This window comes from Marmota monax, unplaced genomic scaffold, assembly GCF_021218885.2.
Source record: "Marmota monax isolate L192 unplaced genomic scaffold, Marmota_monax_Labrador192_F-V1.1 WCK01_AAM20220418_F8-fsc00050, whole genome shotgun sequence".
Taxonomy (NCBI): domain Eukaryota; kingdom Metazoa; phylum Chordata; class Mammalia; order Rodentia; family Sciuridae; genus Marmota; species Marmota monax.
Genome location: NW_026694552.1, coordinates 1,527,655 through 1,599,743, shown reverse-complemented (window position 1 = coordinate 1,599,743; position 72,089 = coordinate 1,527,655). Strand labels below are relative to the sequence as shown.

Here is a 72,089-nt window from a genome sequence, read left to right as displayed (position 1 = left end):
TATACTACAGAGCAAAAGTAACAAAAAAGCATAATATTGGCACCAAAACAGACAGGTACACCAATGGTGCAAAATAGAGGACACAGAGACTAACCCACAGAATGTACTCAATTAAATATTTCATAAAGAAGTAATAAAAAATCAGTTTGAAAATAATCAGAGGGCAAAAGTATACTATAATCATCAATCAAAAGGAGAAACTAATTCAAATTAAAAACTACAAATAAATCAAAATAACAGGGAATAAAAATCATCCCTCAATAATAACATTGAATATAAATGGCCTAAATTCATCAATCAAAAGACATAGAAATGCAAATTGCATTAAAATACAAAATTGAACAATATGCTGTCTTCAAGGGACTCACAGGCAAATATATTCACTGAAGGTAAAAGGATGGCAGAAAAAAACATATTATCTACATGGATATTGTAAATAAACAGGGCTTTTATCTTCATATCAGATAAAGTGGACTTCAAGCAAAAGATAATCAGAAGTGAAAAAGAATGTAATTTCATATGATTTAAAGAAATTATACAACAAGAAATAACAATTTTAAATATTTATGCCCCAAATAATGGAGCATCCATATATGTCACACAAAGCCTTCTCAATTTCAAGAATGAAGTAGATCACAACTAAGTATTACTGGGTGACTTTAACACACATCTGTTACCACTGGATAGGTCTTCCAAACAAAAACTAAATAAAGAATCTATAGAGGGGGCAGGGTTGTGGTTCAGCGGTAGAGTGTTTGCCTTGCATGTGTGATACACTGGGTTCCATTTTCAGCACCACATAAAAATAAACAAACAAAACAAAGGTATTATGTCCATCTACAACAATAACAACAAAATAAAAATCTATAAAACTAAACAATGCAATTAATAATTTAGACTTAACACACATATATAGACTATTTCACCTATCAATGACAGAATATATTTTCTTCTCAGCAGCACATGTATAATTTTCTAAAAGAGACTATATCTTAGTTTACAGAACAACTTTTAGAAAATACAAAAGTATTACAGATAATGCCTTGCATTCCATCAGTTCATAATGACATGAAAACAGGAATCAACAATTAAACAATAAATAGAAAATACTATAACACCTAGAGACTTAATAATTTATTACTGAATGATCAATTGGTAATAGAATAAATCAGGTGTGAAATAAAAAAAATAATAGAGGTAAATAATAATAGTGACAGAACATATGAAAATCTCTGGGCACTATGAAGGCAGTTCTAAAAGGAAAGTTTACAGCTTGGAAATCATGCAATTAAAAAAGAAGTCAACAAGTAAATAATCTAATATTACATCTTAAGTCTCTAGGAAAAAAAAAACATTAAATTAACACCAAAACGAGTAAAAGGCAGGAAATAATTAAAACTGGAACTGAAATCAATGAAATTAAAACAAAAAATTACATCAATAAAAAAGTTAGTTCTTTAAAAAAAATAAATAGAACTGATAAAACCTTAGCCAAGCTCACCAAGAAAAAAGGGAAAAAACTCAAACTATTCAAATTTGTTGAGAAATATCATCACAGATAGCACTAAAATACAGAGTATAATCAGAAACTATTTTGAAAATTTTATATTTGAACAAAATAGAAATTTTGAAGACATCAAAAAATTTCTAGAGACGTATGATCTACCTATATTGAACCAGAAGTACATAGAAAATGTAAACTGATCAATTTAAAACAATGAGATTGAAGATGCCATGAAAAGTCTACCAACAATAGATTGGATAGATTCTGAGCCATGTTCTACCATACTTTCAAAGAAAAACTAAGACCAATGCTTCTCAAAATATTCCATGAAATAGAAAATAAGGAAAAACTTCCAAACTAATTCTATGAAGCTAATATCACCCTGACACCCAAATCAGACAAATACACAACAAGGGAAGAAAATTGCTGACTAATATCTCTGATGAACATAGATGTATAAATATTGCATCTCAGCCAGCACCTCACCAGGGTAATTTTTCCTGTTCTTGGGGAGATAAGCCACCTGAGAAAACAGAGTCTGAAATAATTAGTAAAGGATAAAAGACAGAGTCAAATAATAGGTTTTACAAGTAGAGCACCTGATAGATTCTTCCAGTCCTGGTAGGAGCTGGAACAAAACAATTAAAAATGGCTCCCATGATTTATTTAAGGGGGTACATCAAAGGCAGGGATAAGATTTCAGGGGTAGAGTCTTATTTAATGATGTCTTGCAGTTAACAGGTTGATTGGCATCTTGGCAGGTGACACCCATCTCTAGAGACTGTGTGGCTATATGGCTACAGCAGGTCACCCAATCTCTAGAGCTGTGTAGGACCTTTTTGAGCAGAGCTGAGAGGGAGTTCACATGTAATGGGTGATCCTATTAGCGGGATTGCCTCTATAATTTCCCAGACACCAGATTTACTCCTTCAATGTCTCCAGTTCTGAGAAGGTCCTCAGGTATAGTCCACAGATGGCTCTCAATACAAAAATTTTAATATGGAAAATCACATAGAAAAACATCAAAAAGATAATGCACCATGATCAAGTGGGTTTCATCCCAGATATGGCAGGTTGGTTCATATAGACATCAATAGACATAAATACAAGAATCAGATGGGTATCTCAAGTGATGAAGAAAAAGAATGGGTAAAAACAGAACATCCCCTCATGTTGAAAGCACTAAAAAAAGTAGGAATAGTAGTAACGTATCTCAACATTGTAAAAGTTATATAAAATAAATCAAAGGTCAACATAATTCTAAATGGAGAAAAAAACTGAAAGTATTCCCTCAAAAAAAAAAAAAAACACAGAACAAATCAGAGATTCCCTCTTTTGTCATTTTTATTCAACATAGTCTTTGAATCTCTAGCCAAAGCAGTTAGGCAAAGGAAAACAATCAAAGGGCCATAATAGGAAAAGAGGAGCTTAAACTATCTGTGTTTGATGATAACATGAGAGTATATTTAGAAGACCTAAAAAACGCCACCAGAAAACTTCTAGAACTCAGCAAAGTAGCAGGATTTAAAAATAAAACCCCAAATCAATTGCATTCCTATAAAGAAATGATGAATTAAAATAGAAATTACAAAAATAATACCATTCACTATAGCCTCAAAAATATTTGGTAATAAGTCTAACAAAAGTGGTGAAAACATGTCAGATAGAGCACCAATATCCAGAATATATAAAGAACTCAAAAAACTTAACATCAAAAAGAAAAAAAAAACATGGGGCTGGGGTTGTGGCTCAATGATATTGCTCTTGCCTAGTGTATGTGAGGCCCTGGGTTCGATTCTTAGCACCACATAAAAATAAATATAATTAAATAAACAAATTTATAAAATAAAAACAATCAGTAAATGGGCTAAGGAGCTGAACAGACACTTCTCAGAAGAAGATACATATTCGATCAACAATATCTCCAGTAACTAGAGAAATGCAAAGCAAAACTATTTTAATTTCATCTCATGCCAGTCAAAATGGCAGTTATCAAGAATACAGACAAAAGTAAAATTGATGAAGATGTGGGGGAAAAAGGCACACTCATACAGTGCTGGTGGGAATGTAAATTGGTGCAACCAATCTGGAAAGCAGTATAGAGATTCCTTAGAAAACTTGGAATGGAACCTTTAATTGACCCAGCTATTCCACTCCTCAGTCTATACCCAAAGGACTTAGAATCAGTATACTATAGTAACACAGCCAATCAATGTTCATAGTGGCTCAATACACAAAAGCTAAACTATGGAAGGAAACTAGAAACCCTTCAATAAATGAATGGATAAGGAAACTGTGGCATATATACACAATGGAACACTACTCAGCATTAAAAGAGAATAAAATCATGGCAATTTCAGGTAAATGCATGGAGTTTGAGAAGATAATGTTAAGCAAATTAAGTCAATCCCCCAAATCCAAAGGCCAAATGTTCTCTCTGATAAGTGGATGCTGATCCATAACGTTGAGGGGAGAGGCATGGGAAAAATGGAGGAATGTTGATTTGGTAAAGAGAAGGGATAGGAGGAAGGCTGCACTGAGTCAGGAAAGACGGTGGAATGAGATGGACATCATTACCCCAGGTACATGTATGACTGCACATATGGTGTGATGCTACATTGTGTATAACCATAGAAATGTAAAATTGTGCTACAATTGTGTACAATGAATCAAAATGCATTCTGCTGTCATATGTAAATAATTAAAATAAATTAATTAAAAATGAACATATTAGCGATTTGCTAAATTATTTATGAAAAATGATGTTTGAATAAACAAAATTAATGCAACTAAAGAAAACTGGTGAAAGATCTCTACAATAACATGACAGAACACTAAAGAAAGCAATTAAAGAAGACCTTAGAAGATGGAACATCTACCAGAAGTGCTATACAGATTTAATTCAATTTCTATTAAATGCTCAATGAGTTTTTTCATAGAAATATAAAAAGTAGTCAATGAATTTATTTGGAAAAATAAGAGACCCAGAATAGCCAAAGCAATACTTAGTGAGAAAAGCAAAGCAGGAGGCATCAAAATACCAGATCTTAAATTATACTACAGAGCTATTGTAATAAAAAATGGCATGGTATTGGCACCAAAGCACACATGAGGTCCAATGGTACATAATAGAAGACACAGAGATAAAGCTATATAAATACAATTATCTCATACTAGACAAAGGTGGCATAAACACACATTGGAGATACGATAGCCCCTTCAACAAATGGTGGGGGATAAATGGAATCCATATATATCAGAATGTAATTAAATACCTATCTCAAGCATCTGGGGTTGTGTCTCAGTTGTAGAATGCTCGCCTTCTGCATATGAGGCACTGGGTTCAATCCTCAGCACCACATAAAAAAAATAAATAAATAAAATAAAGTTATTTTGTCCAACTAAAACTATAATAATAATAATAATAATAATAATAATAATAATAATAAATTCATATCTCTCACTCTGCACAAAACTCAACTCAAATTGGATAGGGACCTAGGAATTATACCAGAGATCCTGTTCCTACTAGAAGAAAATCTAGGCCCCAAACTCCAGCATGCCAGTTTATTCCTCACAAGACACCTAAAGTATAAGAAGTAAAATCAAGAATCAATAAATGGATTGGTATCAAAATAGCAAGCTTCTTCATAGCAACAAAATAATCAAAGAACCTACCAAATGGGAGAAAATTTTGCCACATATCCCTCAGATAGAGCATTGATCTCCAGGATATATAAAGAACTCAACAAACTAAACACCAAAAAACAAATAACCCAATTAATAAGTTGGCAAAGAATTGAACCTACCCTTAAAGAAAGAGAAATAGAAATCCTCAACAAATATATGAAAAAATGTTCACCATTGTTAATAATTAGAGAAATGTGAATTAAAACTACACTGAGATAATATCCACTCCAATCAAAATGACATCCATCAAGAATACAAGTAACAATAAATGTTGCCATGGATATGGGGAAAAAAGTACTCTCATACACTGTTGGGCAGACTGGAAATTTCCCATACAGCTACAGCTCTGGAAAGCAGTATGGAGAGTCCTCAAGAAATTAGGAATGGAACCACCATTTGGACTGGTTATACCACTCTTTGGTATATACCCAAAGGTGTTAAAGTCAGCATAATACAATGATGCAGCCACACCAATGTTCATAGGAGCACAATTCACAATATCTAAGCTATGGAACCAATCTAGTTATCCTTCAAAACATGACTGGATAAATGAAATGAGTATTTGTAAATTGTGGAATATTGCTCTGCATAATAAAATTACTTTACTTTATGACATTTGCTGGTAAATGAATGAATCTGGAATCTATCTTGCTAAGTAAGCCCATCCCCAAAATGAAAGATTGAATATGCACTCTGATATATAGATACTAACACGCAACAAGGGGGAATAGAAGTGTATTAGACAAATGGGAATGAAGGGAAGTGATGTAGGATAGAAGTAGACACAAAAGTAGAATGAATCTGGCATACCTTTCCTATGCACATGTATGAATACACCACAATGAATCTCCACTTCATGTACAACCGGAAGATTGGGATTCTAATTAAAACATGATATAATCCATGTGTTTATAACTATATCAAAATATTCTCTACTCTCATGTATATCAAAAAATCCAAATGAAACCATTTAGAAAATCACATTACCTTCCCTAAAAAAGAAGAAAAAGAAAAAAAGGACTGAAATATCTCTAGTTCTGTCATGATCTTCCTGACTATTTTAAGAACAATTTTCAGCTTCATATTTTTTTCCCAAAATTGATGCACTGACTTTGACAATACATATCCTGTTACTTTGGGAATTCAATTTGTGTTGTAATTCAGCCACTAATAATGTGAAAAATTCTGTGTTTGAGTTTTGTCTATCTCATCTCTGAATCTATAGAAGATGGAGATTTCATTCAGCGAAGACCTAGAAGTATTCTTGCTAATTTATACAGCAGTTGAGCTTATCAACTAAATCTCTGAGATCTTCCTTTCTCCACTTTATTCATCACAATTAGAAGCAACCAGTCAGTCATACTCATTTGCTTAACAAATGTATTTTTGGGGCATTATACACTCAGAACTTTCCTAATGCATATTTTATTAGGTTTATCTGATAAAAATACTTTTATGTATCTCTACTGCCACATCATGACATATATCATTAATGTGCTTTTTTGTGTTCTTGCAGTGACTCATACCTGAGTTTTGGTGACACCACATATACAAACCATAACAATGAATGAATACACATAAAGTTATTGATAGTAGCACAATGGACACCATGAGCTTGACATTTGCATCAGTTCTTGCCAGCAAGTCTCATGAGAGAAATACATAGCACTATATAGAAAACTGCACACACAATGAATTTGTTTCATATTTGAGAAACCAAGAATTTATGAATCTCCAGTCTTATAAGGAGAATGTCATAATCTTGTCAAGTATTTAATCCAGAGAAAACATTGTCTTTATAATCCCCATCAGGAATCAAATTCTCTCTCCCCTGAGGGGTGATTTTATATGATTTTACAACATATTTTGGTTCATGATCATAGTTCACAAGATAGTTTGGAACAATGGCCATTAGTACCTATGCTCACAGAATCATAAAAGATACATGGGGACTTGTTTTCAATGATCTATTGCTTTCATGAAACCTCTTCAGTGGGTGGCAACCAGCACATTAAAACACTTTCAAAGGGTTTGGGGTGGTTTCTCAGTGGTAGAGCACTCATTTATCACATGTGAGACACTGCGTTCAATCCTCAGCACCATATACAAATAAAGAAAATAAAGGTGTTGTGTATACCTACAAATAATGTGCTCACCTTGCATGTGTGAGGCACTGGGTTTGATCCTCAGCACCACATAAAGAAATAAATAAATAATGGTATTGTGTCCATCTACAACTTAAAAAAAAATAAAAAATCATTATGAAATAAATTAGTATGTTTCAGGTAATATGATTACATATTGCTTTCTGACACTTATTTCTCTTATTAATTCATATGTTTGGGTCTATATAATAGATCATGATATATGGTGTACTTCTTAGTCCAGGTAGTGCCACACAAGTTTGAAAGCCAATTCCATGGAAGAGTTTAAATTGCAGAAAGTATAAACAGGTAAATGATTTATAAAAGAATTAAGGATCTGAAGTGATATTTAGGAAAACCGACAAACACATTTAGAAACTTTTGTGAATATCCTGCAGTTTCATAAATGCCATGAGTTAGAAAATATGAATTAGACCTAAATATTCTATGTGCAGATATGTGTATATTACAACGAAGTCTATTATTATTATATTTGCCAGATTTTAATTCCTGTGACAAAAAATACCTGACAAGAACAACTTAGAAGTGGAAAGATTTATATTGGCTTACAGTTTCATAGGTCTTAGTCCATGACACCCAAATCCATTGCAGAAACTTCATGATATAGGGAAAAGGTAGAGGAAAATTTCTCAGATCATGGCAGCCAGGTGTGTGTGTGTGTGTGTGTGTGTGAGAGAGAGAGAGAGAGAGAGAGAGAGAGAGAGAGAGAGAGAGAGAGAGAGAGAGAGAGAGAAGAAGGAGCTTAGGAGAAGACAAACCCTTCCAGGAAACACCCCCAGTGACTTACTTCCTTCAATTAGGTCTCATCTCCCACTTGTCCATCTCCCAGTTTTTTTTAATGCACTGTATTTCCTACCTTATTTTTTCCTGTTAGAGAAATCTCTGAGCAAGAACCTGTTTAAACACAAAAATAAATAAATAAATAAAAGTGAAGATATAGCTCTATGATAAAGCACCTCTGGTTTTGAGGTGGGATTTAGGATAAGGAGCGAGAAAGAATCTTAAGGGAAACACCATCAAGCCATTAAGATGCAGAAAATGCAGTTGTAAACCTTGGTTCATGCCCCGTTCATGCCATTGTAAAATGAGGAAAATACTCAAGCACAGAAAACTCATTCGAAATTGTGAAGCTCCACCCTGTATCCACCCTGTATCCCTCTAGTCCACCTCCTGATATAGCCTTTCTATAAATATTGGACCCCCAGACCAAGTGAAGGCTGCTTCTCACTCTCAAGACAACCTGAATTCTCCTTTGAATGATTTACCTAGCTTCCTAAATAAACCTCTATCTGCCTTTGTCTGGCTTTTGCTGAAATTCTTTTTCACCATGTATGACACTAACCCCACTAATTCAAAGTTGACTTCCCACTCTCCTTTGGGAACTCCTTGGAGCCCTCTTTGGAGAAATCTCTTCTCCTGTGACAGGTTTATTCACCAGGACTAAAATAAAATAAAATAAATAAAAATCTACATATTAAAAAACTCTCAAATTGAATTTTGTGTATTTTCAAATTTGCATTGCTAAAAAAATTGGTGAAATATCTTGTGTGACATTCTTATCAGTGAACTTTTTCATGAATTCCTGAATTAATTTAAATTATTGACAGACTCTTTCAATCCTGCCTTCTCCCTCAGGCATTCCAGTACTATGTGAAATACAAATTTGGTTATGGTAGTCATTGAATAATTTTGTGAGAAATAAAAAAGTTTAAAGAGAATTATGAAACTATACCATTATTGGATGTATATTCAATGGAACTGGCTAGGTCTTTTTCATACATCATCTTATTTTTTAAATCTATAAAATATTATACATACTATTCTCATCTAATAGTTGAAGAAACTAAAGTTCTTAGAGGATAAGTAACTTGTTCATAAATACACATGACAGAGTCTAGAAGAAACACAGTTTTTCTTTTATCAAAATACTCATCACATAAAAATAAATAAATAAAATAAAGAAAAAAATACTCATCTTTTCCTACAATGTGTCAATTATAAGAAGAGAAATTAGGAGAAAAGATCAATAAAAAACATGTGGCCAGCCTATCCAAATCCTCATTTTCTTTCATACTAAGTGAAGTATCAGTCTTTTAGGACTCTTTTGCTGCCTTTACTTCAGGCTCTGTTGATTTTTCTGGGATTCTCAAATCCTGATAGATCACATGATAAGTTCTTCCATCTTTGGTAAATCATCAGCTATATCATTGACACTCTAAATTGCCCTAAAACCAAATACTTATACATATATTTTCTACATTATGAACAAATTTTATAATTCAATATCCACTCTACTTGCTGGGTATGGCTTTTTAAATGCAACTTCTACACTTTATTAATATTTAATGTAAATAGTATTAAAGTTAAACAAAATATTCAGTTGCATGCTTATATTCGCCAAGTTTGGAGTGGTAAATGGCCAGCTGCATGTGGCTATTGACTAATGTATTGAACAGTACAGCTACAGAATATTCTTATTTGGTAGCATTGGCTGAACAGGAAAGGAAGAAAGCAATGTTTAGGTATTAGTACCATTGGTACAAACAAAAAAATATATTTATAGTCTTATGAAAAATATTAACTATTCTTTTTTTATTCTCAAATCAGTCTTTTTAATTTTTTTAATTTATTTGTTCTAATTTGTTATACAGGACAGCAGAATGCATTTCAATTCATTGTACACATATGGAGCACAATTTTTCATTTCTCTGGTTGCATACAAAGTAAAATCATATTATTCATGTCTTCATACATGTACCTAGGGTAATGATGTCCATCTCTTTTCACAATCTTTCCTACCCCAATCCCCCTGTCTTCACCTCCATCCCCTTTAGTCTATCCAAAGTTCCTACATTCCTCCCATGCTCCCCACCCCCATTATGGATCAGCATGCATTTATCAGAGAAAACATTTGTCTTTTGTTTTTGGGGGATTGGCTTACTTCACTTAGCATGATATTCACTAACACCATATTTTTACCTACAATGGCATGATTTTAATATCATTTAATGCTGAATCATAGTCAGTTGTGTATATACACCAGATTCTTTATTCATTCATTTATTGAAGGGCATCTAGGGTGGTTCCACAATTTAGCTATCGTGAATTGTGTTGCTATAAACATTGATGTGTCTGTGTCACTGTAGTATGTTGTCATTAAGTCTTAGGGTATAAACCAAGGAGTGGGATAGCTGGGAAAAATGGTGATTCCATTCCAAGTTTTCTAAGGAATCTATATGCTGCCTTACACAGTGGTTGCACCAATTTGTAGTCTCACCAGCAATGTATGAAAATGGCTTTTCCCCCCACATCCTTACCAATACTTATTGTTGTTTGCATTCTTGATAAGTGTCAGTTTGACTGGAGTGAGATGAAATATTAGAGTAGTTTTGATTTGTATTTCTCTAATTGTTAGAGATGTTGAACATTCATATATTTGTTGGTTGATTATATATGTTCTTATGAGAAGTGTCTGTTTATTTCTTTGTTCATCTAATGATTGTGGGGATATATATATATATATATATATATATATATATATATATATATGAGATTATTGCCATATGTGATATGGTGTGGTAAAAATTTTCTGTAGGCTCTCTCTTTACCTCACTAATTATTTCTTTTTCTGAGAAGAAGCTTTTCAGTTTGAATCCATTTCATTTATTGATTCTTGTTTCAGTTATCGCACTATATGAGTCCCATTAATGAAGTCAGGGCCTAATTCAACAAGATCAAGGTTTGGGCCTATTTTTTCTTCTATTAGTCACAAGGTGTCTGGTCTAATTCCCTTCGTCATTGATCCACTTTGAGTTGAGTTTTGTGCATGGTGAGAGACAGGGGCTTAATTTCATTGTGCTGCATATGGATTTCTAGTATTCTCAGCAGCATGTATTGCAGAGTCTATATTTTCTCCAATGTTTTTGGCATCTTTGTCTATAAGAGATAACTGTGTTTATGTGGGTTTGTATCTATGTATTCTATTCTCTACCATTGGTCAATAAGTCTATTTTGATACCAATACCACGCTGTTTTTGTTACTATTGGTCTGTAGTATAATTTAAGGTCTGCTATTGCTTCACTCTTCTTTTTAAGAATTGCTTTGGTTATTCTGGTTCCCTTATTTTTCCAAATGAATTTCATGATTGCTTTTTCTATTTCTATGAGGAATTTCATTGTGATTTTGATTGGAATTGCATTAAATCTCTATAGGGCTTTTGGTAGTATGATCTTTTCACAATATTAATTCTGCCTATCCAAGAACAAGGGATATCTTTCCATCTTCTAAGGCCTTTTTAATTTCTTTCTTTAACATTCTGTAGTTTACATTGTAGAGGACTTTCACCACTTTTGTTATGTTGATTCCCAAGTATTTTGTTTTTTTGAGCCTACTGTGAATGGGGTAGTTTTCCTAGATTCTCTTTCAGAGAATTCATCACAGATTTATAAAAATATATTCACGATGATCACATGATTCTTTACATTTATTCATGTGATGAATTGCATTTATTTGTTTCCATATGTTGCACCCCTGGGATGAACCCAACTTGATCATGGTGCATCATTTTTTTAAAATATGTTTTTATAATTGATTTGCAAAAATTTTATTGAGAACATTTGCATCTCTGTTCATTAGAGATATTGGTCTGAAGTTTTCTTTGATTTGTCTTTGACTGGTTTTGAAATCAGGGTGATAATGGCCTCATAGAATGAGTTTGGAAGTGTTCACTCTTTTACTATTTCATGAAATATTTTGAGGGGTATTGGTATTAGTTATTTGAACATCTTGTGCAACTTAGCTGCAAATCTGTCTGGTATTGGGCTTTTTTGTTTGGTAAACTTTTGATGTTGTCTTCTGTTTTATTGCTTTAAATTCATCTGTTCAATTTGTGTATGCTGACTTGTGTATTCTGTTTGGGTAAATCATATGACTCTAGAAATTTGTCAATGTAATTGATATTTTATGTTTTACTGCAAAAAAAGCATTCAACTAAATATACTTTTTTTCCATTCTTTCACTTTCAGTCTATGACTGTCTCTTCCTATGAGATGAGTCTCTCAAAGGCAATATATTGTTGGGTCCTTTTTTTTTAAATCCAACTTCCCAGGCTGTGTTTTTTGATTGATGATTTTAGGCTATTAACATTCAGGGTTATTAAGACATGATTTGTGTTCCCGATCATTTTGGTTTATTTTTGCTTTTTAACTTAGCTTCACCTTTGATTAGTTTTCCTTTAGTGTAATACTTCCCTTTGCTTATTTTTATTGTTGTTTTCATTTCCTCCTCATGGAATATTTTGTCAAGGGTTTTCTGTAGTGCATATTTCTAATTTCAATTTTTTTAACTTTTTTTTAACTTTTTTTTTCCCTCTGGTTGCACACAAAGTAAAATCACATTATTCATGTCTTTTTTGTTTATCATAGAATGTTTTTATTTTGACATTAAAGCTAAAGCAAAATTTTGCTGTATACAAGATTCTTAGTTGACATTCATTTTTTTAGAGCTTGGTATATGTTACTTCAGGCTCTTCTAGCTTTGAGTGTCTGGGCTGAGAAATGTGCAGAGTTCCTAAATGGTTTCCTCTCTATGTAATCTGATTTCTTTCTCTTGTGGTTTTTTTTAAAAACTCTCTTCTTATTCTGTATGCTAGACATTTTCATTATAATGTGCCTTTGTATGTAGATCTTTTGTGATTTTTTACATTTGGTATCCTGTAAGCCTCTCGTATTTGATTTTACAATTGATTATTCTGGTTTCAAAAGCTTTCTGATATTATTTCATTGAATAGATTGTTCATTTTTTGATTTGTAACTATGCATTTATCTTATCCCAGTAATTCTTAAATTTGGTCTTTTCATGTTATCCTATAATTCTTGTATATTCTGCTCATGATTTCTTACCATCATCACTGTGCACTCAACTTTATTTTCAAAATAATATATTTTATCTCCATTTTCTGAGGTTCTGTCTTCCAAGTGATCAAATCTGTTGGTGATGCTTCCTATTGAGTTTTTAATTTGATTTATTGCTTCTTTTCTGTTTAGTTGTTTGTTTGTTTGTTTCAGAATCTCTATCTCTTTATTGAAATAATATTTTTTTCTTGTATTTTCTTACGTGTTGCTCTTTATCAAATTGATCTTTTGCTGCCTGTGTTTGCTCTCTTTTATCATCCGTTAGTTCAAAGACCATTTTAACTATGTGCATCCTGAACTCCTTATCTGACATTTCTTCTACTGTGCTGACCATGGATTCTAATAATGTAGTAATTTTGTTTGTTAGATTCTAATAATCTAGTATCTTTGTTTGTCTGGGGCATTTTCTTCTCTTGTTTTTTTCATGTTGTTCATGTGTCTTCCCTTCAAGCACTATGAATCTAAGATGCTACAGTGTTTACCCTACATGCTTATAGTGTCTCTTCAAGATTCCAATGTCTCTCTTTAAGGGGGGATATCAATATTAACAGATTCCAATACAAACAATATACATCCTTAAACCAAATTTGTCCTATTAACACATTTACTGTATTGTCACAATATACAGAAATAGTGAGTTCAAATATTATCTACAATATAAATAATAGGTGTTTAAAGAGTATACAGTTTCTGATGGTGAACAAAGAAAGAAACATTGGTGGGGTGCAGGATGAGATGTTAAGGAGGTAGGAGGTGAGGATATAGAGTTGTTAGATCTTAGGAAGCATGAAAGAAGAATCAAAAGATGTTGGCTTGTAGCAGAGAGAAAGAGATTTTGGGTAGACAATTAAGTGGCAAGACAATAGCAAGAGTATAAAAAGCATAAAAATTAAGAAAACATGTAAAAATATAAGATGAAAGATTATACAACAAGAACTAGAGTTGTTACTCAGTGGTAGAGAGATTTCGTAGCATGTGTGAGGCACTGGGTTTGATTCTCAGCACCACATATAAAAAAAATAAATTGAATAAAGTTCCATTGTCAACGTAAAAAATATTTAAAAAGTAAGAATATACAACACAAGTGTAATATGCCTTTCAGACAACCCAGTCCTCAGTAGCCTAATGCATAAAAAAAAATCTCAAAGAAAAAATTAAAAAAAAATCTGTTGGAGTTTAATATCTTTCTTGCTAAACTTCTCTTCAAGTAGTTTGGGTTGTCTGTAGTTTGCTGGTATCTCCACCCTCAGGATGGTGTGGGTTATTAGGGTTAGAGGGTTGTTCTTGAAGGTGGAACTGCTGGAGGTGGAGCATAGCACTTTCCCGTCCCCATTGGAAGACTGCACCCCAAGGATTTCCTTTTGGGTTTGCTTGTATGATGTGGGTGGCCAGTCTTATATCCTTATATTTCCTGTAGACCTCAAAATTCCTAATCTCTAATTTAGTCTCTTAACTGTATCTCACTTACCCTCCTCCTTTCTACCTCCCAGTCAGGAACATATTTCTCCAAAGATCTTCTGGGGTGTGCTCTGGGGTATGCACACCAGTCACAGAGAGCTGTTTTGTATTGTGCAGATCAAGACCAGCTTTTGAAATCTAGGGACCAGCCACACAGCTGCAAGCACTGTGCCAGGGTAGTGGCTGATAGGAAAAGGGGAGAGTTGGGTGACTATAGTACCTTGATATTTCTTCTGGACCCCAGCTGGCATCCGAATCTGGGAGTTACCACAACTAAAGATGATGATTTTGGTAGCAAGCATAACCCAAAGAGGCAACAAGGGTGTTCCAAGATGGAGGGTGTAGCTTTCAGAGATAGGGTGTTGGGGTGGGCTGGGTCATGGTTTTGGGCTGCATGTTCAGAGATGCAGCTCTGTGACATGCAGTATTGTGGTAGGCTGCTGTCTCCAGACTCTGTCTGGTGTCTCCAGGTGCAGACAACTATGGCAGTAGTTGCAGTGTCCCAAGATGGAGGTGACATGGGGAGCCCCACACTGGCAGATGGGGTTCCACAGGGGAGAAGTGGCTGGGGTTCCTTCAATAACTCACAGAGAAACAGTATTCCCAGTGCATGAATCCCCGGTCACAGAGTGACAAAAAATGCAGCTTCCCTCTAGCCCATCATATTGGATCCCCTAAAAAAAATTCTTACTACATACATATTTTCATGCTTCTAATAAAATAATAACCCATCCATTTTAGCCCTTTAATTGCTATAACAAAATACCTGAGACTGGGTAATTCATTCATATCTATCTATCTATCTATCTATATCTATATCTATCTATATCTATATCTATCTATATCTATATATCTATATCTATATCTATATATCTATATATCTATATCTATATATATCCATATATATATATATATATATATATATATATATATATATATAAAATATATTATTTCTTATACTTCCAGAGACTGGGAAATCCAATATCATGGTGCTGACATGGTGAAGACCTTCTTGATGCATCATCATAAGGAGGAAGGGGTGACATGACCAAAAAGAGAGGTATGCTATGTCTGGAGAAGAGCAGAAGAGAATAAACATACTAATTCAAGCTCTTTTATAAGAATACACGTTCCTTCCATGAGAAACTTGGGATCCACCCCCATAACTTAATGACCTCCTAAAGACCCATCTCTGAATACTATCGCACCCACTGGTGACTAAATTTGGGGAAAACAATTTTGGGAGCTATTCAGATTATAGTATTTCCTCACTTCTTACAAAAAGTACATCATTATGGTGATTTCAAGTGTAATTATGGTAGTAGTTTGCTTGTAACTTGATTAGACATTTCCAAATTTATAATTCTACAGGAAAAATTGGGATTTTTCAATACACGCAAGTGTTTTATAAAGTTAATTTTTACTTTTATAATCATATAGATCAGCTAAATCTATCCAGGTTAAATATTCCATTTGTGACATGCTCACCTACCCAAACCCAAAGAATGGATGTGGAAACACCAGATAAGAAAAAAGATATATATCAAGTCTTTAATGATCTTCTTGCAAGATCAGGTGCCTGATGGTCAGGAAACCCCAGAATAGTTATAATCATCATTTTGTATCCTGAGTACCTTGTGGTACACAGTCTTCCAGAATGTTGTCTAGGTCATACTGTCTCACACTGGCTTACTTAAAGAAATATATTTTTAATTGTTTCCACCTCCCTTTTTTCTCTTGTGTCAGGAAAGCCTTGGGGTGAATGCATTTTGATGAATAAGGAGATCTTACTTCTTTACCTGAGTTACTATTTTTTAACAGGGAGATTGATATCTGTTTTGGTTATGCCAACCCCTTTCCCCCCTCCTGTTTGTCAAGGGGATATTTAGGTGCATAGACTTTTTGGATCTGCCACATCCATAGGCTGTGGTGCAATTGTATGAATTAACTGCTTGTAATTTTCCATTCTGATCTATTTTCCCTCTGACTGCCTTTCTTATATCCTAATTTTACATTTTAGGTGAAATACTGTATTCTGAAAAAAGGAACACCAGACTTTCTACTTCTCACACATAATATTTCTACACACCTTGTGACAACATTGATCTTTGACAACGATATTTTTAAATGTAAAATAATATTGGGGCTGGGGTTTTGGCTCAGCAGGAGAGTGCTCGTGTAGCACATGCGGGGCCCTGGTTCGATCCTCAGAACCACATAAAAATAAATAAAATAAAGACATTAAAAAATTAAATAATGTAAATTTACTTACAGATGTACTTGCTCTTTATTTAATTATGGATTTTTCTTGTTAACATGTTAAAGGAAAAACTGAAAAGAAATATAAACTTGTGCTGTTAAAAGAGGATTATTAAATGTTTAGTATTGTTTAGTATATTCACAGGAGAGCAAGGAGCTGAAGATCTAAGCCTCAGTTCTTGTGTTCCAATGAAGAAAAACTTAAAATCAGACACGTAAAAGAGAATTTTATTTAAGTGAAGGTACATTGTACTATACTACAGAGCAATAGTAACAAAAACAGCATGGTACTGGTACCAAAACAGGCAGGTGGACCAATGGTACAGAATAGAGGACACAGAAACCAATCCACAAAACTACAACTATCTTATATTTGATAAAGGGGCTAAAAGCATGCAATGGAGGAAGGATAGCATCTTCAACAAATGGTGCTGGGAAAACTGGAAATCCATATGCAACAAAATGAAACTGAATCCCTTTCTCTCGCCATGCACAAAAGTGAATTCAAAATGGATCAAGGAGCTTGATATCAAATCAGAGACACGCCGTCTGATAGAAGAAAAAGTTGGCTACGATCTACATACTGTGGGGTCTGGCTCCAAATTCCTCAATAGGACACCCATAGCACAAAAGTTAATAACTAGAATCAACAAATGGGACTTACTCAAACTAAAAAGTTTTTTCTCAGCTAAAGAAACAATAAGAGAGGTAAATAGAGAGCCTACATCCTGGGAACAAATCTTTACTCCTCACACTTCAGACAGAGCCCTAATATCCAGAGTATACAAAGAACTCCAAAAATTAGACAATAAGAGAACAAACAACCCAATCAACAAATGGGCCAAGGACCTGAACAGACACTTCTCAGAGGAGGACATACAATCAATCAACAAGTACATGAAAAAATGCTCACCATCTCTAGCAGTCAGAGAAATGCAAATCAAAACCACCCTAAGATACCATCTCACTCCAGTAAGATTGGCAGCCATCATGAAGTCAAACAACAACAAGTGCTGGCGAGGATGTGGGGAAAAGGGTACACTTGTACATTGCTGGTGGGACTGCAAATTGGTGCAGCCAATTTGGAAAGCAGTATGGAGATTTCTTGGAAAGCTGGGAATGGAGCCACCATTTGACCCAGCTATTCCCCTTCTTGGTCTATTCCCTAAAGACCTAAAAAGAGCATGCTACAGGGACACTGCTACATCGATGTTCATAGCAGCTCAATTCACAATAGCAAGACTTTGGAACCAACCCAGATGCCCTTCAATAGACGAATGGATTAAAAAATTGTGGCATTTATACACAATGGAGTATTACTCTGCATTAAAAAATGACAAAATCATAGAATTTGCAGGGAAATGGATGGCACTAGAGCAGATTATGCTAAGTGAAGCTAGCCAATCCCTAAAAAGCAAATGCCAAATGTCTCCTTTGATATAAGGAGAGTAACTAAGAACAGAGTAGGGACGAAGAGCATGAGAAGAAGATTAACATTAAACAGAGATGAGAGGTGGGAGGGAAAGGGAGAGAAAAGGGAAATTGCATGGAAATGGAAGGAGACCCTCAGGGTTATACAAAAGAACATACAAGAGGGAATGAGGGGAAAGGGAAAAATAATACAAGGGGGAGAAATGAAGGTCAATTGGGGGGGTAGAGAGAGAAGAAGGGTGGGGAGGGGAGGGGAGGGAGGAGGGGGGATAGTAGAGGATAGGAAAGGCAGCAGAACACAACAGACACTAGTATGGCAATATGTAAATCAATGGATGTGTAATTGATGTGATTCTGCAATCTGTATATGGGCTAAAAATGGGAGTTCATAACTCACTTGAAGCAAAGTGTGAAAGATGATATATCAAGAACTATGTAATGTTTTGAACAACCAACAATAAAAAAAAAAAAAAAAAGAATACATGGGGCTGTGGTTGTGGTTCAGTGGTAAAGTTCTCACCTAGCAAGTGCAAGGTGCTGGGTTCGATCCTCAGCATCACCTAAAAATAAATAAATAAATAAAATAAAGTTATTCTGTCCAACTATATCATGTGTGTGTGTGTGTGTGTGTGTGTGTGTGTGTATATATATATATATATAAACCAGTTGGCATGGGTCAAGGTGTTCTAGAGTTTCCATGGCATTGAGGACTTGAAAGTCTGATGGCCACTGAGAACCTGAAAGTCTGATGTCACCCTGCTGTCAGTCAAAAATCAAGAGGTGGACATGAGCAGGACTCTCTAGATTATTGGGGATCACCCCAAAAATAGAGTGCAGGAGGCATATTGTGCCTCACCTCTTTTATGGACCCACTGTCTCCCTTGAGACTGCCCCCTTTCCCTTCTCCTATTCTTTCAATGAATTCATGCTTATTATTCTGAGCAACATGTTTGAAATCTTTCTGAATTGGTTGCAAGAAACAGTGTTTGATCAGGAGGTCTTTGCACTACCTGAGTTTCTCAGAAGGCTCCAGTGCTGTAACTGCTTCATCTACAAATTAATTCTATGTTATTGTGGGTACTGGGGTGAGTGAGTGTTCAGAAGTTACCTTACAGAACCCGCACCACTTAAGAATCCCTTCTTCTGAGACAGAAGCATACATATGGTGCTGTAACATATGGTTTTACTATTTTAAAACATTTTTTAAAATTATTTTTTAGTTGTGATACCTAGTTTTATCTTGACCTTTATGGGCCCCATCAGGAGTAAGTCCTACAAATCCTTCTTTTTTGATGTTTTTTTTTTTCCCCAGATTATCTCCTTTTATTTTTGTTTACCTTCAAGGTTTGCGTAAGGATGTTTTCATCTTCCTTGGAAGTAACTTAAAACTTTGAGTAACTTAAAGTAAACCTTAGACTTTGGTATGCATTCCAGTGCCCATTACTACTACCTGACAGTACCATAATGAATGTACTATTTTCTTCTTTAAATTGCTTTATTGAGGTGTATTTGCACAGCAGACAGCCTTGGAAGATGGAATGCCCTTCAAGGAAGAAAGTAAATTTGTTTTCTGACCAAATTAATTGAACATCTCCTTCAGACCAAAGGTGGGACACACTTGCTGGCTGTTCCTTGAAAGAGTGGGGCTACCCACTGTGTGTGCAGCAGCCACCTGGTCTGCTACACATCTCCCCCTTGGGATTTTGGGGAGCAAGGAGAACCTACATCAGTAAAACTCATGCCGCCTGTTGTGCCAGGACTAATAAAGTCCTTTTTTTCTAACACAAGACTCCCTGTCATTCTTCTAACCTCCACCTACAAGTTAACTTGTAATCTTGAAAGCTGGGTAAAATCTCAAGACTGTACATGGTACTTGTGAGAAGACAGTGGAATGAATCTGAAATACATTTTTATGTACATATATGAATAAACTACAGTGAATCTCTACATCATATACAACCACAAGGCTGGGATCCTAATTAGAATAAAATATACTTCATGTTTGTATAAATATGTCAAAAAGTACTCTATGGTTGTGTATAACAAAAAAGAGCAAATAAAAAAAATATTAAACAAATTAAAAAAAAAGACAAAGCCCAGTAAGTAAGTCAAGAGAAGCCATGTTCAACCAAGATGATAGGGAAAGGTGAAGCCCGATAAAGGGTGGGGATACAAGCCATGAGAGGTGTAGAAATATGGAATCAATATATTGTATTTAGAGCCATTCCTAATCCATCATCTTTGTTTCAGTTGAACATGGACCTCCAAATAAAGAATATGGATTAATATTAATCTTGATGATCAAAATCAAAACACCTGAAGGCATAAATTCTTCAGAATCAAATGGATGCTTAACTAGCTTCACTCAGTGTTTCCTAGTTGTTAGTTCTATAAGACTCCATAGTTTTCCCACTGGTAGGTGGAGGTGGAATGCTCTCTCATTCCAAAACCACAACCCTCTTCATCCCCCCCCCCAATCCTAAGCCAATAAATGTCTTTGGTCAAAACTGAGTTAAAACAGGTCTTATATTCTTTCTTGCATCTCCACTTTCCTACTCCCCAGACATCTTCCACCAACTTAGCACTTTCCCCTCTCCCCTCCTCCTCCCCATCCTTCTTCCATATTCCTTTCCTCCCTGCTCCTCCTCTCTCTAACCCTGCCCCTCCCCTTCCTTTGTGCCCAGACTTGAAAATTGTACAGAAGGATGGAGCCAGAGGGAAGACCTCACTCCATAGAAAGTAATCAAAAGACCACTAATTAATTGAATTGCCAATTTTGGATTTATTACTTTGGCATTGGCATTATATTTGTAATTCACATGGCATATTTTTCAGTCCACTCTTGAGCGACTCTGTCATACTTTTTCCTGTCCTTTAGATAGATCTTAGCAATTTCAGGAACCAAAGGATCATCCGGATTAGGGTCACACAACATAGAGCAGATAGACAACAGCACTTTAGAGATTGTCAGCGCTGGTGACCACTCAAATCTAAGGATGTCTAGACTAATGTTTCCGCTTCTGTTGATATTAGGGTGGTAAATTCGGGTGATGAACGTGATCCTGGGTGGTTTGAAGGGATAATCAGATGGAAACTGTATGGACAGAAAAAAGACCCCTCCCTGGTAGGGACTGTCATTGGGCCCCATGATGGCAGCTTGCCAATGGAACATGTCATCTCCCACTGGTCCTGCTGAACACTGGGCAGGGGGGTCACGAGCCAGGTCAAGGAGCTCCTTGTGAATGCGCTTCAGAGCCATCGTGGGGAAGTCACTGCTTGGCACTGGTGCTGGCACCTGGTGGAGGGCTTCCAAGATCTCGACCTTGGGGTGCGAATAGCAGCGGGCGGATGGCAGGACTGTAGGTGCTGGGGCTGGTCCAGGGATCTGAGCCACGCGGATCAGGAGCCTAGAGTGGGGCTAAGACAGGAGAGGGAAAGGGGTGCTCCCCTGCACCTGAGGCTCTGCAGAACACCTGTGGTTCACAGCCCTTGTGGACATGCTTTTTGGAGCTGAATCTTCCTCTGCAGGGAGGCCAGGATGCCTTAAGACACCACTTCCCTGAGTAGCCCACACTCCTGTTCAGGGCGGCCTCCTGCTTGCCTCTGGCTCCTGAAGCCCACAGGGGTGCCCTGGCAACAGGAGGGGATCCGCTCTGTGAGATCACAGAGGCAGCCCTGATGGAGCTGTGCAGTGTTGCCCAGTGTGATTCCGGAGGGGCAGGGTCAGGAGCAGGGAGGGAGCGGGGTCTGAGGTGTTTGAAGGGAAGGTGGGGGCTGCTGCCGGGCTCACCCAGGCTCTGCTCTATTGCTTGATCTCCAGGATGGCTAGATGGGCCACAGCACGCTTCCTTCCACTCAGTTTCCAGAATGGGTACAATCAATTCAATGCATGTGCCCTTCCTCTCACTTGGCTCACCTGCCTTGAACACAGTTGCTACTGCTTTGGCTTGATCTTCATCTCTATTCTCTCTGCCTGCCTCTAAGAGTAAGCTACACATGCTAAGGACTGTACTTCCATGTGTATTTCTTAACACAGATGGTCTCTTGTACACACAACTTTAGCAGTTATAAGTTTGAGATAATATATTTTACAGTAACTTTGATAATGTTTTGGTAAATATATTTTATGAAAATTTAAAGCCTTCAAAATTTCAATTTGGAATTGAAGTCAATTTAATCTTTAAAGAAATATTGACAGGACATGGTATGAGGGAGGAAGAAAGGAAAAGAAAACATTACTTTATCTGGCATATAAAAGCAGTGAATTTAACACTGATATAGTGGTTACATCTAATATAATACTGTATCTATAGTCTGTTAGCTCAGTACAATTTCCCACTACCTTCCAAAATTTATATGTATACCATGTACAAACACATTCTTCATGTTCTACCATCTCCTTAATTCCTAATTACAGCATTAACTCTAATTCCAAAATCTTATCTTAAAATCAACTAAAAAATTCAAACCTTATTATTTTAATTATATAAATAAGGTATGAGAGAGACTCTTGAGTGTCATTTACATTGTGGCAAAATTTATCTCCATTTGTGAAACTAGGAAACAAATCTGCTTGTATACTACAATGCTATTGGCATAGGATAGACATATTCACTATGAAAGGGTGAAAATGAAAGACATAAAGGATTCTTTGTTCTCAAGCAAATGTGACACCCAGCAGGGAACATTCCATTTGTTTTCATGGTCCTTAAAATAATACTCTATTGCTCAACACCATTCTCTGGGCCCAAGAAGGCCTTACCAAACTCTACTTCTTTTCCTGCTCATCTGGTTTTGTCCTTAAGATCATTATTCCTTTTTCTTAAAAGATGCACATGTTTTTTTCCTGAGTAATTCTGCCTATCAAATCCCTGAAGTCTGATGGCCTTGTTTCATTTTGTCCTAATTCTGTCCCCTTCAGTTCAAGCTTGCAGTGTTTTTTTCTAAGACAACATTCTGGAAAATTGTGGTCAAGAAGATCAATACTATTACACAATAAACTTCTGCATAGATGCAACCTGGATTAGCCCATCTGTATTCTTGGCTTGTACTGACATGGTTAATTGCATCCATGAGTTCCATGCCCAATCTCTTCAGTGAAAGATTGTGCAGCTGTATGCAGATGCTACTCAATATATGATTGGGTTATATATTCATAAACCCATAGCAACTTGAAAACATCATAAGTTGAAAATGCATTTAATACACCTTACCTATAAAAAATGTCATTGATTTGCAACATAGTATACTGCAGAGTATTGGTTATTTACCCAATTTAGTCATATGGCTGAATAAAGCAAGGGTTGTTGCCACTGCTCAGCATTTCACTAGTACCATGCCACATATTGTTAGCTCAAGAAAATAATAAACTTCTAAATTTGTTGTACAATTTCTGCCTTCTGAATGTTTGTCACTTTTTCGCAATCACAAAGTCAAAAACTAGTAAGCTGAATCATAAATTAGAAACTATCTGTACTTTGCCCTATTTCCAGAGCATCTGTACAAGCTGAGTATTTTTAAAAATCATTATTTTATCAGTTTTTTTTTCTTATTATTTAACAGTTCTATCCCCAATTTATTTTTCACTCTCACATTTTGCTATAAGTAGGATGTATAAATCAGGCTGCTTATTGTATACAATACTTGGAAATTTCACCTAAATGTATAAATTAATCTTTTATAATTTATCCTTTAGCACAATAGGTGAATACAAGCTAAGGGTTCTGCCATTTTGAAGCAAAGATTATCTTTCTGCTGATGTCCAAAATCATTCTCCCCATTTAGTTCTGATATATCACCAAAAGAGTCTTTAACATCATATTTCTACCATAATTCATTTCATGGTGATATATGTTTTTTTTTTTTTTTAATTTTTTGTACTGGGGATTGAATTCAGGGGCATTTAACAGTGAGCCACATCCCCAGCCCTGTTTTGTATTTTATTTAGAGACAGGGTCTCACTGAGTTGCTTAGTGCCTTGACTTTGCTGAGGCTGGCTTTGAACTCATGATCCTCCTTCCTTATCCTCCCGAGCCACTGGGATTACAAGCATGAGCCACCCCATGCCTGGCTGTATCTTATTTTTCATTTCCTTCTATGCCTTCACTGTAATGACCTATAGTGTATGTGTGTGTGTGTGTGTGTTTGTGTTTGTTTGTGTGTGTGTGTGTGTGTGTGTGTGTATATATATATATATATATATATATATATATATGTATATATATATATATATATATATATATATATATATATATATATATATCCAGTAATACTTTTAATACAATTTAGAGTTTATTTTTTGCATTAAGATTCTTAATATACCATTATATCATATCTCTGATTATATATAAGGTATGTTGACACCAAATTCACATCTTCATACATGTATTTTGTATAATGATGAGGGTCTCCTTTTACCATCCATACAATTCCCCTTCTCCCTCCCTTTACCTCCCACCCCTATTCCCTATCTAGAGGTAATCTTCCTCCCTTGCTCTCCCTCCCAACTCCATTTTGAGTCACCCCCCTTATATCAGAGAAGACATTTGGCATTTGCTTTTTTTGGGATTGGCTAACTTCACTTAGCATAATCTTCTCTAATGACATCCATTTCCCTGCAAATTCCAAGATCTTATTCTTTTTTATTGCTGAGTAATATTCCATTGTGTATAAAGGTCACTTTTTTAAATCCATTCATCCTGTTTTGGTGCCAGTACCATGCTGTTTTTGTTACTATTGCTCTGTAGTATAGTTTAAGGTCTGGTATAGCGATACCACCTGTTTCACTCTTCCTGCTTAGAATTGCTTTAGCTATTCTGGGTCTCTTATTTTTTCCAGATGAATTTCACATGCCCTCTAAAATTCACCCAACCTCAACCTATTACTCAATTGGAAAGTCAATTTCAGAATTTGAGGCATGATTTACAACAGGACCTTTATTCCCTATTACAAATAACAATGCTACAATACTACTCACCCTATATGATCAATTATATGTGTCAATGTGACTGAGTAAAGAGGTGGGCAGACACTGAGTAAAATTTAGTGTCTTTGAGGGTATATCTGGATGAGATTTAAAGTTATACCAAAAAAATGAGTTAATAGATTGTCCTCCCTAATGTGGGTGGGCATAATACCATCAATTGATTACCTGAATAAGACAAAAAGGCTAATACTTCTCTGAGTGTGTGTTTATGTATGTGTCTACTACTATTGTATTGTGTTTTTTACCCTTTGGAGAACTCTAATACAGATTTTGGTATCAAGAGTGGTTCTAGAGGAACATGATTTTAGACATGAGTATCATGAGATGATTCTGGGGTTTCTAGACTTGGCTTTCTAGTCAAAGTACACTCTCCTATAAGCAAAGTGAAGGTGAGAAAGAGTGGACAGACCCTACAAAAGAGGAATTGGCCCTGTGTTTCTTTGATCCCTATAATTGGGTTTTAAACACCCAGAGTAACTGTATTCAACCTACTAGTTACCTGTCCTAATTATGTAACTATTTTGGCAATACACATGCTTATTACCCATAATAGCCCAAGTAAAGCCCATGGAAGAAGCAAAGCTCAATTTCAATGAGATGTAAATGACATTATAATAAGGAAAAGGCAATTGTCAGTCACCTAGACTGGTCAGAACTAGTCATATTTTTACTGACTGGAAGGGAACTCTTACTGCATTCATCCATCTTTTCTCCTGAGTCTAAAAGTCTGGATTCTCCCTTTGAGGCTATTTATCTCCCATGTCTTTTTTTAAGAGAGAGAGAGAGAGAGAGAGAGAGAGAGAATTTTTAAATATTTATTTATTTATTTTTTGTTTTCAGCGGACACAACATCTTTGTTTGTATGTGGTGCTGAGGATCGAACCCAGGCCGCATGCATGCCAGGCGAGCGTGCTACTGCTTGAGCCACATCCCCAGCCCCTCTCCCATGTTTTAAAGACCATTTGTTCCATGCAGTATAGGAACTTAGTTATCAACTCAAGTGTAGCATTTACCATAGCCCTTCCTTGTCAATACTTACTATTCCATGTCCATAGCTAACTGCTGCTTAACACTTCAGAATATATGTTTTTCATTACTGGAGATGAAACCCAGGGGTGCTCTATCTCTGAATTATGTCCCTAGCCCTTCTTATTTTGTTTTGTGGTAGGGTTTTGCTAAATTGCCCAAGCTGACATTGGACTCTTCCCCTGCCTCAGCCTTCTAAATACCTGAGATTATAGGTGTCTGCCACCACATCCAGATACTTTAGAATATTTTTGGCAAACGAATCTGTTATACTAAAACTGGTTAGTTTATCCTAGTGGCATTTAACACAAGGTAAGTTCAGGGATTTTAACTCCCTGATATGGTGCTGTATAAATGACCTGAACGTTTTGATGTGGCCTAAAAAAGAAATTTATGTCCTGTAGCCACAGGACTAGGATTGCTAAAAACCAAATTGAGACTCTTGTTTTGCGAATGGCTTAATTATTGTAAGATCAGGCTAGGCGGGCAGCAACAAAAGGAGGCAGATTTAAAGAGGCCACCGAACTAGTCTTTATTGAGATATGACTTCTAGGTGCAACTCAAAAAGACCTACAGAATGGACAGGAGAAGGGTCTGAGGAGAAACTGCATGGAAGCTTGACTGGACTGGACTTTTATGGGGGCTTACTGCAGGAAGGGAAGGGCTTGGGACAGGAAAAGGTGTTTTTAGAGTCCCTTGTCCCAGGGGAGTTGGCTGAACTCCAAGATTGGCCAGGGGCTCCTGCTCGTTGACAGGAGATCTCACTGATTGATAGGCGTTTCTGTTGGCGCCTGATTGAGGTTGCTTTCCTGCAAGTCACCGCCACCAACCTAACAATTATAGTGTAAATTGAACTCCTACTAGTGTTGTAGGTTATCTACTGTCAAAGTGATTAAAATAAGTGGGATGTGAAAGTTACAATAGAGACATGGGGAGAGAATTATGAAACTGGGATATAAATCTCTGAATTCTGATGAATCCTCTTTGCCAGAGGGAGAGATCTCTTCATGCCCCAGTGGAAGTAGCTCATCTACTTGCTCATTTAAATCTTATCACCTCTTATTTGGAAAGATTAATTCTGATTTGCCTGAGGAAAGTTTTATTGGCCTCCTCTGAAGTAGTTGCCATAAGAAATAATGCTGAGTCTCCTTGGGACCCTCCTGTTCCATACATACTTTATAAATTCTGGACTTGACATGAGATAAAATTCTAGAAGGCTCCTAAAATATATAATATGAACCACTTGAAGGTGTACTAGACTCCATATATCAGTTTTCTAATTCTAAGTTGAGTCTGTAAAATACGTCTTGGAATAAATACTAAGGATGTATGTTTTAGTCACCTTTGTATTAGTGTGACCAAAACACCTGACAAGAACAATTAGAGGAAGGAAGGATTATTTTATAAAGGTTTGGTCGTCTAAGTAATAGGCTAATTAACTTAATTTCAGAGTTTTGGTCCATGGTTGACTGACTCCATAACTAAAGATGAGGTAGAATTCCATGACAGAAGGATGTGGTAGAGGAAAGCAGCTTGGAACATGAAAGCCAGGAAGGCGAGAGAGAGACTTCCACTTACCAAGGACAAAATATAAACTCCAAAGGCATAATCTCCAGTGATCAATTTACTCCAGTCACACCCTACACATGTACAGTTACCACTTAGTTAATTCATATTGGTATATTAAAACACTGATTAGATTATACTTCTCATAATATAATCATTTCACCTTTAAACGTTTTCATCTCACACATGAGCTTTTTGGGGTACCAAACATCCAAATTGTGAAAGTATGGCATAATGATGAGAAGAGCATGAAATTTGATAAGGTTGAATTTATTGCTACAAGCTGCATAAGCAAAGACTGTTATTTTAATATTGTATCTTTAAGATAAGAGTTCGAAAGGGCTCCAACAGTTAGATTGGTGTTAAGTTTTCATATATAATATCCTCTGAAAAGCTCATGTGTTATGTATTTCAGGAATGTTCAGAGGTGACATGATTAAATGATGAGAGCTGTATCCTCATTAATGGAGTCTAATAAGTAATCAGACTAGTCTGACTTGCAGATACTGAAGATGTTTGATAGTTGATCATCATAGTATTCCTCAAAGGGCAATAAATACCTAGCATATGTGGGGCTCTGAGTTCTATCCTCATCCCTGAACAAAGGGGACCCTTGGATCTTTGAAACTATCCTAGCATTATTTTTGGCCAATTTCAAAAAGGATAATTGAAGTAGGCATACGTAGCAGCAGGCAAAATCCTGGCATTGGTTACCTGACCTATACAGCAATTTATTTAACATCACAAGTCCTTCCTTTTTTCACACATACACATTTACTTAAGCCATGCTTAATTTCTGAATAAAGAAAACATCAGTCACTATTCTGACTCACATTTGGCAACTATTTTACATATAGCCAAAAGCATGTTAACTATGTTAACTTCTTCCTCAAAAGAGGAATTAAAGCCCCTGGTTGATGTTTATTTTGCATGCACACACACACATACACACAGGAAAATGTCTTCATTTTTGCAACTGGTCACCTGATGGTAGCTAGTTTTTATAAATAACTTGGTCAAACATTATTCAAGGTGTGTCTGTGAGGTTGTTACTGGATAATATTATCATTTAAATAAATAAAAGCAGTAAACCAGACTACCTTCCCATATGTAGGTAGACCTCATCCAATCAGATTAATGCCTGAGCAGAACAGAAAGGTCAACTATTATTTGGGTAAGAGGAAACTCTTCTTGCCTTATTGCCTTTAACCTGGGACATTTGCTCCCTGTTTTTATGCTTCAATTAGAACAAAACTTTTTGGTTTTTGTTTTGTTTGTTAGTTTTTTTTTGCCTCTATTAGCATTAAGAAAATGTTCTTTCTTGCTCTGTCTTCCTTTCATACATATGCATAGATCCTATTGTTTCCATTCTCTGGAGAAAATTAACTAATTTTATATATATATATATATATATATATATATATATATATATATACATATATATATATATATAGAGAGAGAGAGAGAGAAAGGAGAGAGAGAAAGAGAGAGAGAGAGTCATATGTTTATTAGGGATGAAGATATGATGTATTCTGAGAAATACATCACTGGACAATTTCATAATTATGCAAACATCAGGTTAAACACAAAAATTTCAATAATATTGATAATCCCAGCCTAATTCCCTCTTAAGATTAGGAGCCACCTTGTCACAAAGGCATGAAAAGCTAATTTTGGCTTTACTATAAATTACTCCAGTTTCTAATCTTGCTTAGAATTCCTGCCAGTGCCTTGAACTCACCCATGTCTGGCTTTCCATGACCAGATAACAACCCTCTCTGAAAATTTAGTGGCACCTCATAAATTCTGGCTTTGCCTGGTCAGATAGTGATCCTCTCTGAAACTCTAGTGCCGCCTCATAAATTCTGATGTTGGGACCTAAATTTACTTGCTAAGTGCTGGACCATTAACATACTACCTGCCTTTGTGTTATGCTTGTCAAAATCCTGTTATCTGTAAGTTCTCAAGACACCCACCTTTTTGCAACTTTCTGTGCTTAGTTTAATGTCTTACAGTAAACTTATAAGTAGGGGTGTGCTCTAAAATCATGATAAAATATTTTGTAAGGAATACATAAACCAGTAGCATAACATAAAATAAAGCTGTGTTCCTAGAGAGCTGCGGTGCTATCTTCTTTTCCCAGGGATTTCAGGAGAGACAGCCCCGGCTGGTTGAAATTACAAGCTAGCTTTAATTTGATTTAAACTGGAGTCAGTAGTCTTTCCTTTGAGTTGTAGTTTAACAGATATTGCCTGCTACAAATCTAGGTTATGTCGGTATATCTTATTTGCCTGAGGGTCATAATGAGCAAAACAATATAAGTTTAAATCAATCACAAAAGAAAGTGATACAATCAAGAATCATGATGAGGGGGCTGGGGTTGTGGCTGAGTGGTAGAGCACTTGCTTAGAATGTGTGAGGCACTGGGTTTCATTCTCAGAACCACATATAAACAAACAAATAAATAAAGATCTATCAATAACTAATAAATTTTTTTAAAAAATCATGGTAAGCACAAGTTGGAAAAAAAAAAAAAAAACTTCTGTTAGTTTAATACAGCATTCTGTCTTACAGTAAACTTATAAGTAGGGGTGTGCTCTAAAATCATGATAAAATATTTTGTAATGAATATATAAACCAGTAGCATAACAAATTATTAGCACTATCAAGTATTACATACTGTACACAATTACAGTAGGTTTCTTTTCATCAACATTTCCACAAACATCAGTAATGCATTGTGCTATGATTTCATTATTTCATTATGACTATAACATCAATAGTATGGTTCAGATTCATTATAATCACGTTACATGGATATATATATATATATATATATATATATATATATATATATATATACCTACATATGGGAACTTCCTATCTAAAATTTCTCCCAAATCCTAACAGAAGCCATCATACATAAGTATTGTTGTTATAAGCAATTAAGTTTTGCTTTGATTTTGTTATGAAACCTTATATAATCAGAATATATATATATATATATATATATATATATATATATATAATTTTCACTAAAGCATTGTTACTATTACCATGTAATAGATATATTTGTGTGTGTGTGTGTGTGTGTGTGTGTGTGTGTGTGTGTATAATCTACATTTCTATAAGGAAAATTTGACTTTAAATCTTAAACATCTTTAACATCTAACTAAATGTCATCCACCTGTACAAAATATTTTTCTAATAGTACTTAATGGTAGATTAATTATCTCAGTACAATAGCCAACTCAATTTGACACAAAAAAATAATTTCTATACATTCCACTACAATGTTTCTCTCTTTTAACCAGTTAAATTTTTAAGAGAAATCAATGTTTTACTCTTTTTATACTCAAAAATAAATATTTTAAAATTTTTAAAAGATAAAAATAGGCCTTCATGTCTTTTCTAAGCTACAATTTCCTTCATGACCTAGTGTGGGAAATCATGCACCATTACTTCCAATACATTTTATTTGTCACAAATATAACCATGATTCAATGTGAAAGTGGATCACAACAGGATATGAATATCAGAAGTCATGGATGATTTGGAACCATCTTAGCATCCAAAAATCATCCACAATGCATCCTCAAACTTCTTGATCATTATAGATTGTAAAATATGTCAGAAATTCTGATTTCTGGTGAATGGCACCCCCACACTTAATGCATTTATAGTGCTTTCCTATTGAATGAGGTCTATAATATTGATTGTTAGTGCCTTATCACAAAAGGGTTTCCCACATTCGTAGAGTCATATGATTTTTTTCAAGTAACAAAATGGAATGGCACACATGACAACAGAATACCAATTTATCAATCTTAGGTGTAACCACCTTGAAAGTTAGTCTGTCAAGTCCTCAGAAGGCTGAAGCATCAGGGATCATATAAAAACAACTGGGTCATGTTCTGGGGGTGTGGATCAGCAGTATAGCTCACTTAGCACGTGTAAGGCACTGGTTTCGATCCTCAGAACCACATAAAAATAAATAAATAAAATAAAGTTAAAAAAAACTGGGTCATATGGAGAAATATTATGTGTGAACTTCCTATCTAAAATTTCTCCCAAATCCTAACAGAAGCCATCATACATAAGTATTGTTGTTATAAGCAATTAAGTTTTGCTTTGATTTTGTTATGAAACCTTATATAATCAGAATACTATGAAAGATATTATTCTATCATATTGAATATGAAAATTTGTGATTATTGGAATGCTTTTAAATTTTTTAATTTCAATGAATGTTAGACAATTCATTTTTTTAGAAAAAGCTATCATCTAAATGAATTTGGAGTAAAATGGTTTTATCAGACAATACTTTTGTGAAAAACATATAATGAGTATATGTGAAAAACTAAATGAGTAAAAGTGTACATCAAATTGTACTCCTATATATTTGAACAATTTTAAAGTGTCAGTGAAAAAGAAGTCCTGGTTAAAAATATTTTCTTTCTCTCTGAATCCATGTTTAATGTGGAAAAAAATGAAAAATAAAACACTGAATCTAACTTTAAAAATATTAAAACTTTAACGTGGGCATGGGGGCACATAAAACTGTAATCCCAGCCAATTGGGAGGCTGAGACAAAATGATCAGAAGTTGGAGGCCAGCCTCAACAATTTAGCAAGACCCTGTCTCAAAATAAAAATGAACTAGAGGGGGCTGGGTTGTGGCTCAATGGCAGAGTGCTTGCCTCACCCATGTGAGCACTGGGTTCAATCCTTAGCAATAAAAAAAATAAATAAATAGACAAAATAAAGATATTGTGCCCATATATAACTGAAAAATATTTTTAAAAAATGGACTAGGGATGTAGGTCATATTTAGAGTGCTGTTCAATCCCAGTAAAATAATTAATACAATTTATTAATATTCTAATTATTTAAAGCTTAATAATATTGTGATTATATGCCTTTAATGAAAATAACACATTACAAAAAAGAGACAGCTAAATATAAATCATTATAGTAACTATTATGGAAATAATCCATTTGTACTTCACACTTAGGCACAGAGATTAATCTCTTTACTGATTAATAGATACTGATGAGCTATAGTATCTGTTAAAATGCAATAAAAGTCAAGGATAAATGCATTTCCTCTTTTTGAGCCTGATAAAGTTAATTTTTATTATTTCCTTTCTATTCCACTCTCACTCAAGGAAGAAGAAAATAACTTCAATTTAAAAAACAAAACAAACAAACAAAAACTGAGTGTGTTGGTACATGCCTGTAATCCAGTTGTTCTGGAGGATAAAGCAGGAGGATTGCATAGTTGAGGCCAGCTTTGGTAACTTAGCTAACTTAGCTGAACCTGTCTCAAAATAAAAAATGAAAAGTATCAGATGTAGTTCACTAGTAGAGCAGCTCTGCATTCAATTCCCAATGCTACAAAACAAAACAAAACTAACAAGCCTAAAAAAGCAAGCAACAAACAAACCAATAATCAAAGAAAAACTGATTCATGTTGATGCATTACTGGATATTACCCAATAGGTTTGAAACAAAAGGAATTCATATAATTTATTTGTCTTTATTGATTTTTAAATGAAATATTTTACATTGTGGGTATTAAAATGTTATGCTACCCTACTCATGCTTCCTCCAGTAGAAATAAAGTCAGGCACATTTGCCTAAAGACAGAATGGATCCATATAAAATGTGCTCATTGATCATGATACATTTTTATTCTTGAATTTACAAAACAGCAATATACATATTAAATTGATTATTTATAAACTTTAAAAATGCTCATAAGCTGGTGGGGCTGAGGTGGTCTTGATTGTAGTGCCATTATGTGTACTGCTAGATGGGGAGGACTGACTTTGCAAGGACAAGGTTGTAATGACAGGGGATCTTATAGGCCGGGTAGTATGAAATAAGAATCAAACTTTACAATGACAACCTATTTGGAATTCATCCAACAGCATGGAGAAGGAGTGGAGTTAGACTGAGTTGAAATGTTTGGCCATGAATTCAACTGGAAGCTACACAAGAATGGTTATTTCAGTTGCAGCTCTCTTTACACCACTGAAGGAAAGGCCTGATTTAACACACATTCAATATGAACATGTTTTGTGTAGTAGGAATACTTGTTGCACAATTTTGAATCCTTACATATCTCAACATTGGAAAGGCTATCTACACTAAGCCTCAGGCCAACATCATTCTAAATGAAGAAAAAATGAAGGCATTCCCTTTAAAAACTGGATCAAGACAGGGATGCCCTCTTTCACCAATTATATTCAACATAATTCTTGAAACACTGGCCAGAGCAATTAGACAGACGAAAGAAATTAAAGGGATATGTATAGGAAAAGAAGAACTTAAATTAGCACTATTTGCTGATGATATGATTCTATACCTAGAAGACCTAAAAAACTCCACCAGAAAACTTCTAGAACTAATAAATGAATTCAGCAAAGTAGCAGGATATAAATAAAGTCAATACCTATAAAGCAAAGGCTTTTCTGTATATCAGTGACAAATCCTCTGAGAAGCAATAGAGGAAAACTACCCCATTCACAATAACCTCAAAAAAAATAAGATACTTGGGAATCAACTTTAAAAAAAGAGGTGAAAGATCTATACAATGAAAACCATAGAACCCAAGAGGGAAATCAAAGAAGACCTTAGAAGGTGGAAAGATCTACCTTGCTCTTGGATAGGCACAATTATAAAAATGACCATACTACCAAAAGCACTATACAAAATTCAATGCAATTCTGATCAAAATTACTATGGCATTCCTCATAGAAATAGAAAAAGCAATCATGAAATTCATCTGGAAAAATAAGAGACCCAGAAGAGCTAAAGCAATCCTTAGCAGGAAGAGTGAAGCAGGTGGTATCGCTATACCAGACCTTAAATTATACTACAGAGAAATAGTAACAAAAACAGCATGGTATTGGCACCAAAAGAGACTAGTAGACCAATGGTACAGAATAGAGGACACAGAGACTAACCCACAAGATTACAATTATCCTATATTAGACAAAGGTGCCAAAAACATGAACTGGATAAAAGATAGCATCTTCAACAAATGGTGCTAGGAATACTGGAAATCCATATGCAACAAAATAAAATTAAACCCCTGTCTTTCTCCATGCACAAAGCTTAACTCAAAATGGATCAAGGACCTAGGAGTTAAACCAGAGACTCTGTGTCTAATAGAAGAAAAAGTAAGCCCTAATCTCCATCATGTGGGATTAGGCTCCAACTTCTTCCTTAACAGGACTCCTATAGCACAAGAATTAAAACCAAGAATTAATAAATGGGTTGGAATCAAATTAAAAAGATTCTTCTCAGCAAAAGAAATAATCCATGAGATTAACAGGGAGCCTACATCCTGTGAGCAAATCTTTACCCCTCACACATCAGATAGAGCACTAATATCTAGGATATATAATGAACTCAAAAAGCTAAGCACTGAAAAAAACAAATAACCCAATCAACAATGGACCAAGGACCTGAACAGACACTTCTCAGAAAAGGATACACAAGAAATCAACAAATATAAAAAAAGGTTAACATCTCTAGAAACCAGAGAAATGGAAATCAAAACTACTCTAAGATATCATCTCACTCCAGTTAGAATGGCAGTTATTATGAAGAAAAACAACAATAAGCGTTGGCAAGGATGTGGGGGAAAAGGTACACTCATACATTGCTGGTAGGACTACAAATTGGTGCAGTCAATATGGAAAGCAGTATGGATATTCCTTGGAAATCTGTGAGTGGAACCACCATTTGACCCAGCTTGGACAATACCCAAAGGGCTTAAAAACAGCATACCACAGGGACACAGCCACATCAATGTTTATAGCAGCACAATTCACAATAGCTAAACTGTGGAGCCAACCTAGATGCCCTTCAGTGAATGAATGGATAAAAAAATGCAGCAAATATATATAATGGCATTTTACTCAGCAATAAAAGAAAATAAAATCATGGCATTTGCAGGTAAATGGATAACATTGGAGAAGATAATGCAAAGTGAAGTTAGCCAATCCCCAAAAAACAAATGCCAAATGTTTTCTCTGATATAAGGAGGCTGACTCATAGTGGGGTAGGGAGGGGGAGCATGGGAGGAATAGATGGATTCTAGATAGGGAAGGGGGTGGGAAGGAAAGGGAGGGGGCAGGGGGTTAGCAAGGCAGTGGCATGTGATGGACGTCATTATCCAAAGTACTTGTATGAAGACATGAATTGGCGTGAACATACTTCATATACAAACAAAGATATGAAAAAGTCTGGTATATGTGTAATAATAATTGTAATGCAAAAAAAAATATAATCTGATACTCTGGATGGTCAGCTCTCTACCCTGGTTTGTTGAGTGACAGTCAAGGGGCAGTGTGCTCTGTCCTCAAAACCTTGATTTTCCTTTAATGGTTCTAAACTGGACTTGCAATCTATGAGATTATCTAGCCCGCTCACCCTTTAAAACTTTTTAATTTTATATTTCAATTTTATTATTTTATTTTTTACAACCTTTTCACTTCTGTTTAATATCCACTATGTTTTCAGCTTAGTACCTCTTCTACAACAGTAAGTTCAATAAATATTAGTTGAATGAATAAAAAAACAATTTTGAATCCTTTGTGTCAAGTGGATTATTGAGCAAAGCTCTGGTCTTGCAACTTTTGTTATCAAAATATCAGTTTCAAAATTAAAACAAAACAAAACAAAACAAAACAAAACAAAACAAAATATCAGTTTCTATCTACTTATGCTGGGATATGTAAACTGAATCAATATGCTGAACATTTGCCTCAGTTCTCTAGCATTGAATATGTAGTTCTGTGTGGTCCTCAGAAACCTTTGATATTCCTCTATGTGGTTGATACTTGCATGGAACATGAAGATTTACAAGCCTTAAAAGAATCCATGCAGATATCACTAAGTCTCCTATCACCTACAGCTTTGATTTGCCTTATTACTTTTGGGAGGAATGTGCAGGTTCATAAACTTGTATGTGAAGCTATTTCAAAAAGCTATGTCTTCAAGAGAACAAAATATGGTTTGCCAAACAACTGTAGGAGATGCTGGGACCCTCTAGAGTACCACTTACTCAAGCAACACGTGGTCCTCAGGTACAGCAGCCACATCCATCCAATAGATTTTTTTATAGCCAGTACAGAATATAGACATGAATCTCCCATATCTTCTGGGAGAACAGCAGCGAGACCCTTGGCCTATATTACAGGGAAAGGGACCTTTGTGTACCTCAGAAATGGCACTTTGCATAGCTGTAGGACTAATCAAGTGTATTTTCCCCAACGCTGGTGCTCATATTATGATGTCCATGGGTGGTCTTGCTATTCAGGCAGCTAGAATGGTGGTTGGAGATGAATTGACAATGCCTAGAAGATCATGGAATGATATTGAAAAAGACAATGTCAAATACGTTTAAAAAGGACCCAAGCATTTTGAAGAACTGGCTAATCAAGCTGCTACAACTCGTCATGTTATTGACATCTATGCATGTGCATTAGATCAGACAGGTCTCTTGCAGAAAAAATGCTGTTCCAACCTTACTGGTGAATACATGGTAATGGGAGATTCTTTTAACACTTCCTTATCAAACAAACTTTTCAAACAGTCTTTCCCAAAGATATTCATGGACAGTTTAAAATGAGTTTTGGTGGTGCATTAGAAATAAATACTTCAAGGGAAATAAAAATTTCAGGAGCAATTGGACCCTGTGTGTCTCTCAATTCAAAAGGACCCTATATGCCTGCAAAATGTGATAGGAATGTGTGGCATTTGTCAATGGAAGTTATGCAGATTCTATCTCACTACAACCTTAGCTATGTATTTTGAGGTTGTTAATCAGCATAATGCTCCAATTCTTCAAGGTGGACATGGTGCAATCCAGTTTGTGACACAGTATCAGCATGCAAGTGGGCAGAGATGCATCAGATTGACCACCATTACTAGGAACTGGGCAGATGCTCAAACTCAAAACATTTGTGCATCTTTTGACCAGGAGTCAGCTGCCATTCTTATGACCCAGCTAGCAATATGTAGAGTGGAAACAGAGGAAGAGCCAGATGTGTTCAGATGGCTGAACAGACAGCTCATTGGACTGCATTAGAGATTTAAAGAGTATCACAAAGATTATCAATTTCATTCAGATTTTCAGAAAATTTCTTTATCCACAGTGTATATTTCCTTTAAGAAGATCTCCTTTCTTGCAAGTTTTTACAATATTCCTGATGAAAGTTCATGCTATCATCATAATTTTATGTGTCAAGATTTCACCTAGTCTCTAATCATGATTCAGCCTATTATATATGCATATTCTTTTATTAGACCACCATAGCTGGTTCTTCTTGATAGCAGCAGCATTTTTGCAGATTGTATTCTTCTTATTGACACATTCTTCCAGATTTTGATTTATTATGATGAGACCATAGTACAGTGGTGGAAGTCAGGATACCAGGATTTGCCAAAATATAAAAATTTCTATCACCTTCTGCAAGCCTCAGTAGATGATTCACTCCATATTTCCAATACCAAGGTATAATGACACTGAAAACAGGGGCAGCTAGGCTTGTTTCCTGCTTTCAAAATACAGCCCTTCATAGACTCAAAATAATATATATGCTTGGGGGCAGGAGTCTGAAACACCTATCCTCACAGATAATTTTAGTTTACAGGTGTTTATGAATAGCTTGGAGAAACTTGCTGTGTTAAATGCTGCTTGACATGCTAAACACACTTAAAAAGATAAAATATTTCAGTTTCATTTTTCCCGTTTTTCAATTTGTCTATGGAAACCAACAGAACTCTCTAGACTTTTTTGTATCAGTATAGTTTGAGAAAACATGGAAAAATGTTCATGTTTGTAGATAAAACTGGAATATAATGAGAGCATTGAGAGCAAATTTGTTTTGCTTGCTACAGTATTATAAGTGGTTTTAGAATTTAAAAGTATTTATAACTTAATTATGTTTAAGAGAAAAATAGAGTCTGCCTTGTACAACATATAGAATTTATTTGTATATTAGAGACAAATCTGAAGTGGCACTGAATGTCCTCACTGACCTTTTAATAACTTATTTAATTTTATTCAGAAAGTAACAGATCAACAGTAATGATAACTGTGAACATTTTTGTTTATTTTTTGAATATTTTCAGCACTTGTATATACACCTTTTCCTGCATTTATTTTGTTAACACAAATTAATTTAGAAATTATCTGACTTTATAATGGTAATTTTCATGAAGATAATTAATTTTTTTGATTATTTGGAAAAAATATTTAGAGATGAAAAACCTTGGTGGGGATAACATTCCCACAACTGACATTAAATGTGAAATTCCCACAAAGTACCAACTTATGTGACTAACCACAATAATATCTCTTTAAAAAGGAGACCAAAAATAAAATACTTGGTCAGAGTGCATAAAGAAGGCCTTTGCAAAAATATTATTGCTATAACTACTAAACCAAATTTGGTTTTCACTACATCATTTTGTTGTTTCCCATTGTTTTTCTGTGGTTAATTTTTCAGCATATCCTTCAGTATTTTAACATTGTTTTTATAGTTTACACTTCTTGTTTCTCTTTCCTTTGTGTGTACTTTATTAAGTTGTAGTAATTATTGAAGCAGTATTATATAATGTTTCATTATGTCGTGATAATTCTCAGTTCTGTTTGAGTTATTCATTAGTAAGATACACTTTTACCTTTTAAAGTTTACTTATAGCATATGTTTACATTGCTAAAGTCAAATATGTTTTGATGATAAAATTTACATATAAAGAACTGCAAATGAATGGTGGTGCTCTGTTATATGCTTAGAAAGACAGGTTTGATGATTGTTACTTGCATGAACACAATCATATGATAGTAAAACAGAAAACTTATAATTGTTATATTCAGTTTTCTTAATTAAGTTCCATTTTATATGAAATGAACTGTGCTAAATCAAATCGCCAATAAAATAAGCTATTCTCTGTGGAAAAAATGACCTTCAGCACATTTTATACAATTATAAAATTTAACTATCCCAAGATTCACATTTCAAACAGTCACCAAAGGTGTTGTGCATATGTAATATATACTGGCAGGGTTAAAGACTAAGAAATATGAGACCAGAACTAAAAACAAATGGTTTGTAGAACACAGTTTCTAGCCTTGTTCTACTATTTTTTCTTTCTCAACTTATTCTTGATCATTCCCATTAAATGTGTCAACCCCTGAAGTCTTGGGAAATACAATTGACGGGTGCAAGTTTTTTAGCTTGATAGACTTTTGATGCAATATTGATATTAAGAAAGGACCTATCTTTGTGCAAGTTAGATAATAAAGAGCCTCCTTACCTAAGCCTAATACTTGTGAGGCTAAGACAAGAATACATACTGCCCTGGTTCCAAATATTTAGAGGTTATAAATAATATTGTAAGGTATTAACTGTTATATTAAGTAGATAAATATATTCATTACAAAAATATTTGTTTCTACTTCTTTGTATTTTTTTTAAAAAAATTATCTCCTTTTCTTTTTTAAACCTTTATCTCACTTATTTAGTTTTGTGTGGTGCTGAGGATCGAACCCAGGGTCTCTCACTGGCAAGGCAATTGCTCTACCGCTAAGCCACAACCCCAGCCATTTGTATTTTTTTGATACTGGATATTGAACCCAGGGGCTCTTAACCACTGATCCACACCTCCAGCCCTTTATATATTTATCTCTCTCTCTCTCTCTCTCTCTCTCTCTCTATATATATATATATATATATATATATATATATATATATATATATATATATATATTATTTAAAGGTAGGATGTCACTGAGCTGCTTAGGGCTGTGTTAAGTTTCTGAGGCTGGCTTTGAATTTGTGACCCTCTTGCCTCAGCTTCTAGAACTGTTGAGATTATAGGTGTGAGTCACCACACCTGGCTTTTTCTCTATTTCTTACAAATGAAAATTGCAAGTCAGAAAATATTAACAAGTGGATTAAATAAACATTGTATATTTACAGGTGTTCTGTTCAGATATTGAAATGTTTACATAAGCAATAAGATAATGATATAAAATTTTAGATCATTTTATGTTTACTCCAGAATTTTTTTCAGAAAATTTTGTTCTTATAATTAGATCTTTACATGATTTATATTCTGTTGATAATACTTTGAAACTTAACACTTCCAAAGGTACAAATAGGTTTGTAGATAGTTTTTATTAGCTATGTGTTGTAAATCACTGGAAATGGCATCATTTTTTAAATTCTAATGATAATATTTCAGTTTTGAAATAATACCTGATTTTTTGCTATTTACATTTAACCATTGTAGTGGAACAAAAAAAGTTGCAAAATATTTTAAGTTTATCTTATAAATTAACACTTGTATCTCAAAAATATAAAAATCAGTCTCACTCTTCAAGTAGGTTGTATTTAGAATTACATTAACTAATAGCTTTGAATCACAAAAATTAATGGACATATGCAGCTACCGTAATTAAGAATTTAACATGCTATTGGATTAACAAGAAGAGTAAAATGTGTTTAATGTATCTCTTGTTTAGTCATTCAAGTGTATACTTACACACCGCCAATAATGTATGTGTATCTTATCTTCTTTTTCTCCATGGGGTACTTTCTTAAAGTACTGCTATTGTTTAAATATCCCATTCAAAACTAATAAGTTAAATTGCTACTCTTACAGCGCTGAGTGGCAGGCTTTAAAAGGTGGTTAGATTATAAAACAAGGACTCCTTCCCCCTTTTTTCCTCTTATTTTAGTGCTACTTTGCCATGTGATGCTTTTTTTTAATTATTTTATGTTATGACATAACAGACAGGCTCTCACCAGATGGAATCCCTCAATATTGGCCTTCTCAGCCTTCAGTGCAATAAGCCAGAAAATATTCTATTGTTTATAATTTGCACACTATGTGGTATTCTATTTTAGCAATGAAAATTACTAGAAAGCTATTGAAAAAAATAGGGTGCCTTTTCTAGAAGTATAGTTTACAATGAGTTTATCATATATGTTGATCTCTCATCTCTTTCGGGTATTTGCCAAACTTAGTATATATTCCATATAGAGGTTACAAACAATAAATTCTGGGTGTTGACAAAAGGGGGCAAGGATACATTTTTGTATATATCTGAAGTGCACAAACGAATGACTGAAAAGATGAATTATTGGAATAAATTAATTCTCTATCACCAGTCTTAAATGATATGGAAAAATGTTCTGTAAAACTACTGCAGCCCTCAATATGACTGATTTCTTGACAATTTGTTATCAGTTCTGTCCACTCTACTTCAAATAATTTCTAGACAGTTGTTCTCTACATGTTATAACAGTTTTCCTTCACCTACTTATACTATAGTTTGTTCTACCCATTTTGTAATAAATAATACAGTGTAACATATTCTATGCTATAAAAAATGAATGTTTATTTCTTGTCTTACCTTTTTCTCTGAACTATTCAAATTAAGATTAATTTTATCAGATTTTTAGATTTTTTTTCACTTTTTCATCTGTGGGAAAATATTTAGATGGCTGAGTGGGAACTAATGGGGCTAATGGTATTTTTCTTTGGAGTATCAGATGAAATAAAAGATGATACTTTCAGAAATATGTTCCCATTCTTGCTGTCTTTCATTGTACTAGTAGATATCGATGTGGTCTCAGCATGTATTGCAATGAAAAAATATTAATGATAGGATGAAACATTTTCTATATCATATAATAATGTTTACCAAGTGTCTTCCTTCACTTGGATGCTTTACATGATAACAACAAATACATGGTATAATAAATAGTATGGGCTATAATTTTTCATGAAGAGCAACACTGGTAATGTTAAATCCAGTTATGTAATTCTAATGTACAAGTGAAACAAACAATTATATTTAAAAATGGAGGAAGATGTAGGAATATAATACATATGCTGCCACAATCTCCTTATGTTGTGATGGTCTTCTGAGATAGAAAGTCTAGTTGCTTCATTCTCCAAGAATTCAGTTATATTAAATTTATTTTTTAACAAATTATTAGCGGTTTTAATAATCAGGTAATTGTAAAACAAACACTGGAAATTGCAAAATAGCATCCCCATTATCTACTACATGTAGCTCAATCAATCTCTCTCATTTTGAGTAATCTATTCCACAAAACTAATATCCCCCTCATCATTGTACCAGGTTGCTGTTTATTTGATTATTAAGTCAGTGTAGAAATCTGATAACATTTCTTGGAGGTGGATTTTGTGAAAGATACCAGGTTTAGCTATTGTTGGATGAAAATTTTATTAATAAAATGATGTTAATATATTCTCACTGAAAATTAGACTTACCAGCATTTGTGGTTTTCTTTTCTTTTTTCTTTTTCTTTCTTTCTTTCTTTTTCCTTTTTTTTTTTGGTACTGGGTATTGAATTAAGGGGCACCTAAAAACTGAGCTACATATCCAGCCCTATTTCGTATTTTATTTGGAGACAGTGTCTTACTGAGTTATTTTACACCTCAATTTTGCTGAGTCTGGCTTTGAAATCCCAATCCTCCTGCCTCAGACCCCTGAGCCACTGTAACCAGCTGTGGTTTTCTTATATAAAACAAACTATAAAATGGGAAGAAATCTTGTTATATTAGTTAGAATTTTGCAAGTGTAAAACATATTTAGAGCAATCATTCAAATAATACATTAAAACTGCTGATGAGTAGACATGTAAGGTAAGCAGAGTTGAGAAATAGAAAATGACTGTCAGGTTCCTGGCTGGAATAAATAATTGGTGGATGAAGCTATACTAGTTAACATCCATATGAGAATCATATAACTATTCAGACTTGCGATGAACCTGAGAAAGACAATATATTTACAAGACAATGAAAGATTGTCCTTTTTATTCAAATGTACAATGGAAATTGAAAAATACTAAACCCACCTTTAGATATTATCTTTAGAATTAATTGAATAAAGGACTAGTTGTCGCGACCCCTTGCCCGTAAGGAAGACGCAACTCAGGAATCTTCTTTCAGCAATTTATTCAGGCCCTTGATATTTCTTCTTCTCTCTCTTGGATGCCCCTCCCAGCCTTAATAAAGCATCTCAAGCCTCAATGCGAAGCTGCCACGTGGAGCTTTCTCATAGGGTGGTGAAAAACCACGCGCCAACTCTCCCAAATAAGGAGTTGTTTGTCATAGACCACAGCGGAGCCAGCACCATCTTGTAATGGCGACCGTAGTCTGCAGGAATGGCAGAAGCGGCTCACCACAACTAGTATTTACACAAGTAAGTAAATATTTGTTAGGTACTTGTCTCCTGAAAATTAAAATAGAAGAAAAACTATTATTTAGTAAACATATTAATTAGAAAGAATAAAGACTCAAAATTTAAAGTAATGGTCATTGGTGGATTAAGGAAATTTGTGTAAATTGTGGAGGGTGGGGAAATATTGCTCAAGAGTTAACTTTGCCTACATGTATTCTTAATTTAGTTTTATTTAGGACTAGCTTTGTGTGAGTGATAATTTTCAGGAAACTTAATTTTGATTCATGGTGTGGCTGAATTCATATAACACATAGTAGTAAGAAAGAGTTTTTGCATTTCTGTCTTAATTGGGATATTTGTTAAAAAATGGGAGATTCCTAGATCTCACTATAAGCCTCATGAAAAAGACTCTAGAATGTAATTTTATTCAGCTCCTGGCTATTTTTTTTAAGTATTTTTTGTAGTTGGACATAATACCTTTATTCCATTTTTATTTATTTATTTATGTGATGCTGAGGATTCAACCTAGTGCCTCACCATGCTAGGCAAGTGCTCTACCACTTAGCCACAACCCTGGCCCCCCTGGCTGCTTTTAATGTATTACAACAACCAAAGGACTCAGGACCAGACTCTGGTAACTAGGGTACTGAATTTAAATTGCAGTGCTATTTCTATTACTCAGTTGATACATTTGTAATATGTGTAATCCAATGATCAGTCTATTCAACTTGCACATTCTAGTGACAATGATAATGTCATGCAGGATCATTTTCTTTTTTAAAATAATTCATTAATTCACTATTATGAAGTGTGTATCATGTACTCCTGGCTGTTCCACCTACAGATACTGTAGGTGTATATGCCAGGAAAACTTAAATAGATAAGTTTTATTAACTTAAATTACAGTTTTCAAATTATGAGGTATTTTGAATAGTATTTTATGGCATTGGATTGTTTATAGGTTTCATAATAACTTATTTTAAAGATTTATTGTAGAATTATTATTTATTCTCTTTTTTAGTTTGCAAGAGACATGTATTTAACAAATATTTATTACAAAATGATTTAATTACATTTTTGTGAATGGATTATAAAATTGCCTCAACATTGTATTTAAATAAATCCTTACTGTTATTTTGTTTGAATTTCATGTAGGAGGTTACTCCCAGAAGCTCCAAGCTTAAGAAATAACATGTGCTTGACAAAAAAGAAATTTATGTGTTGAGATATATATATTTATTTCAGTTCTCAGTTCTATCATGTGGAAACAATCAATTATCTGCATAAGAAAATCAGGATTGATCCTAGGACCTGAAACATGTTAGGCAAGTGGTCTACCACTAAGCTTCACTCCAGCTTCCTATTTGCTCTTATTAGTTAAGAAGAACAAATTAACTACAAGTTTTCCAAGTTTCAATTTAAAAATGATTAAAGTTGTTAATGATGCAATACAAAAACTTTGAGAATATTTGATAATTAATTTGAAATTTTGGAAACTAAACTGATAATAGAGAGACTGAAATTTCAATTCTTTCTAATTATTCTACACACATTTTGGATAAAAATATTCTAAAATAACTCGGAATAAAAGTGAACCTGTAAGACTCTAGAAATACTTATGTTTTTTTCTATATACTTGCACCACATGTCTTATGGAAGTCTCTTTTTTGCTTATAAATTCTTTCATAAGCTATCATTTCATACAACTAATGATTAAAATATTACTGTGTATTTTTACAGTATTTTTTTTGCTGCTGCACAATTCAAAATAAAAATCATTTTAATTTCTAAAGGAGCACAAAAAGTGGTTTGTTAGTAATATGTACACATGTCCAATAAATGTAGGAATAAAGAGTATTGTTTAAATGAAATGAATAATCATAATTTAAGGCTCAAATGGAATCATAAAGTGGTATCCTTTTTTTCCCTGTTTGTGATTAGAAATACACTAAGGCCTTAAAAGATAAACAGTGAATGATCTCCAGTATAATCAGTCAGTATTTTGAGTGAGGAATTAAATGTTTTTGCTTGGAAAGACAATAAGAGAGCATTAACTCTATGGGCCTTTGTATGTTTTGAGCAAGTAAACCCCATTATGCCATTGTTCCAAGTAATTCATAGTTTAGTAATGGCAATCAGAGCCTAATAACTTGGACGTTTTTGGTGGGGGACAGTGAAACCATGGTTTGCAAAAGATGGGGAAATTAGAATTGGTGGGCAAAGTGTAAAAGGGTGGATTGAGAGAGTGCTAATCTGGCTGTTTCAGTTACCAAGTATGTCACTATTATGAGATAATTTCACTTCTCCATGACATGGTTCCCTCACCTATTGTAATGTCTCTTGAACAAGAACTATGGAGCTGACCTGCTTAGGTTGCTTCAGTTCTAGCTATACTACAGACTAGTTATGAGACTATGAGTAATTTCTTTGACGTTTCAGTGCTTCAATTCTTTCATTTGTAATAGTAATAAAATATATTTCCTATTGCCTGTAGTATTAAATCAATTTATAGGAAAACCATTTTAAACAGTATATAATAAGTGTTACATAACTATTAGCCATTATTATTATTATTATTATTATTATTTTATTTTATTTATTTTTATGTGGTGCCGAAAATCAAACTCAGTGCCTCACACATGGAGGCAAGCATTCCACTAGTGAGCTACAACCCCAGCCCTATTAGCTATTATTAATATAGGTAAAATTCAAAAGTCATATTAACAGTATGACATAAAACAACGAAAGACAAAATAACAATTATGGGCCAAATAAACCTATGACCTATTTTTGTATTGCCTACAAATTAGGAATGGTTTTTACATTTTAAAAACCTTGATAAAACCCAAAACAATTATGTTTGTAATGTGAGAATTACATGAAATTAAAATTTCATAGCTAATAAATGAAGTTTTATTGAAACAGAGACATGCCCATTCATTTAAGCATTGTCTGTGGCTGCTTTCTCCTTTAATGGCAAAGTTACACATTTATAACAGAAACTCAATGGTCCACAAAGTCTAAATTATTTATTATTTGGCCCTTCAAAAGATAAATTTTACCAAACTCTGCTCTGTTGAATGCTTTTCAGAGTATTGTGTATGAACCAACAATTTCAAAAGCAACTGGAAACATAATATAAATAAAATTGTTTTAGGTCCCAATGCACAACTATTTAACCAGATCCTCGGGGAAAGGAAATCAGAAATATGTAGGTATGTATGTTGTTATTGTGGTAAGAAACACACAACATGGTCTATACTCTTAACACTTTTAGAATATACAGTATATATTGTTAGTTATCTGCACATAGTTGTACAGAAAGTATCTAGAACATTTTCATATTGCATGACTGAAGTTCTATAAAACTTAAATGAAATATTCATAGTTCTCCCTTCAACTAGCCCCTGACAATCACCAGAATGGTTACTACTTGTAGTGTCTCACAACATTGGAATAATTTAGTATTCAACATTTGGTGACTGTGCTATTTCACTTAGCATAAATTCCAGAATGTTCATATAAGTTGTGATACATGGAGTATTAATTCTTTTTAAAGGCTGAATAACATTTTGTTATGTGTTTAGACCACATTCTCTTTCTTTTGTTTTTTGTTTAAATTTTTTTATTATTTAAAAGTGAATATGTGTATTACAGGAAACAGAAAAACATAAAAAAGTCATTCAGTTACAAGCAGCTCAGGTGGACATGTTCCTCCAGGTCAAGCATATATATACAAAACAGCCCATTTTGTGTGATTGAGATCATAGTGTATATATCGTGCTTTTCCACACATCACAAATACTCACCAATTTAAAATCCCTAAGCTACATGAGTATTTTTGATAACAGGGAACACATTACACCATCTTAATCTGTTACAAAAATCTGTAATCCTTTTTGGGAACCAAAAATTCACTGAAGACAGAAATGGCAACAGGCCTCTAGATAGACATGTTGGCAGAGTTACAACTAAAATAATGCATTCTCTTAATGATCAATTTAAAGTGAGACAAGCAACAGAATGCACCAAGCATGTTTCTAAGAGTGTTCATTACCAGATTTCTACTACTAAAATATTAGCAAGAAAACTTGTTCTCAGCAGAAGATCCACACACATCAATGGGCCACATCAAAATGTAAATCCTTGAGCACTTGCTCCTATTTTTCCCTGTGTGCTTCCTTCTGCCCCTCTAATGAACAAGTCCTGATACACACTGCTCAGAGATAAAACAATTCCATGTCCAGGAAGTATCTTTTCTATTTTTTTTAATCTTTTTTGGTACTGGGGATTAAACTCAGGGGCACTCAACCACTGAGCTACATCCCCAGCCCCATTTTTAAATTTATTTTATTTTTTATTGATTTTATTCTTTTTTTAAATACACGACAACAGTAGAATGCATTACAATTCTTATTACACATATAGAGCACAATTTTTCATATCTCTGTATATAAAGTATGTTAATGTCAATTTATGCCATTATACATGTACTTTTTTTTGCATTACTATTCTTAATACACATATATACCACAATTTTTCACATCTCTGTTTGTATATAAGGTATGTTGACCCTCAATTCAAGTCTTCATACATGTACTTTGTATAATGATGACCATCACATCACATTCCACCATTCTTGCTACAAAATATATATATTTGCAATTTGGCTAATCCATTAGCTCTACTTTTTATGATACACTGTCACTTCTGGACATCTAGAAAGCTTAGACATTGTGAAAAAAAAGTATGAACTTTGTGCACAATAAACACGAATGCTTTATCAAAATTACACACATAGATCTATGGTTATGACCTACAACTGTTTATGATACTAGCAAAGAGACCTTCTCCTTACCATTTCTCTTATTCTTTACCATTCCAGTGACTAAATTCAGGATTACCTGTAGCTCAAAGAGGTAGGATTTACAAAGGTCATTCCCAGAAGACAGTTCTTCGTAATAGCTAACCAAAGTATATTTATGTAGATTATTTTGCTTTGTCTAACAAACTTTGGGCAATAGGACCTATCCTTTAATAACCAGAAATATTAACAAAAATACACATATAACAATGGTTAGACAATCTGAACTCAACTAAGGGGCACAGATTTCTTCTGTATGCATACTTTCTCCTTCCACACCAACCACCTTGAGAAACTTTGACATGCTCTCCAAGACATCAAGTTCAAAAATTCCATTCCAACAAATGGCAACCATTTCTATGTAGTAACAGAAAATACTTAAAGGTTATTACATTAGCCGTCTACTTTTACCATGTGTTTTGCACATTTAACTATCTAGAACAACTAGATGTTTCCATCAAGGTCTTATGTGTTCAATTATACATACAGTAGCACTGAATAAACTACACACACTTAACAAAGGCTAGATTTTGAAGCAAAAAAAAATCTAGAATTTGGAAGTGTCTTCAAAAGAGAAACAACAATCTGGCCTAACACCCTTCCCCTTCTGATCTCTTATCAACTCAGGGGACATATATACAACTGTAATGCTTGGAGATGACTTTAACAATTTCACTTCCTACGTGGTTTTAAGAACAGTCTTTCCTATGGATTTTCACACGAATTATATTCAATGTGTTAGTTTACTAACTGTACGTTTTTCATACACTGGTGACCACTTTAACATCTAGATAGAGTAGATGTAAATTAGAACTCATTTGTCCTTTACATACACTATATATAAAGCACAGTAAAACAAAACTCATAGACATAAGCAACAATGGTCATTCTTTCTTCAGAGAAACCACTTTGGTATGAAGCCCTTTACTTTTCCTTTTCCTTCTTCCTCCTGGAACTAGCACAAACATAATGTGTAGTGCTCACAGAAGTGTTTTGATCATCCTATTTCCCAAAGAGAGTTACTTCATTATGAATTTTAACAAAAAAGATATCTACAACAAGTGTTATTTACTATCTCTACTTTTAATATAATTTTTGTACTTCTAAACATCTAAAAAACTAGGTGTTTCAAATAAGGACTTAAATTTGTCCACTAGGTACATAGTAGTGTTGAATAAACTACACACATGTAACAATGGTTATATAATAAAGTGCCTTCTAAGTGGATCAATCTGCCCTAGAATCTTTTATTTCTTTAATTTCCTTCTCTCCTTGGTCACATGTGATATACGTGCATGTGTCACTCAGATGGCATGTTACAATTTCCCTTCCAAAAATCCTGTTCAAAAGACCACATTTCTATGAATGTTAACACAAAGTGTACAAAATGTGTTGATTTACTAGTTCTACTTTTGTCATACATTGGCAACCTCTTTAATATCTACAGATTAGAGATATTCTGAAATCAGAAGGAGTCCTTTGTCCAGTGTATACACATTATATACAGTACAGCCTATTAAATAAAATGCACATTACAGGGCAATGGGTAAACTGAAATTTTATAGCACACTCTAACAAAACACCTCCTGCAACTTCTTCCCTCCAACCTCTCTCAACTCAATAAACATGTACAAACAGTATCCTGTTCAGAGGTAGTTTAACAATTATAAACACAATATTTCCCATCAGCTTTAAAAAAATTTATTTATATATGACAGTGGAATGTATTACAATTCTTATTAAACATATAGAGCACAATTTTTCATATCTCTGGTTGTATACAAAGTATATTTACACCAATTTGTGTCTTTATACATGTACTTTGGATAACAATGATCATCACATTCCACCATCATTTATAACCCCATGCCCCCTCCCTTCCCCTCCCCCCTCTGCACTATCTAGAGTTTGTTTATTCCTCCCATGCTTCCTCTCCCTATTCCACTATGAATCAGCCTGATTATATCAAAGATTTATTTGATATAATCAAATAAATTTACCTGCAAATGCCATGATTTTATTCTCTTTTATTCCTGAGTAATATTCCATTGTATATATATGCCACATTTTTTTTATCCATTTATCTGAAGGGCATCTAGTTGGCTCCACAGTTTAGCTATTATGAATTGTGCTGCTATAAACATTGATGTGGCTGTGTCCCTGTAGCATTCTGTTTTTAAATCCTTTGGTTATAGACCAAAGAGAGGTATAGCTGGGTCAAATGGTGGTTCTACTCCCAATTTTCCACGAAATCTCCATACTGCTTTCCATATTGGCTGCACCAATTTGCAGTCTCAACAGCAGTTTATGAGTGTACCTTTTTCACCACATCCTTGCCAACACTTATTGTTGTTTGTCTTCATAATAGCTGCCATTCTGACTGGAGTGAGATGAAATCTTAGAGCAGTTTTGATTTGCATTTCTCTAATTGTTAGTAATGGTGAACATTTTTTCATGTATTTGTTGATTGATTGTACATCATCTTCTGAGAAGTGTCTGTTCAGGTCCTTGGCCCATTTATTGATTGGGTTATTTGTTTTTTTTTTTTTTTTTTGGTGTTTAGCTTTTTGAATTCTTTATATACCCTAGAGATTAGTGCTCTATCTGATGTGTGAGGGGTAAAGATTTGCTCCCAAGGTGTAGACCCTCTATTCACCTCACAGGTTGTTCCTTTTGCTGAGAAGAAACTTTTTAGTTTGATTCTTTCCCATTTATTGATTCTTGATTTTTAATTCTTGCACCACAAGAGTCATTAAATAAGTTTGGTTCTAATCCCACATGATGCAGATTAGGGCCTACTTTTTCTTGTATTAGACACAGGGTCTCTGATTTTATTCCTAAGTCTTTAATTAATTTTGAGTTGAGTTTTGTGCATAGTGAGAGATAGGGGTTTAATTTCATTTTGTTGCATATGGATTTCCAGTTTTCCAAGAACCATTTGTTGAAGAGGCTAACTTTTCTCCAATGCATGTTTCTGGCACCTTTTTCTAATATAAGATAATTTTAATTTTGTGAGTTAGTCTCTGTAACCTCTATTCTGTACCATTGGTCTACAAGATTATTTTGGTGCCAATTCCATGTTGGTTTTATTACTGTTGCTCTGTAGTATAGTTTAGGGTTTGGTATAGTGATGCCGGTTGCTTCACTGTAGTTGCTAAGGATTGCTTTGGCTATTCTGTGTCTCTTATATTTCCAGATGAATTTCATGATTGCTTTTTCTATTTCTATGAGGAATGTCATTGGGATTTTGATCAAAATTGCATTAATTCTTTCAGATCATAATGGAATGAAATTATAAATCAATGATAAAATAAGAAATGAAATCCACTCCAACACCTGGAGACTAAATAGTATGCTACTGAATGAACAATGGGTTACAGAAGACATCAAGGAGGAGGTTAAAAAAATTTAGAGATGAATGAGAACACAGATACAATATACCGAAATCTCTGAGACACTGTGAAAGCAGTTCTAAGAGAAAAGTTCATTGTATGGAATTCATCTCTTAAAAAGAAGAAAAGGTCAACAAATAAACAACTTAACATTACATCTGAAAATCCTAGAAAAAGAAGAACAAATCCACACCAAAATCAGCAGAAGACAGAAAATAATTGAAATCAGAGCTTAAATCAATGAAATCAAAACAAACAAACAAACAAACAAACAAACAAAAAACAATTGAAAACAATCGACATAATAAAACTGGTTCTTTAAAAAATAATTAAAATTGATAGACCCTTAGTAATGCTAATAAAGAGAAGGAGACAGAAAATTCAAATCACTAACATATGTAATGAAATGGTAATATCACAACAAACACTATAGAAATACAGAAGATAATTAGAAATTCTTTTGAAAACTTATACTCCTATAAAATAGAAAATATTTAAGGCCTCAAAACATTTCTAGAGTCATATGATTTGCCCAAATTGAACCCAGACAATATACACAATTTAAACAGATCAATTTCAAGTGACGAAATAGCAGATGCCATCCTAAGTTGACTAACCAGGAAAAGCCCAGGACTTGATAGATACATAGCCAAGTTCTACAAGACCTTTAAAGAAGAACTGATACCAATACTCTTCAATTTATTTAAAAAAAATAGAAAATGAAGCAGCACTTCTAAACCCATTCTATGAGGCCAATAACACTCTGATTCCAAAACCAGGAAAAGACACATCAATAAAAGAAAACTGCAGACCAATATCTATAATGAACATAGATGCAAAAGTTCTCAATAAAATTCTGGCAAATCGAATACAAAAACATCTCAAAAAGATTGTGAACCACGATCAAGTGGGATTCATCCCAGGGATGCAAGGTTGGTTCAACCTATGGAAATCAATAAACGTAATCCATAACATCAATAGATTTAAAGATAAGAATTGTATGATAATCTCAATAGATACAGAAAATGCATTAGACAAAATACAGCACCCCTTTATGTTCAAAACACTAGAAAAACTAGGGATAACCGGAATATATCTCAACATCATAAAAGCTATCTATGCTAATCCCCAGGCCAACATCATTCTAAATGGAGAAAAATTGAAGGCATTCCCTCTAAAAACTGGAGCAAGACAGGGATGCCCTCTTTCACCTCTTCTATTTAACATAGTTCTTGAAACAGTGGCCAGAGCAACTAGATAGATGAAAGAAATCAAAGGGATAAACATAGGAAAAGAACTCAAATTGGCACTATTTGCTGATGATATGATTCTATACCTAGAATACCCTATAATGCTCACAGTGGTGGTATACCATTTTCTTTCCCAAAATGCAATATTTCATATGGATATCATAAAATAGATATTTACAAAGTTGTATTTAACTACCTCTACATTTAATATACATCAAACACTTATAAACATCTAGATTAACTAGATTGACTAGATGTTTCAAGTAAAGACTCAATTTGTCCATTTCAATTTGTTTCAAGTAAAGACTCAATTTGTTCATTCTGTACATGACACTCTTAAACAAACTGAACATATACAAATAGGTCTAATTTGAAAATGTCTTCAAAGTATGAGCATTCTGGCCCTTCACCAACCTAGTGTGTTATAACGCTCATTTTTTCAGAAGTTTATCTTCTCAAGGAATTTTAACACAAAATGTACACAATTTCTTTACTAATCAATTCTACTTTTGTCATACACTGGCAATCTGTTTAACATTTAGAAAGACTAGATGTAGATTAGAATTCATTTGCCCTTTATATTACTATATACACAGCAATGTAAAACATAATGTACAGACATAAAAAACAATCATTACTCTTGCCTCATTTTAAGCACACTGGCATGTTGCTTGGGAGAATCAGTGCTCAATGTGCCCTACTCAACAGGGGGTTTGGCTAGCCAAAATATTTCATAAAAATATTAACAAAAAGAAATTTACTAAGTATATTTTACTGCTTCTACTTTTAACATATATCAGGCACTTTAGAGAGTCTAGAAAGCCTAGATTTTTTAAAAAGTACTTAGCATTATCAACTACATCTACAGTAATGAGGAATAAAATACACACACAAAACAATGGCTATAATATGAAAAATGTCTTCTATATATAACCAGTCTGGCACAGATCTGCCTTCTCACAGTGAGTCTTCTCCAAGTCCTCTAATCCACTGAACAAATTTCAATGAGTGTTGCTCTTAGAAGTGGTTTAATAACTCCATTTCAAAGTCACTTCCAGGTGATAATCTCTTTTCTGCTTTTTTTTAAAAGAAATGGTTCTTAACAAAATATGTTATTTTATATTTCATCATAATTTGGTAACCTTCATACATCTAGAACATCCAGACATAATAAAAATTTTCTTTTAAAAGTATGGGGAAAAGTTGAGAGTGGCTTTCTCATATTATATTACAGGTCTTCTACTAATAGCCAAGTCATGGACCTTTTCAATAGGCTGAATATAATGTTGTGCTCTACTATTTCACTTTGGTATAATGAACACCAACCACCATTGGACTGCTACCCAACCTTTCCACCCACCCATATCTGGTGCTTTGTGCTCACCTTCCAGGACAGTTAAGGCCTTAGTTTGTGGTTGTATGATTTCTCGTTGAACAGCCACAGAGAGATTCCCCACAGAGCCCTGATACACAGGCTCTATTGTCTAATGTCTGACAAAGCGTTTGAGTGTTCACTTAAAATCCTGAGTGCTAGAAATTTCTTCAGGCCACCACAGGCATTAAAATGGTCACCAGTATTCTCCCCATACCTCGCCTGCCCCAATCCAAAGATTCCATATCCTCAGCAGCAGCTTGGCCTTGGCAGAACAGAATTGATCTGGGAGACAGGGCAGGCTGTGGAGTTCAAGTTCCAACATGTCAACAAGGCTCTCTCTTGTTTCTCCTCCTCATGGGTCAACCTGCTCTTTTACCTGAGTCTCTCACAAGAAGTTGAGCATAGACTTGTACTTGGAACTTGGAACATGGTTATAATCTGGACCTCAATATGCATATTCACACATGATAAATTATACAGGGATAATGTCAGAAAGACAGCAGACCAGGGACATCCAGGACACATCTTTTCCATGGAACAACAATAAAAACAACATATTATAAAAATAGTTTTATTAGAATTATAAAAATTCTAGAAAGATATGCAGAATACAAAGGAATGTTCAAATATGAAAATCACACATAAAATTGCAGGAAACTTTGTGGCATTTTTGTTTATTCTTCTACCACCTCCTCCCCAATGTGGTATGTCACTTTTGAAAGAAAGATGCACAATGCCTGATTATTTTCCTAAGACTGGAAAAGAAACAAGAACTTATTTGCAACATTATAGCTTATCTACAGACTACCTGAGGTAACAGTTTCTGCTTCACCTTAGTTAAGAGTGGTGTGGGCATGATAGCATAGTTTGAGTATCAGGAAGAAGTTTGCTAAAAACAGGTGTGGGTTCTATAACATTTGAATACTACAGAGGGATGACAAACTCTTGGTTGCCTAGGGCAAGTCTTTATAGACAGAAGTGTATAATAAAATACTTAAAGACCTTAAGAAGAAACAGGAGTGATACTTTTAAAGATAGTAAGTTATTCAATGTTGTCATGTATAGAGGAAAATTAAGGAGAAACTACACATGCATACCCAGGAAAGAGTTCAAGAAGATATTGAACATTCATTTTAGGCAGATTATTGAATGTCTTCCACTTTTCAGAGCAAGTTCACAAATACATGAGTATATTTTTCAAAGTCCAATTTTCACCAGAAGATCAAAAAGCATACAAAGACATGAAAGCATAACCCATTCAAATTGATAAAGTGAATCTCCAGAAGCCAACCATTAGGGAACACAGGATATTGAATTACTTGACAGGAATTTTTAAACTGTTTTGAAAATGCTCAATGTCTTGAAAGATAACATTGACAGATAGTTTAAAGGAAATCAGGAAACATATATATGTATAAAAAACTAGAATATTACCAATATCAATTGAGGAAATAGAAGAAACCATCAAAAGACTACCAACTAAGAAAAGCCCAGGACCAGATGGGTATACAGCAGAGTTTTACAAAACCTTTAAAGAGGAACTAATACCAATACTATTCAAGCTACTTCAGGAAATAGAAAAAGAGGGAGAACTTCCAAATTCATTCTACGAGGGCAACATCACCCTGATACCTAAACCAGACAAAGACACTTCAAAGAAAGAAAACTACAGACCAATATCTCTAATGAACCTAGATGCAAAAATCCTCAATAAAATTCTGGCGAATCGGATACAAAAACATATCAAAAAAATTGTGCACCATGATCAAGTAGGATTCATCCCTGGGATGCAAGGCTGGTTCAATATATGGAAATCAATAAATGTTATTCACCACATCAATAGACTTAAAAATAAGAACCATATGATCATCTTGATAGATGCGGAAAAAGCATTCAACAAAGTACAGCATCCCTTTATGTTCAAAACTCTAGAAAAACTAGGGATAACAGGAACATACCTCAATATTGTAAAAGCAATCTATGCTAAGCCTCAGGCTAGCATCATTCTGAATGGAGGAAAAATTGAAGGCATTCCCTCTAAAATCTGGAGCAAGACAGGGATGCCCTCTCTCACCACTTCTGTTCAACAAAGTTCTCGAAACACTGGCCAGAGCAATTAGACAGATGAAAGAAATTAAAGGCATAAAAATAGGAAAAGAAGAACTTAAATTATCACTATTTGCAGGTGACATGATTCTATACCTAGCAGACCCAAAAGGGTCTACAAAGAAACTATTAGAGCTAATAAATAAATTCAGCAAAGTGGCAGGATATAAAATCAACATGCATAAATCAAAGGCATTCCTGTATATCAGCAACAAATCCTCTGAAATGGAAATGAGGACAACCACTCCATTCACAATATCCTCAAAAAAAAAATAAAATACTTGGGAATCAACCTAACAAAAGAGGTGAAAGACTTATACAATGAAAACTACAGAACCCTAAAGAGAGAAATAGAAGAAGATCTTAGAAAATGGAAAAATATACCCTGTTCATGGATAGGCAGAACTAACATCATCAAAACGGCGATATTACCAAAAGTTCTCTATAGGTTTAATGCAATGCCAATCAAAATCCCAACGGCATTTCTTGTAGAAATAGAGAAAGCAATCATGAAATTCATATGGAAAAATAAAAGACCCAGAATAGCAAAAACAATGCTAAGCAAGAAGTGTGAATCAGGCGGTATAGCGATACCAGACTTCAAACTATACTACAGAGCAATAGTAACAAAAACAGCATGGTACTGGTACCAAAACAGGCGGGTGGACCAATGGTACAGAATAGAGGACACAGAAACCAATCCACAAAACTACAACTATCTTATATTTGATAAAGGGGCTAAAAGCATGCAATGGAGGAAGGATAGCATCTTCAACAAATGGTGCTGGGAAAACTGGAAATCCATATGCAACAAAATGAAACTGAATCCCTTTCTCTCGCCATGCACAAAAGTGAATTCAAAATGGATCAAGGAGCTTGATATCAAATCAGAGACAAGGCGTCTGATAGAAGAAAAAGTTGGCTATGATCTACATACTGTGGGGTCGGGCTCCAAATTCCTCAATAGGACACCCATAGCACAAAAGTTAATAACTAGAATCAACAAATGGGACTTACTCAAACTAAAAAGTTTTTTCTCAGCAAAAGAAACAATAAGAGAGGTAAATAGGGAGCCTACATCCTGGGAACAAATCTTTACTCCTCACACTTCAGACAGAGCCCTAATATCCACAGTATACAAAGAACTCAAAAAATTAGACAATAAGAGAACAAACAACCCAATCAACAAATGGGCCAAGGACCTGAACAGACACTTCTCAGAGGAGGACATACAATCAATCAACAAGTACATGAAAAAATGCTCACCATCTCTAGCAGTCAGAGAAATGCAAATCAAAACCACCCTAAGATACCATCTCACTCCAGTAAGATTGGCAGCCATTAGGAAGTCAAACAACAACAAGTGCTGGCGAGGATGTGGGGAAAAGGGTACACTTGTTCATTGCTGGTGGGACTGCAAATTGGTGCAGCCAATTTGGAAAGCAGTATGGAGATTTCTTGGAAAGCTGGGAATGGAACCACCATTTGACCCAGCTATTCCCCTTCTAGGTCTATTCCCTAAACACCTAAAAAGAGCATGCTACAGGGACACTGCTACATCGATGTTCATAGCAGCACAGTTCACAATAGCAAGACTGTGGAACCAACCTAGATGCCCTTCAACAGACGAATGGATAAAAAAAAAAGTGGCATTTATACACAATGGATTATTACTCTGCATTGAAAAATGACAAAATCATAGAATTTGCAGAGAAATGGATGGCATTAGAGCAGATTATGCTAAGTGAAGCTAGCCAATCCCTAAAAAACAAATGCCAAATGTCTTCTTTGATATAAGGAGAGTAACTAAGAACAGAGTAGAGACGAAGAGCATGAGAAGAAGATTAACATTAAACAGGGATGAGAGGTGGGAGGGAAAGGGTGAGAGAAGGGAAATTGCATGGAAATGGAAGGAGACCCTCAGGGTTATACAAAATTACATACAAGAGGAAGTGAGGGGAAAGGGAAAAATAATACAAGGGGGAGAAATGAATGACAGTAGAGGGGGTAGAGAGAGAAGAGGGGAGGGGAGGGGAGGGGAGGGGGATAGTAGAGGATAGGAAAGGCAGCAGAATACAACAGACACTAGTATGGCAACATGTAAATCAATGGATGTGTAACTGATATGATTCTGCAATCTGTATACAGGGTAAAAATGGGAGTTCATAACCCACTTGAATAAAAGTGTGAAATATGATATATCAAGAACTATGTAATGTTTTGAACAACCAACAATAAAAAATTTAAAAAAAACAAAACAAAAAAAAGAAAAAGATAAAAATAACAAAGGTAACTAAACACATTCTGAAAATGAAGAAGAGAAGAACTGATCTTAAAAATTCAACAGAGAAGTTTGATAGCTTAATTGAACAGAGAGAACAAAGAATAAACAAATGTGAACACAGGTCATTTGACATTTATACATAAGATAAAATGAAACAAAAATGAAGAGAGTTAAAAGCACATAAAAAACTTATGATATATCATAAACCTGACTGATATATACATTATGGAAAAGAAGGATGAATGGGAAGAAAAAAATAAGAGAGCGCTGAAGACTTTTTTTAAAAAAAAGAAGGAAAGGTATCAATAGAATCAACAGAATTTTATAGCAATCAAAATTGTCCTTATAATATGAAGGAAAATTTAAGAATTACTATATAAATAAAATATGAGAAAGCTCATTTTCACTATATCTGACATATAAGAAATGCTGAAGGAAGTTCTTCAAGTTAAAACAAAAGGGGACAAGAAAGTAACTCAAAGCCATGAGAAAAGAAAAAGTTGATCAGATAAAAATACATAGACAATTATAAAAGTTAGTATAATAATTTTAGCTCATAATATTACTTTTTATTTGAAAAATAAACCATAAAATAATTATAAATTTGTGTTATTTGGTAGAAAACAAATACAGATGTAATTGTGGCATGAAGAGTATAAAGTGGATGGTACAGATCTTTGTGGGTATAGAGAGTTTTTACAAAAGTGAAATAAATTTGTATCTGAGTCCATTTCTCTTTCTATAAGAGAATACCTGAGAGTGGGTAATTAATAAACAAAAGCAAATTTTTGGCTCAAATTTTTGAGGTACAGACAGAGCACAGATTTTTCATCTGCTCTGCTTCTTGCGTGGATATTATAAAGAAAAATAGAAGTGATAAATGTTTTGAACAGAAACATGTATGTAAGAGGAAGCAAGAGAGTGAGTAAAGTAAGATGATTTTATATTAAAACAACCTTCTGTCATGAAAACTAAATTATATTTTGATTAATTTATTTATTTGTTATAATTAGTGATATATGATAGCAGAATGCATTTTGATTCATAGTACACAAACAGAGCACATTTTTTTTATTTCTCTGGTTGAGAAGTAGGTAGAACCACATCATTTGTGTCATCACACATATATGTAGGGTAATGATTTCCATTTCTTTACAACATCTTTCCTACCCCCATTCCCCTTCCTTTGTCTTACCACTCCTTTGTCCTACCCAAATTTCCTCCATTTCTCTGGTGTCCTCCAATTATAGATCAAAATTCACTTAAAAGAGAAAACATTTGGCCTTTGGTGTTTGGGGATTGACTTATTTCAGTTACCATTATGTTCTCCAACTCCATCCATTTACTTGCAAATGTCATAATTTTACTCTTTTTTTTAAGAGAGAGAGAGAGAGAGAGAGAGAGAGAGAGAGAGAGAGAGAGAGAGAGAGAGAGAGAGAGAATGAATCTTTTTTTGTAGATGGACACAACACAATGGTGCTGAGAATCAAACCCAGGTCGCGCCTGTGCTAGATGAGCCCTCTACCACTGAGGCACAATCCCAGCCCTTTATTCTCTTTTAATGCCAAGAAATAGTGTGTTGTGTATATATATCAGTTTCTTTATCCATTCCTCTATTGAAGGGTATCTAGCTTGGTTCTACATATTAGCTATTGTGAATTATGCTGCTATAAACATTGATGTGACTGTGTTCCTGTAGTGTATTGTTTCTAAGTCTTTGGGTATAGACTGAGGAGTGGGATAGATGGGTCAAATGGTGGATCCATTCTAAGTTTTCTAAGGAATCTCCATACCACTTTCCAGAGTGGTTGCACCAACTTGCAGTTCCACAAGCAATATAAAAGTGTGCCTTTTCCCCCACTTCCTTGCCAACACTTATTATTGCTTTTGTGTGTGTGTGTGTGTGTGTGTGTATGTTTTGATATTGGCATTGAACTCAGGGGTATTTGACCACTGAGCCTCATCCCCAGCCCTATTTTGTATTTTATTAGACACGGGGTCTCACTGAGTTGCTTAGTGCCTCAACATTGTTGAGGCTGGCTTTGAACTTGTGATTCTCCTGTCTCAGCTTCCCAAGCTGCTGCGATTACAGGTGTGCACCACTGCACCCAGCTTGCTTGCACTCTTGATAACTGTCATTCTGACTGGAGTGAGATAAAATATTTGAGTAGTTTTGATTTGCACTTCTCTAATTACTGGATATGTTGAACATTTTTTCATATATTTGTTTATCCATTGTATATCTTCTGAGAATTGTCTGTTCAGTTCCTTAGCCTTTTTTTTGATTCTGTTTTCTGTTTGTTTTTTTTTTTGAGTTAAGTTTTTTGAGTTATTTGTATATACTGAAGATTAGTACACTGATATGTGTGTGGTAAAAATTTGCTCCCATTCTGTAGGCACTCTCTTCACCTCTTTGATTGATTGTTTACTGAGAAGAAACTTTTTAGACTGAATACATCCCATTTATTGATTTTATTTCTTGTGCTTTAGAAGTCTTGTTAAGAAACTTGGGCCTAATCTGGCATGGTGAAGAATTAGACCTACTTTTTTTTTCTATTAGGCACAGGGTTTCTGGTCTAATTCCTAAGTCCTTGATCCACTTTGAGTTGAGTTTTGTGCATGGTGAGAGGTAGCAGCTTAATTTAATTTTGCTCCATGTAAATTTCTAGTTTTCCAGAGTGCCATTTGTTGAAGAGACCATCTTTTCTCCAGTATATTTTTTGACACCTGTGTTTAGTATGAGATAACTGTATTTATGTGGATTTGTCTCTATGTCCTCTATTCTGTACCATTGGTCTATAAGTCTATTTTGGTGCCAATTCCATGTTGGTTTTGTTACTGTTGCTCTGTAGTATAGTTTAAGGTTCAGTATAGTGATGCCAGCTGCTTCACTGTACTTGCTAAGGATTGCTTTGGCTATTCTGGGTCTCTGGTTTTCCCATATGAATTTCATGATTGCTTTTTCTATTTCTATGGGGAATGTCATTGGGATTTTGATTGGAATTCCATTAAATCTTTATAGTGCTTTTATTAGTATGGCCGTTCTGACAATAACAATTCTGCCTGTCCAAGATCAAGGAAGATGTTTCCATTTTCTACAGTCTTTTAAAATTCTTTCTTTAGTGTGTTGTCATTTTCATTGCAGAGGTCTTTCATCTCTTTTGAAAGTTGATTCCCAAGTAGCTTATTTTTTTTGAAGCTATTATAAATGGGGTTGTTTTTCTAATTTCTCTTTCAGAGGATTCATGACTAATGTAAAAAAAATGCATTTGACTTATGGATGTTGATTTTATAACCTACTACTTTGCTGAATTCATTTATTAATTCTAGAAGTTTTCTGCAGTAATTTTTAAGATCATCTAATATAGGATCATGTCACTGGCAAATGTGATAATTTGAGTTCTTCTTTTCCATCTGTATCCCTTTAATTTCTATAATCTTTCTAATTGCTCTGGCCAGTGTTTCAAGAACTATATTAAATAAAAGTGGTGAAAGAGGGCATCTCTGTCTTGTTCCAATTTTCAGAGGCAATGCTTTCAATTTTTCCACATTTAGAATGATGTTGGCCTGGGGCTCAGCATAGATATCTTTTATAATGTTGAGATATGTTTTTATTATCCCTAGTTTTTCTAGTGTTTTGATCATGAAGGTGCTGTATTTTGTCAAATGTTTTTCTACATTTATTTAGATGAATATATGATTCTTATCTTTAAGACTATTGAGGTGAGATATTACATCTATTGATTTCTATGTTAAACCAACATTGCCTCCCTGGGATGAACCCAACTTGATCATGGTGCACTATATTTTTAATATATTTTTGTATTTGATTTGCCAGAATTTTATTGAGAATGTTTGCATCTCTGTTCATTAGAGATATTTGTCTGAAGTTTTCTTTCCTTGATGTGTCTTTGTCTGCGTTTTGGAATCAGGGTATTATTGGCCTCATAAAATGAGTTTGGAAGTGTTCTCTCATTTTCTATTAGGTGAAATACTTTGAGGATTATTGGTATTAGTCCTTCTTTGAATGTCTTATAGAACTAAGCAGTGAATCCATTTACTCCTGAGCTTTTCTTGGTTGGTAGGCTTTTTATTTTCCAATAATTTTTTCATTGATTTTATTTTTTTAAAATACACAACAGCAGAATGCATTACAATTCTTATTACACATATAGAGCACAAGTTTTCTTTGTACATAGAGTATGTTCATGCCAATTTATGCCTTTATACATGTACTTTTTTTGAACTACAATTCTTATTACACATATATACCACAATTTTTCATATCTCTGTTTGTATATAAAGTAGGTTGACACCCAATTCGTGTCTTCATACATGTACTTTGAATAATGAAATCCATCATATTCCATCATCCTTACTAAACCTCTGCCTCCTCCCTTTCCCTCTCTCCCCTCTTCTCCATCTAGAATTTATCTATTCCTCCCATGTTCCCCCTCCTTACCTCACTATGAGTCATTCTCCTTATATCAGAGAAAATATTCAGCACTTGTTGTTTTGGGATTCGCTAAATTCACTTAGCATTATCTTCTTCAATGCCATGATTTTACTCTCTTTTATTGCTGAGAAATAAGATACTTGGAAATCAACTTAATGAAAGAGGCAAAAGATCTATACAATAAAAACTACAAAACCCTAAAAAGAGAAATTAAACAAGACCTTGGAAGATGGAAAGATCTACCTTGCTCTTGGATAGGCAGAATTAATATTATCAAAATGACCATACTATCAAATTTAATGCAATTCCAATCAAAATCCCAATGGCATTCCTCATAGAAATATAAAAAGCAATCATGAAATTCATCTGGAAAAATAAGAGATCCAGAAAAGCTAAAGTAATCCTTAGCAGGAAGAGAAAAACAGATGGCATCTCTATAACAGACCTTAAACTATACTACAGAGCAATAGTAACAAAAAAAGTATGGTATCGGCACCAAAACAGACTAGTAGACCAATAGTACAGAATAGAGGACACAGAGACTAACCCACAAAATTACAATCATCCTATACTAGACAAAGGTGCCAAAAACATGCACTGGATAAAAGATAGCATCTACAACAAATGGTGCTGGGGAAACTGGAAGTCTATATGCAACAAAATGAAGTTAAACCCTTATCTCCCACCATGCACAAAACTTAACTCAAAATGGAACAAGGACCTAGGAATTAAATCAGAGACTCTGTGTCTAATAGTAGAAAAAGTAGGCCCTAATTTTCATCATGTGGAATTAGGCCCCAACTTCCTTAATGAGAGTCCTTTAGCACAAGAATTAAAACCAAGAATCAATAAATGAGATGAAATCAAACTAAAACATTTCTTTTCGGCAAAAGCAATAATCTGTGAGGTGAACAGAGAGCCTACATCCTGGGAGCAAATCTTTACCCCTCACACATCAGATAGAGTACTAATCTCTAGAGTATATAAAGAACTCAAAAAGCTAAGCACCGAAAAAACAAATAACCCAATCAACAAATGGACCAAAGGCCTGAACAGACACTTCTCAGAAGAGGATACACAACCAATCAACAAATATTTGAAAAAATGCTCATCATCTCTAGCAACCAGATAAATGGAAATCAAAACTACTCTAAGATATCATCTCACTCCAGTTAGAATGGCAGCTATTATGAAGAAAAGCAACAATAAGTGTTGGTGAGGATGTGGGGGAAAAGGTACACTCATACATTGCTGGTAGGACTGCAAATTGGTGCAGCCAATATGGAAAGCAGTATGGAGATTCATTGGAAATCTGTGAATGGAACCACCATTTGACCCAGCTATCCCTCTCCTTGGTCTATACCCAAAGGACATAAAAACAGCATACTACAGGGACACAGCCACATCAATATTTATAGCAGCACAATTCACAATAGCTAAACTGTGGAACCAACCTAGATGCCCTTCAGTGGATGAATGAATAAAAAAAATGTGGTATATATGCCCAATTTTTTAAATTTGTAGATGGCCATGATACATTTATTTATTTATCTTTATGTGGTGCTGAAGCTTAAACCTGGGCCTCACACATTTATGGCAAGTGCTATACCACTGTGCTATGGTCCCAGCTCAGTTGGTAAGCTTTTGATGATTATTTCTATCTCATTGCTTGAAATTGATCTGTTTAACTTGGGTATGTCATCTTGATTCAGTTGGGTTGATCATATGACTAGGAATTTTTTGATGTCTTTGATATTTTTCATTTTATTGGAGTATAAATTGTCAAATTTGTTTCTAATTATCTTCTGTATTTTAGTAGTGTCCATTGTGATATTTCCTTTTTCATCACAGATTTTAGTAATTTCAATTTTCTGTCTCCTTCTCTTTGTTAGCCTGGCTAGTGGTAAATTAATTTTATTTATTTTTTTCAAATAACCAACTTTTAATTTTGTCCACTTTTTAATTGTCTCTTTTGTTTCAATTTCATTGATTTCAGGTCTGATTTTAATTATCTCCTGCCTTCTACTACATTTGGTGTTGATTTGTTTTTCTTTTTCTAGGGCTTTGAGAGGTAATGTTAGGTCATTCATTTGTTGATATTTTCTCCTTTTAAGGAATAAATTATATGCAATGAACTTTCCTTAGTCTGCCTTCCTAGTGTCCCAGAGATTGTGATGTGTTGTGTATGTGTTCTCATTTACCACTAAGACTTTTTAAATCTCTTCTCTGCTGACTTCTGCTAGCCATTATTCATTCAATACCATATTATTTAGTCTTCATGTTTTTCTTGTAGCTTCTATTTTTTATTTTATCAATGATTTCTAATTTCATTCCATTATAATATGATAGAATACTGGGTAGTATCTCTATTTTATTTTATTTTTTTTTTGTGTGTGTGTTTGCTAAGTGTTCCTTCATGGCATAATATGTTTTGGAGAAGGATCCATGTGCTGCGAGCAGAGAGTGTATTCACTTTTTGATGAATGAACTATTCAATATATATCAGTTAAGTCTAAATTACTGATTATATTTTGGAGTTTTATATTTTCTTTGTTTATTTTTTGTTTGGAAGATCTATCATTTGTGAAAGAAGTATGTTAAATTTATCCAGTATTATTGTGTTGTGATTTTTTTACTCTTGAAATTGAGGAGTTTGATAATAATAGATGCTCAATTGTTTGGGGGCATATATATATTTATAATTGTTATGTCTTGTTGATATATGTTTGCCTTAATCAGTATGAAATGCCCTTCTTTATCCCTTTTGACTAACTTTGGCTTAAAGTCTACTTTATCTGATATGAAGATGGAAACCTCTACTTGTTTACACAGTCCATGTGAATTGGTATGTTTTCTCTGAACCTTTCACTTTCAGTTTGTGAATACATTTTCCTATGAGATGAGTCTCTTGATGGAAACATATTGTTGGGTCTTTTTTTTTAATCCATTCTGCCAATATATGTCTTATGATTGATGATTTTAGGCCATTAACATTCAGGGTTATTAATGAGACATGGTTTGTATTTCCCGTCATTTTGGTTTATTTTTGGTTTTTAACTTGACTTTGTTTCTCCTTTGATTGTCTTTTCCTTTACTGTAGTTTCTCCTTTTACAGATTTTCATTTTTTTTCTTTCTCATGGAACATTTTGCTGAGGATGTTCTGTAGTACATTCTTTCTTGTTGTAAATTCTTTTCACTTTTGTTTATCATGGCAGGTTTTTATTTCATCATCAAATCTATACCTTAATTTTGCTGGATATGAGATTGCTGATTGGCATCTATTTTCTTCCACAACTTGGAATATATTGTTCCAGTACCTCCCAGTTTTAAGGGTCTGTGTTCAGAAATCTGAAGAGATCCTAATTGTTTTCCCCCTATATGTAATCTGATTCCTTTCTCTTGTGTTTTTTAAAATTCTCTCCTTATTCAGTATATTTTCATTATATTGTGCCTTGGTGTAGATCTGTTGTAATTTTCTATGATTGGTGTGCTGTGAGCTTCTTGTATTTGGCTTTCCAATTCATTCTTCAGGTTTGGAAAACTATCTGAAATTATTTCATTGAATAGGTTTTTTTATTCCTTTGGTTTTTAACTTTATGCTTTCATCTATCCCAATAATTCTTAAATTCTGTTTTTTCATATTTCCCATAATTATTGTATCTTCTGCTCATGAATTCTTACCATCTTCACTGTGTAGCAAACTTTATTTTCAAGATAACATATTTTGTCTTCATTGTCTGAGATTCTGTCTTCCAAGTGATATAGTGTGTTGGTGATGCTTTCTCTTTAGCTTTTAATTTTGTTTATGGTTTCCTTTGTTTCAAGGATTTCTGTTTAATTTTTTTTCAGAATGTCTACCTCTTTATTTTTTTTTTTTTATTTTTTTTTCAGTTTAAGAAATTAGGTAGCATTTTATTTATTTATTTATTTATTTTTATTTATTTATTTATTTTTTTTTTAAATTTTTTATTGTGGGTTGTTCAAAACATTACAAATTTCTTGACATATCATATTCCACACTTTGATTCAAGTGGGTTATGAACTCCCACCTTCACCCCATACACAGATTGCAGAATCACATCAGTTACACATCCATTGATTTACAAATTGCCATGCTAGTGTCTGTTGTGCTCCGCTGCCTTTTCCATCTTCCACCCTCCCCCCTCCCCACCTCTCCCCTCCCCTCCCCTCCTCTCTCTCTACCTCCTCCACTGTATAACCCTGAGGGTCTCCTTCCATTACCGTGCAATTTCCCTTCTTTCTCCCTTTCCCTCCCACCTCTCATCCCTGTTAAATGTTAATCTTCTTCTCCTGCTCTTCGTCCCTACTCTGTTCTTAGTTACTTTCCTTATATCAAAGAAGACATTTGGCATTTGTTTTTTAGGGATTGGCTAGCTTCACTTAGCATAATCTGCTCTAATGCCATCCATTTCCCTGTAAATTCTATGATTTTGTCATTTTTTAATGCAGAGTAATACTCCATTGTGTATAAATGCCACATTTTTTTTATCCATTCATCTATTGAAGGGCATCTAGGTTGGTTCCACAGTCTTGCTATTGTGAACTGTGCTGCTATGAACATCGATGTAGCAGTGTCCCTGTACCATGCTCTTTTTAGGTCTTTAGGGAATAGACCAAGAAGGGGAATAGCTGGGTCAAATGGTGGCTCCATTCCCAGCTTTCCAAGAAATCTCCATACTGCTTTCCAAATTGGCTGCACCAATCTGCAGTCCCACCAGCAATGTACAAGTGTACCCTTTTCCCCACATCCTCACCAGCACTTGTTGTTGTTTGACTTCCTAATGGCTGCCAATCTTACTGGAGTGAGATGGTATCTTAGGGTGGTTTTGATTTGCATTTCTCTGACTGCTAGAGATGGTGAGCATTTTTTCATGTACTTGTTGATTGATTGTATGTCCTCCTCTGAGAAGTGTCTGTTCAGGTCCTTGGCCCATTTGTTGATTGGGTTGTTTGTTCTCTTATTGTCTAATTTTTTGAGTTCTTTGTATACTCTGGATATTAGGGCTCTATCTGAAGTGTGAGGAGTAAAGATTTGTTCCCAGGGTGTAGGCTCCCTATTTACCTCTCTTATTGTTTCTTTTGCTGAGAAAAAACTTTTAGTTTGAGTAAGTCCCATTTGTTGATTCTAGTTATTAACTTTTGTGCTATGGGTGTCCTATTGAGGAATTTGGAGCCCGACCCCACAGTATGTAGATCATAGCCAACTTTTTCTTCTATCAGACGCCTTGTCTCTGATTTGATATCAAGCTCCTTGATCCATTTTGAATTCACTTTTGTGCATGGCGAGAGAAAGGGATTCAGTTTCATTTTGTTGCATATGGATTTCCAGTTTTCCCAGCACCATTTGTTGAAGATGCTATCCTTCCTCCATTGCATGCTTTTAGCCCCTTTATCAAATATAAGATAGTTGTAGTTTTGTGGATTGGTTTCTGTATCCTCTATTCTGTACCATTGGTCCACCCGCCTGTTTTGGTACCAGTACCATGCTGTTTTTGTTACTATTGCTCTGTAGTATAGTTTGAAGTCTGGTATCGCTATACCGCCTGATTCACACTTCTTGCTTAGCATTGTTTTTGCTATTCTGGGTCTTTTATTTTTCCATATGAATTTCATGATTGCTTTCTCTATTTCTACAAGAAATGCCGTTGGGATTTTGATTGGCATTGCATTAAACCTATAGAGAACTTTTGGTAATATCGCCATTTTGATGATGTTAGTTCTGCCTATCCATGAACAGGGTATATTTTTCCATCTTCTAAGATCTTCTTCTATTTCTCTTTAGGGTTCTGTAGTTTTCATTGTATAAGTCTTTCACCTCTTTTGTTAGGTTGATTCCCAAGTATTTTATTTTTTTTGAAGATATTGTGAATGGAGTGGTTGTCCTCATTTCCATTTCAGAGGATTTGTCGCTGATATACAGGAATGCCTTTGATTTATGCGTGTTGATTTTAAATCCTGCCACTTTGCTGAATTCATTTATTAGCTCTAATAGTTTCTTTGTAGAGCCTTTTGGGTCTGCTAGGTATAGAATCATATCATCTGCAAATAGTGATAATTTAAGTTCTTCTTTTCCTATTTTTATGCCTTTAATTTCTTTCGTCTTTCTATTTGCTCTGGCCAGTGTTTCGAGAACTATGTTGAAGAGAAGTGGAGAGAGAGGGCATCCCTGTCTTGTTCCAGATTTTAGAGGGAATGACTTCAGTTTTTCTCCATTCAGAATGATGCTAGCCTGAGGCTTAGCATAGATTGCTTTTACAATATTGAGGTATGTTCCTGTTATCCCTAGTTTTTCTAGAGTTTTGAACATAAAGGGATGCTGTACTTTGTCGAATGCTTTTTCCGCATCTATCAAGATGATCATATGGTTCTTATTTTTAAGTCTATTGATGTGGTGAATAACATTTATTGATTTCCGTATATTGAACCAGCCTTGCATCCCAGGGATGAATCCTACTTGATCATGGTGTACAATTTTTTTGATATGTTTTTGTATCCAATTCGCCAGAATTTTATTGAGGATTTTTGCATCTAGGTTCATTAGAGATATTGGTCTGTAGTTTTCTTTCTTTGAAGTGTCTTTGTCTGGTTTAGGTATCAGGGTGATGTTGCCCTCGTAGAATGAATTTGGAAGTTCTCCCTCCTTTTCTATTTCCTGAAGTACCTTGAAAAGTATTGGTATTAGTTCTTCTTTAAAGGTTTTGTAAAATTCTGCTGTATACCCATCCGGACCTGGGCTTTTCTTAGTTGGTAGTCTTTTTATGGTTTCTTCTATTTCCTCAATTGATATTGGTCTGTTTAGGTTTTCTATATCCTCCTGACTCAATCTGGGCAGATCATATGACTTAAGAAATTTATCTATGCCTTCACTATCTTCTAATTTATTGGAGTATAAGGATTCAAAATAGTTTTTGATTATCTTCTGTATTTCTGAAGTGTCTGTTGTGATATTGCCTTTTTCATCCCGTATGCTAGTAATTTGAGTTCTCTCTCTTCTTCTCTTCGCTAGCATCGCTAAGGGTCTGTCGATTTTGTTTATTTTTTCAAAGAACCAACTTTTAGTTTTGTCAATTTTTTCAATTGTTTCTTTTGTTTCGATTTCATTAATTTCAGCTCTGATTTTAATTATTTCTTGCCTTCTACTTCTTTTGCTGTTGTTTTGCTCTTCTTTTTCAAGGATTTTTAGATGAAGTATGAGATCATTTATTTGTTGGTTTTTTTCTTTTTTTAAGGAATGAACTCCAAGCAATGAATTTTCCTCTTAGAACTGCTTTCAGTGTGTCCCATAGATTCCGATATGTTGTGTCTGTGTTTTCATTTATCTCTAAGAATTTTTTAATTTCCTCCTTGATGTCTTCTATAACACATTGATCATTCAGTAACCTATTGTTCATTCTCCAATTGATGTATGCTTTTTCCTTCCTTCTTTTATCGTTGATTTTCAGTTTCATTCCATTATGATCAGATAATATGCATGGTATTATCTCTACTCCTTTATATTGTCTAAGAGTTGCCCTGTGACATAATATATGATCTATTTTTGAGAAGAATCCATGTGCTGCTGAGAAAAAAGTGTAACTGCTTGATGTTGGGTGGTATACTCTATATATGTCAATTAGGTCTAGGTTATTAATAGTGTTATTGAATTCTATAGTTTCCTTATTCAACTTTTGTTTGGAAGATCTGTCCAGTGGTGAGAGAGGTGTGTTGAAGTCTCCCATGATTATGGTGTGGTGGTCTATTAGACTCTTGAACTTGAGAAGAGTTTGTTGACGAACATAGCTGCACCATTGTTTGGGGCATAAATATTTATGATTGTTATGTCTTGTTGGTGTATGGTTCCCTTAAGCAGTATGTAGTGTCCCTCTTTATCTCTTTTGATTAACTTTGGCTTGAAATCTATTTTATTTGATATGAGTATGGACACGCCTGCTTGTTTCCGAAGTCCATATGAGTGATATGATTTTTCCCAACCTTTCACCTTCAGCCTATGTATGTCTTTTCCTATCAAATGCATCTCCTGTAGGCAGCATATTGTTGGGTCTTGTTTTGTGATCCATTCTACTAGCCTGTGTCTCTTGATTGGTGAGTTTAAGCCATTAAC

The 72,089-nt window shown here is 34.4% G+C and overlaps 1 protein-coding gene and 1 pseudogene across 1 annotated transcript; one reads left to right on the top strand and one right to left on the bottom strand.

Annotated features, from left to right (window-relative positions):
- Nucleotides 1–21,235: 21,235 nt before the first annotated feature.
- Nucleotides 21,236–21,679, bottom strand: LOC124076769 (ubiquitin-conjugating enzyme E2 D2-like). Its single transcript, XM_046420851.1, has one exon. The coding sequence runs from the start codon at nucleotides 21,677–21,679 to the stop codon at nucleotides 21,236–21,238; it is 444 nt and encodes a 147-aa protein (XP_046276807.1).
- A 12,220-nt stretch (nucleotides 21,680–33,899) lies between these two features.
- Nucleotides 33,900–38,714, top strand: LOC124076799 (protein transport protein Sec23A-like; annotated as a pseudogene).
- The last annotated feature ends 33,375 nt before the right edge of the window (nucleotides 38,715–72,089 follow it).

What these genes read in the sequence shown, in the direction of transcription:
- LOC124076769 (XM_046420851.1), bottom strand. Translation starts at nt 21,679, where the DNA reads ATGGCTCTGAAGCGCATTCACAAGGAGCTCCTTGACCTGGCTCGTGAC.